Source organism: Bos taurus, chromosome 12, assembly GCF_002263795.3.
Source record: "Bos taurus isolate L1 Dominette 01449 registration number 42190680 breed Hereford chromosome 12, ARS-UCD2.0, whole genome shotgun sequence".
In the NCBI taxonomy this organism is placed as follows: Eukaryota; Metazoa; Chordata; class Mammalia; order Artiodactyla; family Bovidae; genus Bos; species Bos taurus.
In genome coordinates, this window is record NC_037339.1 from 61151115 (window position 1) to 61223203 (window position 72089).

The window sequence follows — 72089 nt, forward strand, 5'->3', positions numbered from 1 at the left end:
TGTACTCTGCATATAAGTTAAATAAGCAGGGTAAAGTATGGATGGCATATAAATAATCACTGAGTACAAGTATTATATCTTAACATTTATAAATATATCCAATACCAGATATTTAATAATGAAATGGGATGATGCCATGCTTTAGTGTATATAAGAGTAGTTAGTCAATACTAATAAAGTCTGAACTGATCTTAGTCTGCCTATAAACATATGACCTAATTTTTGTAATTGTGTCTTATAAGTAAATTAACCCAATAGAGAGACTATATGTTTGTTTAAATGTACAAGAATATGAATATAAATATATATTACATATAGTATGAAATTTAAAATATACATACATATATATGTACATGTATACATGCCTTAGTGTATAGAAGAATAATTGATCCATACTAAAGTCTGGATATATGGATCCACATATATGGATATAAGTGTATATATACATATACATATATGTATACCACACATATAATGTGCACACATATATAGATATAAGCATATACATATATGTATATATATACACATATATATGTATATCACACATATAATATGCAAGTATATATATATTTATGTATGGGAATATATACAATACAGTGTATGTGGGATGTGTGTAAAACAGTGCAAACTATCCACTTATTGTACATTTTGACTCAAAATTATATAAATACATGTGAAGGGATTCACATTATGGGCCAGAAAGAGATACATGGTACAAAGTCAGTCTACCTGTATGCTGCTTCAATGAGGAGAATTCCACAAGTGACCTACAGCTTTTTTAAATCAAGTTATTCTGCTGGTTTAAAATGTTAAAACCAATGAGCATTATGGAAAATAAAATAAATTTACTCAAATTAATTTCCTGAGGTGCCTATTCATTCATTGCTCATAAGTCTTGGGGAAAAATAAATTCATAATATACTTAGTTCTCCAGGCCATCTTGAGAGATCAAATGTACAATCATAGTTATCCTTAAATTCTTCTTCTCTTTCATTTACCATGTTTAATTGATTCCAAGTTGACCATCCTTCTTATTAAATATCTTTTGTAACAATTCTTTCCTTCCATGATTTTCCCAAATGATTCTAAGTTTCTGGGAAGCCTCATAAATAAATCCTCCACAGGCTAAAATATCCAATACACAGATTGTGCTTGAAATTGTGAAAGACATCTCCTTGACCACATGATAGTATTATTTGGTGTGGCATATGAAATATGAAGGACTTCCTAGGTGGTGCCTAGTGGTAAAGAACCTGCCTGCCAATGCAGGAGAAATGAGAGACATGGGTTCAATCCCTGGGTTAGGAAGATTCCCTGGAGGAGGGCATGGCAACCCACTCCAGTATTCTTGCCTGGAGAATCCCATAGACAGAGGACCCTGGCAGGCTACAGCCCACAGAGTCACAAACAGTCAGACACAACTGAAGCAATTTAGCACACATGCATGAAATACGAAAATTTTCATGGTCTGATCCCTGAATATTCAACTTCAGCTCTGCAGTGTTTCATGTACTCTATGTTATCTGAACATTTTAAATAACTGATTCTTTAAGGTTACCTCTACAGGCCTCATTCCACTTTCTAAACCCTTTTTTTCTCATTAGCTGACAAATGAGAAGTCCTACTTAGTCAAGAGATATTGCAAATGAAACATGAAATTTCCCCCAATTTTCTTCACCATTAGATCTATTAGACTATAACCATAATATTTTAGTTACAGTTCAGTGGCATCTTTTAAAATAATGAATTTTAATAATTCTTAAATATGATATTAAGCATCCACTTGTAATAGTCATCTTTTTCTGTGTAAGAACTTGACCAGATTCATCTTTGAATCCTTAAAATAGGACAATAGTTGTTGCAAATTTTCTGTTAAGACTGTACATTTTAGTAAAAGAAGTTAATTCTTGTAAATGTAAACTGATTCTTAGAATATATAATTGTATTATCTATCTAATGAGCATTCCTTTGTGCATACACATGTGTGTGTGTGTGTGTGTGTATATATATATATATATATATATATCCAATATGATTTTAAAATTTTTTTCTAGTTTTTTTAGCTTTATTTTAGTTTTATTTTTTAATAAATACAGTTTCTATGTAAAATATCCTGCAATTTTCTTATGTCTAAGCTTCAGCATTTCTATTTTTCTTTCAACAGTCTTAGATATTAAAATATTAGTACACATTATGTCTTCAGAAAGTGTTTTCTGTTTGTCCATTGCAGTTGCCACTTCTTTTTCTTACCCAGCACTCCACTGAGAAGCTATAACTTGCTTTCCAGTATTAAACTCATTATCATTTGTCTTAAAGAGGTTCTCTGAAATATTTCAAATATATTTTCACATTGCTAGTAGTTTCCATATTATAGATCTCTCAATGAGCTTTTAAAATAATGTTACATTAAGCTAAATTGACTCTTTTCTGACATAAAAACACAGATTGTATTGTTGACTGATATAATTTAGAGAAGAAATATCTGTGATGTCATTTCACATATTATAAAAAGATTATCTTGAATAATAAGAAAAATCTCATCTCCATTATAGAAACGGACGTTGTAGATATATATTTATTTTTGTTAAGAGAATTTGTGATGAAGTTTCAAAAATGATAACAAACCTCATCAACTATGGTAAGTGAAAAGATTTTTGTTTCATTTCTCAAATGTTTATCTCAGTAAAATATATACATGAAATGGGAGAAGACGGAGACAAAGAGAGCAAAAGCCACTAAAAAGAAGCATTTAGAAGGCAAAAAATATAATTCAAAATTTTAAATATTTCCTGAAGTGAGAAAACAATATCTGAACACTATACAATTTAGAAGCTGATTATTTTAATTGATAGTTTGTTTTATATCATAGTTTATGGTTAAGTCAAATTGCTTAAATAAATTGTCTGTATTGTGAAAACGATCACCTAGGTGATTTTGCCATTTAACTGTTTTAGTAACAGAAATATGAATGCTTTGTGCTCTGTTTATGCATTCATGGTATATTAGTGGTTAGGACTCATTGAGGTATAAAGGTATTGAACATAAAAATTACAGTCTACTTTATAAAATATAATTACAAAGCAGCTCTCCAATAACCTGAGAGTATGTGCCGTTACTGCGAAGACCACACTTACACAAAAAGGAATGATATTATTGACTAGAGTGCGTAGGAAGAGTTATTGTTACTCTCAGCTGCCTAGGGTCATCTATGACCAAATAAACAAAGAAATACAATGTATTATCAGAATTACATTCAAAGTGATTACGTTGTTATGGAAATACTGTCACCTATGAATAGTCTTCACTGGATAGCTTAAAATCTCTATTTCATAGTCTAGGTTTATATGAATGTGGGTCATCCTTTAAATATGATATGACAAAAATGAGAAATGGATAAAAAACTAGGAATTATCCTAAATTTAGGTTACCTAGGATAATCTTTTTAACAACAGTATTTAATAAATGACTTAAATGTCACAGTACAACTATTTGACAGCATTTATGGCAATCCACTCCAGTATTCTTGCCTCAAGAATCCCATGGACAGGAGAGCCTGGCAGGTTACAGACACAGGGATGCAAAAGAGTAAGACACAACTTAGAGACTAAACAACATAAGGCCTATTTTATTCATCTGATTTAGGCTTTTAACAGTTACAAAACAAATTATTAATAAATATATGGTCAGTTGGTTCATTTGCAATTATTTTCTCTCATTCTGAGAATTGTCTTTTCATCTTGTTTATAGTGTTCTTTGCTATTCAAAAGCTTTTAAATTTAACTAGTTCTCTTTTGTTTATTTTTGTTTTTATTTCCATTACTCTGAAGGTGGGTCAAGGAGAATCCTGCAGTGATTTATGTCAAAGAGTGTTGTGCTGATGTTTTCCTCTAAGAGGTTTATAGTTTCTGGCCTTACATTTAGGTCTTTAATCCATTCTGCGTTTATTTTTGTGTGTGGTGTGTGTGAATTAGGAAGTATTCTAACTTCATTCTTTTACATGTAGCTGTCCAGTTTTCCCACCACCACTTACTAAACAGGCTGTCTTTTCTCCACTGTATATTCTTGCCTTCCTTGTCAAAAAAAGGTGCCCATAGGTGTGTGGGTTTATCTTTGAGCTTTCTCTCTTGTTCCATTGATCTATACTTCTGTTTTTGTACCAGTACAGTACTGTGTTAATTGCTGTTACTTTGTATTATAGTCTGAAATCAGGAAAGCTGATTTCTCCAGCTACTTTTTTCTTTCTCAAGATTGCTTTGGCTGTTAAGAGTCTTTTGTGTTTCCATACATATTGCACATTAATTTTGTTGTTCTAGTTCTGTGAAAAATGCCATTTGTAATTGGCATTACAAGGATTGCAATAAATTTGTACATTGTTTTGGGTAGTATGATCATTTTCATGACATTGATTGTTCCAATCCAAGAACATGATATATCTCTCTATCTGTTTATATTGTTTTTTATTTATTTCATCAGTGTCATAGTTCTTTACATACAGTGTCTTTTGCCTCCTTAGGTAGATTTATTCATGGGTATTTTATTATTTTTGTTGAGATAGTGAATGGGATTGTTTCCTTCTCATTCTGATTTTTTGTTGTTAGTGTATAGGAATGGAAGGGATTTCTGTGTATTAATTTTGTATCCAGTGATGTTACTATTAATAAATTCATTTATTAGTTTTAATAATTTTCTTGTGGTATCTTTAGGGTTTTCTATGTATAGCATCATGTCATCTGCAAAGAGTGAGAGTTTTATTTCTTATTTTCCAATCTGGATTCCTTTTATTTCTTTTTTTTTTTTTCTCTATGACTGTTGTGGCTAGGCTTTCCAAAACTATGTTGAATAATGATGGTGAGAGTGGGCACCCCTGTCTTGTCCCTGATCTTAGAGGAAATGTTTTCTCTTCAGAATATACAAACAGCTCATGCAGCTTAATGTCAGAAAAACAAACAACCCAATCAAAAATGAGTGGAAGACCTAAACAGACATTTCACCCAAGATGACATAATAACAAACACATGAAAAGATGCTCAATATTGTTCATCATTACAGAAATGCAAATCAAAACTACAATGGGGCATCACCTCACACTAGTCATAATGGCTATCACCAAAATATCTACAAACAATACATGCTGAAGAGGATGTGTAGAAAAGGGAACCCTCTTGCCCTCCTGTGGGAATGCAAATGGATATAGCCACCATGGAGAACATTATGGAGATTCCTTTAAAACCAGGAATAAGACTACCATATGACCCAGCAATCGTACTACTGGGCATAGACCTTGAGAAAACATAATTCAAAAAGACACCTGTGCCACAATGTTCATGGCAGCACTGTTTATAATAACCAGGACATGAAAGCAACCTAGATGTCCATCAACAGATGAATGGATAAAGAAGTGTGTTACATATAAACAATGGAATATTACTCAGCAATAAAAAGGAACAAATTTGAGTCAGTTGAACTGAGGTGGACAAACCTAGAGCCTCTTATAGAGTGAAGTACATCAGAAAGATAAAAATAATATTGTATATTAATGTATATGTATGGTATCTAGACAAATCGTACTGATGAACTTATCTGCAGGGAAGGAATTGAGATGCAGATATAAAGAATGGAACTGTGACACAACAGGGGAAGGAGAGGATGGGACAAATTGAGAGAGCAGCATTGAAATATATACAATACCATGTGTAAAACATAGCTACTGGGAAGCTGCTGTATAACACATGGAGTTTGGACTGGTGCTCTCTGATAATCTGTTGGGAGGTGGGAGGGAGTCTTAAGAGGGAGGGAATGTATGCATACTTATGGTTGATTCACATTGTTGTATGGCAGAAATAAACACAACATTCTAAAACAATGATCCTCCAATTAAAAATTTTAAAGGAAAACTATTTAATAAAGCCAAAATACAATGAGTTTCTTAACTTTAAACTGAAATGGCTTTCTGTGAGCAATATAACCTGAAAGAATTCAATATATTAATATATTAAAATGTTTGTTTTAAATATTCTTTTAAAAATATTTAAAACACATACATGAGTCAGGCATTTTTTAATACTTTGTAATTATAAGGCAGTAACACTTTTGGTTTCAAGATATTGTCTATCAGGAGGCTGAAAGATACAACACAAGTTATAATATAGTGTGATGTTATAAACCATTAGCATATATAATGTGCCATCAAAGTATTGAGGAAAAGAGTTAACTTGGTTTCTTGGGGGATTCAAGAAGGATTTGGTGTTGCTGAACTGGATTTTGAAGGATGAGAAGTACTTAGTCCAGAAAATAAAGGGGAAACCAATCTAGGTATAAAGAAAAATACTATACTTTGTCAAATGTAAGAATAAACTTCTTTAAATACTGACAGTTGATTATTTTCTAAATATGTGTCCCACTTACACAATAAAGAAACATAAGTCTCTCCAATATTTAAATCTATTTGAATACTTAAAATTTTCTAAAGAGTTCATTAAAATTATGCCTAAGATATTTGGTCCACTAAAAGTTCTAAATCTTTAAACAAAAAACCTACATGCAACGTTACAATGAATATGAAATAGTAAACTTGCAATATTATTAACTGAGTGTAATAATTATTGATTCTAACTGAATGAATATACCAATTTTTGCCTTAATTTTTTTTTTTACCTTTTAGTTTTGCTGTTGTAAGAGAAACCCAAGTAAGACACTAAGTGTTGCGAGAGGGCCTCAGAAGGCAGACACACTGAAACCATACTCACAGAAAACTCGTCAATCTAATCACATGGACCACAGCCTGGTCTAACTCAGTGAAACTAAGCCATGCCCTGTGGGGCCACCTAAGATGGGCGGGTCATGGTGGAGAGGTATGACAGAATGTGGTCCACTGGAGAAGGGAATGGCAAACCATTTCAGTATTCTTGCCTTGAGAACCCCATAGATAGTATGAAAAGGCATAGGATACTGAAAGAGGAACTCTCCAGGTTGGTAGGTGCCCAATATGCTACTGGAGATCAGTGGAGAAATAACTCCAGAAAGAATGAAGGGATGGAGCCAAAGAAAAACAATACCCAGTTGTGGATGTGACTGGTGATAGAAGCAAGGTCCGATGCTGTAAAGAGCAATATTGCATAGGAACCTGGAATGTCAGGTCCATGAATCAAGTCAAATTGGAAGTGGTTAAACAGGAGATGGCAAGAGTGAACGTCAACATTCTAGGAATCAATGAAATAAAATGGCCTGGATTGGGTGAATGTAACTCAGATGACCATGATATCTACTACTCCAGGCAGGAATCACTTGGAAGAAATGAAGTAGCCATCATGGTCAACAAAAGTCTGAAATGCAGTACTTGGATGCAATCTCAAAAATGACAGAATGATCTCTGTTCCTTTCCAAGGCAAACCATTCAATATCACAGTAATCGAAGTCTATGCCCCAGCCAGTAACACTGAAGAAGGTGAAGCTGAACGGTTCTATGAAGACCTACAAGACCTTTTAGAACGAACACACAAAAAAGATCTCCTTTTCATTATGGGGGACTGGAATGCAAAAGTAGGAAGTCAAGAAACACCTGGAGTAACAGGCAAATTTGACCTTGGAATATGGAATGAAGCAGGGCAAAGGCTAATAGAGTTTTGCCAAGAGAACTCACTGGTCATAGCAAACACCCTCTTCCAACAACACAAGAGAAGACTCTACACATGGACATCACCAGATGGGCAACACCAAAATCAGATTGATTATGTTCTTTGCAGCCAAAGATGGAGAAGCTCTATACAGTCAGCAAAAACAAGATTGGGAATTGACTGGCTCAGATCATGAATTCCTTATTGCCAAATTCAGACTTAAATTGAAGAAAGTAGGGAAAACCACTAGACCATTCAGGTATGACCTAAATTAAATGCTTATGATTATACAGTGGAAGAGAGAAATAGATTTAAGGGACTAGATCTGATAGATAGACTGCCTGATGAACTATGGATGGAGGTTTGTGACATTGTACAGAAGACAGGGATCAAGACCATTCCCATGGAAAAGAAATGCAAAAAAGCAAAATGGCTGTCTGGGGAGGCCTTACAAATAGCGGTGAAAAGAAAAGAAGCGAAAAGCAAAGGAGAAAAGGAAAGATATAAGCATCTGAATTCAGAGTTCCAAAGAATAGCAAGAAGAGATAAGAAAACCTTCTTCAGCGATCAGTGCAAAGAAATAGAGGAAAAAAAACAGAATGGGAAAGACTAGAGATCTCTTCAAGAAAATTAGAGATACCAAGGGAACATTTCATGCAAAGAAGGGCTCGATAAAGGATAGAAATGTTATGGACCTAACAAAAGCAGAAGATATTAAGAAGAGTTGGCAAGAATATACAGAAGAAGTGTACAAAAAAGATCTTCACGACCAAGATAATCATGATAGTGTGATCACTCACCTAGAGCCAGACATCCTGGAATGTGAGGTCAAGTGGGCCTTATAAAGCATCACTACTAGCAAAGCTAGTGGAGGTGATGGAATTCCAGTGGAGCTATTTCAAATCCTGAAAGATGATGCTGTGAAAGTGCTGCACTCAATATGCCAGCAAATCTGGAAATCTCAGCAGTGGCCATAGGACTGGAAAAGGTCAGTTTTCATTCCAATCCCAAAGAAAGGCAATGCCAAAAAAGGCTCAAACTACTGCACAATTGCACTCATCTCACAAGCTAGTAAAGTAATGCTCAAAATTCTCCAAGCCAGGCTTCAGCAATATGTGAACCATGAACTTCCTGATGTTCAAGCTGATTTTAGAAAAGGTAGAGGAACCAGAGATCAAATTGCCAACATCCTTTGGATCATTGAAAAAGCAAGAGAGTTCCAGAAAAACATCTCTTTCTGCTTTATTGACTATGCCAAAGCCTTTGACTGTGTGGATCACAATAAACTGTGGAAAATTCTGAAAGAGATGACAATACCAGACCACCTGACCTGCCTCTTGAGAAACATATATGCAGGTCAGGAAGCAACAGTTAGAACTGGACATGGAATAACAGACTGGTTCCAAATAGGAAAAGGAGTACATCAAAGCTGTTTATTGTCACCCTGCTTATTTAACTTATATGCAGAGTACATCATGAGAAACACTGGGCTGGAGGAAGCACAGGCTGAAATCAAGATTGCCAGCAGAAATATCAATAACCTTAGATATGCAGATGACACCACCCTTATGGCAGAAAGTGAAGATGATCTACAAAGCCTCTTGATGAAATTGAAAGAGGAGAGTGAAAAAGTCAGCTTAAAGCTCAACATCCAGAAAATGAAGATCAAGGCATCTGGTCCTATCACTTCATGGGAAATAGATGGGGAAACATTGGAAACAGTGTCAGACTTTATTTTGGGGGCTCCAAAATTACTGAAGATTCTGATTTGCAGCCATGAAATTAAAAGATGCTTACTCCTTGGAAGGAAAGTTATGACCAACCTAGATAACATATTCAAAAGCAGAGACATTACTTTGCCAACAAAGGTCCATCTAGTCAAGGCTTTGGTTTTTCCTGTGGTCATGTATGATGTGAGAGTTGGACTGTGAAGAAAGCTGAGTGCCGAAGAATTGATGCTTTTGAACTGTGGTGTTGGAGAAGACTCTTGAGAGTCCCTTGGACTGCAAGGAGATCCAACCAGTCCATTCTAAAAGAGATCAGTCCTGGGTGTTCTTTGGATGGACTGATGCTAAAGCTGAAACTCTAGTATTTTGGCCACCTCATGCGAAGAGTTGACTCATTGGAAAGACTCTGATGCTCAGAGGGATTGGGGACAGGAGGAGAAGCGTATGACAAAGGATGACATGGCTGGATGGCATCCCCAACTCGATGGATGTAAGTTTGAGTGAACTCCGGGAGTTGGTGATGGACACGGAGGCCTGGCGTTCTGAAATTCATGGGGTCACAAAGAGTCGGACATGACTGAGCGACTGAACTGAACTGAACTGAACTGATACCTAGTCCTCAGATCAGATCAGTCGCTCAGATATATCCGACTCTTTGCGACCCCATGAATCGCAGGACGCCAGGCCTCCCTGTCCATCACCAACTCCCGGAGTTCACCAGACTCACGTCCATCGAGTCAGTGATGCCATCCAGACATCTCATCCTCTGTCGTCCCCTTCTCCTCCTGCCCCCAATCCCTCTCAGCATCAGAGTCTTTTCCAATGAGTCAACTCTTCGCATGAGGTGGCAAAATTACTGGAGTTTCTGCTTCAGCATCATTCCTTCCAAAGAAATCCCAGTGCTGATCTCCTTCAGAATGGACTGGTTGGATCTCTTGCAGTCCAAGGGACTCTCAAGAGTCTTCTCCAATACCACCGTTCCTAGATTCCCACAAATCAAAAATAAAGTAAAACAAAACAAAAATAGCAGACAATGCAAAATCCGATGTATTCCTCGTAAAATCTTGCTCTATTGACAGGTACTTGCTTATCAGTTCAAGGACATCCCAAGGGTTGTGTATCTTTTATCACAATATTTTGTAACATAATGGTATACTTTAATCCTATTATTATCCCACTAGCTATAAAACTTTATTTTAAAATGTACATATTCTTTGTTAATAATTTATTGTAATTTGTAGAGCTATTAGAAAATTTCATCACATAAAATAAGGGGTTCAGTGTGCAAAGTTGTCTTCTTTTCAGGATATTTTAAGGTCCAGTCAAAACTGACTGGCTTATTCACACATCTTATGCAATTATTTTTACTTATGTAATAAAAGAAGAACATATTGAAGCATAGACTACCATATATTTTACAAAGGAAATGAAAATACCTATAGCATTTCACTATTTAATAAAATAAAAAGTACAGACATATGATTATAATCAAACTCTGCATTATCACTGCCTTACATCTATATATTGACAATTTTCTGTAGAATATCTTTGTGAAACCATGAGGTTCTTCTAAGTTACTTTACTTGTCCTGATTGACTTCATTTTCATTATTCTTGTTTGATGTTCCTGTTATTACATCTTACTGAAAAGAATCTCTTTAGCATTCTACTTTATCTTACAATTGCCTTGTATTTTCTTCAAAACATCTCTAGTTTTAATGGTAACAGCACATTTCTGACCCATCTTGGTTTTTCTTGCTTCAAGGCATAAAATCAACAACTGTCCAAGGATTTCTCGTTTCCTTAACAGCTAAAAATTTTAAGAATCATAATTGGGAAAACCAATGGTATTCCTGAGTTTGATAATGGGCAAAACAGTTTTGGCAGTTGACATTTGTTCCCCTTAACATTAATAGAATGAGAGAGTACATATTTTAAGGTAATGTATTGACAATTTATTTTGAACAACTTTTATTCCAGTATATAGTTGTATCACCCTTTAAGATTGCTTCTATTTTCATACCACGCATCTCTGAGGCCTATTAAAGCTGAGACTTGCATAGTAATAGGAAGAAAAGGGGGAGTTCTATAAGAATAGCCCCTTTGAGAAGGAAATGGCAACCTACTCCAGTATTCTTCCTAGGGAAATCCCATGGACAGAGGAGCCTAGCAGGCTACAGTTTGCTGCTGCTGCTGCCAAGTCACGTCTACGGGGTCACAAAAGAGTTGGACAGGACATAGCAGCTAAACAAGAACAATAAAGTACATAAAAGTAATATTGTTATTTCAGGGGGAAAAAAACTGCATGAGATTTTTACAAAGGGAAAATGTGTGACTTTTTTGTTCATCTCAAAAAAATTTGGTTTTGTTTCCACACATGCATGCACACATTGGTTTATTAGTATACTGTATTTAAAGTTTTGTTTTTTGTTTTTGTTCTTGTACTTTTTTTCCAGGTTCAATGGAAACTGTTTGATGGGAGGATGGCAAAAACAGATATCATTTTAAAATTTTGCTTTAGTTACTGAGATTAGCAGACATGAGATTAACTAGGCAAGGAATGAAGCATTAGCACAAGTTAATGAAGCACTAGCCCAGGTAAGGAGATGTGTTGTTAGACCAGAGTGATGGCAAGGTTAGCTAAGAAGCAAATTGATACAAGAAGTATTTAGAGGAGGAATCCAAAGTGATTTTTCACTTATTTTGATAAGTAGTCAGAAAGAAAAAAGGAAAAGCATGGTAAAAAGTAGGGTACCCTTCAAGTCTGAATGGTAAATACCACGTCTAAACCTTGTGGAACTGGGTTGATTCTGGTACATTTACGGAAATAGAAAACACTGGAAGAGGTGAAAGCTGTTTGTTTTGTCTTATTAACATTAATAGCCTTGAGATATGTTTAATTAGAATTGCCATTTTTGAATGTTCACATTAAGATACTATAATTTAACTTAGGAGGACTTCTTGAAGAAAATGAATCTTTGAAGGATATCAAGCACATAGTTTATCAGAAATGATAAGTTTTAACATTTTAAATGAAGAAAAAAGATTGTGAATACAGTTTTGGATATATTAAGTTGAGGTAGCAGTGAGATATTCATTTGAAGGCATCTAAAAGGCTCTTTATTATACAGCTCTGAATCAGAGACAAAGTCTCAGCAAAAGTTACATATTTAGAATTATTGGATTAGAGGTGATAATGAACATTTTAGGAGCAAATCAGATCACCTACCCATCATTCAGAGAGCAAAGAGGATGGGCATTTAGCTTAGACACAATCTAATATTTACAAGTCTAGTAAAGGAGCACAGAGAAGCGAGAGACATTGAGAATGAACAGCCCACAAAGTAGGAAGGAACCTGGAGGTGATTGTGCTCTAGAAGCAAATGGAAAGGTTGTTTCTCAAAAGGGAAGGAATGATCAACAGTATTAAATACTATTGCAAACTATGGTAAATGTGGAATTAATTAGATTAATGACAATATGATAGTCATTGGTGATTATGCCAAAAAATGCATTTAGTGAGTTATTGGAGGCAAAGTTGAGTCTAACTTGACTTAACAAATGATTAGAATGTAAAACGTTAGATATACGTAGAAATTACTTTGGCTGGGAAAGATATGAAATAGTAGTTGCTAAAAGAAAACTAGGATTAAAGGAACAATTCATTCTGTCTTTTCATTATCAACATTGGTAACCTTGAAATATGCTCACATTAGAATTCTCATTTTGAATGCTCACATCAAGATATACTGTAATCCAATTAATGAGGACTTCTTGGGGAAATTAAACAGATAGCAATCACAGAATTTGTCAGAAGTGATAGATTTTGACATTTTAAATGAAGGGAAAATTATAGGCAAAGTGTAAAGTGTGGTGTGTTCATAAAAAATAGCAAATATTTGTTTATTAGTAATATATTTTATAAATATAATAGCATCAAAGGGGGCATTCATAAATTACTCAGAAGTATGAAAATAAGTTTAAAATTAATAAATATATTGGTTAGTAACCTGTTTTAGATTATATTATTTCAATATATATCATTTATTTGTAAACACAGTATGTTCAAGTCTGTGAGTAACTAGAGAATAAAGGCTTTTTTCAGGAATATTTTATTCACTTCCATAAATACAATGCTGAACTGGATATGTATATTTTAACAAGTGCAATGCAATATCTTTTACTGATATTGGTTTTATTTCCTTTACCAAGAGAGAGAGTGATGAAAGGATGTGCTGCAGGCAATGGCGATGTCAAGAGAAGACAGACAATCACCACCCAGAAAACAAGTGGACATTTTCTTGTTGACTTTTGTCTCTTCTGTCAGAAAAATTCCACTGAGGTTTCAGACTTTCAAAATATTCAACACAATATTTTCAAAATGGCTAACAGTGACACAGAACACAGTTTAAAGTATGAAATTTTTCAAGTTTCTGATTTCTATATCTCACCATTAACTTCATTCACTCAAAATACAAAGATGATTGCCTGACTTGAATATTCTTCTGAATTGTCATTTTGCTTTAAAAATCAAACATGTCCATCCAATTAAAACATAAATTAAAATCGGAAAAAAATAAAGTTATTTGACCAAGAAACACCAATGTGTGATAAGCATAGCAGATGAAACTGAGGTAGGGAACACTATATTTACATACTCTCCAAATACCTCCACACAAATATTTATTAATTACAAAGAAAAAAATGGGAAATTTATGGTGGAGAATCCTATCAGGTATCATCTTACTCAAAAGATCAATGTTATCATCTGTAATTTGACTAATAAACATCACGTGCTACCCAGCAGGAGACCATCCATGAAGAGCATGTTACTAATGTGATATCTCAAATGCATACATCCCAAATCTGCCCATGAGGAAGAATGGGCAAACCTATTTTTGTGGGCTCCAAAATCACTGCAGACAGTGATTGCAGCCATGAAATTAAAAGACGCTTACTCCTTGGAAGGAAAGTTATGACCAACTTAGATAGCATATTAAAAAGCAGAGACATTATTTTGCCAACAAAGGTCCATCTAGTCAAGGCTATGGTTTTTCCAATAGTCACGTATGGATGTGAGAGTTGGACTGTGAAGAAAGCTGAGCGCCAAAGAATTGATGCTTTTGAACTGTGGTGTTGGAGAACACGCTTGAGATTCCCTTGGACTGCAAAGAGATCCAACCAGTCCATTCTGAAGGAGATCAGCCCTGGGATTTCTTTGGAAGGAATGATGCTAAAGCTGAAACTCCAGTACTTTGGCCACCTCATGCGAAGAGTTGACTCATTGGAAAAGACCCTGATGCTGAGAGGGATTGGGGGCAGGAGGAGAAGGGGATGACAGAGGATGAGATGGCTGGATGGCATAACCAACTCAAATGACATGGGTTTGAGTGAACTCCAGGAGTTGGTGATGGACAGGGAGGCCTGGCGTGCTGCAATTCATGGGGTCGCAAAGAGTTGGACACAACTGAACGACTGAACTGAACTGAAGCTAAGGCGCATTCTACAAAATGACTGCCCTGTTTCCTTGATCTTCTTCAGGAAAGTTAAGGGAATCAAACTCAAGCAACGACTTAGTAGCTGCTCCATGTCAAGGTGGGGAGAAAGCTATGGCAAGTGGGTACAACTTATGATCCCAAATGAGGTCCTTTAGTTACAAAGACCATGTCTGGGGCATTTGGAAAAGTGGTATGGGATATCTTGGGGAAGGGTATGTAGGGATTCTTGCTACTTTTCTGTAAGTTAAATAAAAAAAATTTTTTTTAAGAAAAAATAGTCAAACATATACCATTCATTTAGTCCTCTGACAGCATATGTCAAAGGTCTTGTTTCAAGATAAAATACACTAATTTTCTCTGTTGTATGAAATATTTTAGATTTTTAAATTTATCTGATGATTACTTAGTTGATGTCATAAAGTGAAAAAAATTTTTTAAAAACTGGTTGAAAAAAATGAAAAAAAAAACTGGTTGATTGTCTAATAAAGGTCTTTGCTACATTGGTTTCTGTAAAAATAATCAACTCTATTTAAGATATATTTTGATATTTCTTATTTTTTATATTTTCTTGTTAAATGTTTCTTTCTATGATTATTTTGGAAACAAATATTTGCCAGTTAATCTCTAATGTAGAAAAAGTTTTTTACATGATAAATAGGAGAAAATTTTTTATTAATTTTTAATCAATCAGATGAATGAAAACAAATACAACTTAATATTAGGGCACAGAATTATAATTTGCTTAACTTGTAGCCTATCCTTAGAATACTTAAATGTAACCTTGAAAATAAATGTCAAAGACTTGTGCAAAAGTCAATTAATTTTAACATCAACTTTTCTTTCTTTTTTTTTTTTTTTGGCAGCACTGCATGGCATATGGGATCTTAGTTCTCCAATCAGGGATAGCCTCCATGTCCCCTACATTGGAAGCATGAAGTCTTAACCACTGTACCACCAGGTGAGTCCCTAGCACCTACTTTTTAAAATTTTAAAGCACTTACCACTCTAAAGTAACAACTATATATCACTTATCCTCTGCATTTATTTTCTGATAATTAGTGAGAGCTTTGTCTTTCCTACCAAATCATGAACTCTTGATCTTCAAATGGGTTCTAATGGGAAATTTTTGATTCAAGGAGGTATAGTTAGCAGGAGAAAAGTCATTTCTGGGCTAATTTTTATTTAAAATCATTCAAAATTAATGTATTATATCTAAAGGATCTGAATAACATTGTTAACTAGAATAAAATATTTTAATTTAGTATTTTGAATCACCAAAGGAGTACAGATTGAGAAAATATATGAGTGTTTTACAACTAAGATGTTTTTGGTTTAAAAAATGAGTTTGCTAGATTAAAAGGATAAAGTATAAAAATAGCGGTATCTAATTATGGATCAACATGTAAAGGCAAGTTATGGGTGACTGAATTCCTTGACTTAAATAATTTGGGGGCAGTGGAAATTTAGTATAATTTTACTTTAGCTAAATTTGTTTTGCAATATTAGTTTCAGAAAAATAGGTGGTAATAATTCAAGCATGATATATTTGATTCCAAGTCATGAATATACAAAAGTTTCATAAGGTTTGATAAACTTGAATTGAGCAGGGGAATTTTAAAAAAGGAAAATGTTGCATGAACAGCCAAAATTGTTAAAGGTTTTAGTAAAAAGAAAATCCAAGAATGGTGGTGTCATTATACTATGGAAGAACAAGTAGGATCTTTGCTGACTAGAAAGTATGGAAATGACATATTTCTGGATGAAAGGAAATTAAATAACCACTATCTGCTTAACAAGTGACAAGCATTTAATGAATATCTTCTTAAAATTATAACACTGTGTTGGTTCTATGGAGGACAAACTATATAAAATGTGCTCATTTTAGAGTTAGGATAAGCAGGAAAATTAAAATAGATTTAATTGTTCAGTGAAGACTTATTGAGAGCCTATTTTATGTCACACTATTGGTAAGGATCTGAACATTACTGAATATGTTCATTTCCATAAAGTGCATCAAGTTCAGTAAAGGATATAAATAAAGTAAGAATAAGTAAATAAAAGAAGCACAAGGACTATTATATTAGACAAGGTAAGATGGGCTCTAAAGGACAACATCAGGGCAGAAGTAGGGTACCAAAGTTATTTCACAATTGCTATCAGGAAGAAGCTAATTCAGTCATTCAAAATGTTTGCCTATTATCTATCAGACATTGCATTAGAATAATATTTAACTTTCTAGTTGTCTCAGCCTTTATAGAGAGTTTTCACTCTGCTAGTTGCTCCATATTCTTATCAACATTTGGTGCTGTTAGTGTTTTGGAATTTGGTTACTCCAATAGGTATATAGTGGTATCACCTTATAGTTTTAATTTGCAATCTCTAATGACTCATGTGATGCTGAACATGTTTATGTATGCTTATTTGACATCTGTGTATCTTCAGTGAGTTGTTGAGCCACAACTTTTCACCTCTGCTGTTATGCCAAAAAATTAGCTATAGCTTGGGTTCCAATAAGACTTTACCTACAAACACTGAAATTTGAATTTCATAAAATTTCTATGTTTCACTAAGTATGATCCTTCTTTTAATTTTTTTCACCATAATTTAAAAAGAAAAATGTAAAGACAATTCTCAGCTTTCAAATGGAACAAAAGGAGAACTGATCTCTGAGTCTTAGTGTGCTGAATTCTGGCCTTAATCATTTATCTAGACAACAGCTGGAGGCAGGAAAAAAAAAGATTTAAAAGACAGTAGAAAATATGGTTACTCCAAGTGGTTGAAGTAGGTGGAAAAGTAAGAATATTTAAGAATTATAACCAGCTATAACTCTTATTATTCTAGTTTTAAAATAGTTTTTACTACGCTATATCATGATAGGTCCATTGCATACTTGATCGAGAAGTATTAATAGAATAAGCAGCATCTGTAATAGGTTTGGAAATATACAAGAATAAGCTGGAAAGAGAAAGCAAGGAAAAATACAAACAGTCTTTGGAAAATTTAAAGAATCAGTTCAGTTCAGTTCAGTCGCTCAGTTGTGTCCGCCTCTTTGAGACCCCATGAATCGCAGCACGTCAGGCCTCCCTGTCCATCACCAACTCCCGGAGTTCAGTCAGACTCAGGTCCATCGAGTCAGTGATGCCATCCAGCCATCTCATCCTCTGTCGTCCCCTTCTCCTCCTGCCCCCAATCCCTCCCAGCATCAGAGTCTTTTCCAATGAGTCAACTCTTCACATGAAGTGGCCAAAGTAATCAAGTGTTAATTTAGATGGTATTATTTGTAAGATCCTAGGATATATTATTGAAAAAATAAGTGGAGAGGAAGAATGTACATAAGAAATACAATAGGAAGTCTCAATATTTCATGATTTATGGGATTGTAAAGGATGGTGGAATTTTGTTATGCAGTAATAGAGGAAAACACTGTAGATAAAGACAATTCCATGAATAACCATGAGAGACTATTAATGTGAGTGTATGTATGTTAATGTGAATTAATCTTGTTCTTCTGTTACATTACATTTTACAGTCACAGCCCACATTTATAATTAAGGATATGGGCTCCCTGAATGGTTGAGCATTAATTATGTTTATATTCAGTACCATGACCAGGTGTAATTCAGTAAATTATTGAGACTTAAGTAAATTCAATTATTTTAATATGTTTTTGTGAAGACCCTATTATAAGACTGGTATGTTTCTCATTATTAAGTTACAGATAGAAGTTAAGTACACAGTCTTGATTTCAGAAAGTTTACAAACTATTTTCAGAAGTCAGAAGACCTTAAAGTACAATGTGACTGATACTAAATCAAGAACATGGATAAAATGCAACACGGTCAATGAAGAAGGAAAGAACAGTTCTGCTCTAAACTGGGCAGAGGAAGGAGGTAGAAAAGTGAACCTGTTGGGCTAATGATGATACAATGTCTGGAAGTGATTTAATATTAAAAGTAAATATGGACTTCCCTGGGCGTCTAGTGGTTAAGAATCTGCCTGCCAATGAAGCAGACACAGGTTTGAGCCTTGGTCCAGGAAGATTCCACATGGCCTGGAGCAACTGAGCCCATGTGCCACAGCTACTGAGGCCTGCACACTCTAGAGCCTTCATGCTTCAAATACTGAAGTGCGGGGAGCGAGCTCCGCCCCTGGCAAAGGTCATGAGGAAGGAGGCTTGGCATACGCAAAGGCGGGATCAAGCCTCAGGAGTCTCCCTGGAAATTCTCGAGCAATCTACCCCCCAAACCAGAGTCTGCCTACTTTCTGCTTTGTGCTTTCACCTACACCTCTGACTTTACGGGGGGCTGTCCCCCACTACCTCTCTGAAAAAAGAGTTAGCTTACAGCTCCAGTTAATAATTCCTGGGTTGTGACAGTGTTTCAACCTACAAACTCCCTTGGAAGTCCTCTAGCCTGCCTGAATAGGTTTTTCCGGCCACATGTGATTGCTCAGAGCCTCCAAACTGTGAGAGGCATGAGATGTTCTAAACTGTCTAAATACAGATTCCTTTGAGCAGTCAAAAGATTGATTAGAAATTGTATTGGTGAAGGGATTTTCACTTGTTGGGCCAATATTTGCTGCTAAGTCTCCATATCCCTTACCTGCTGTGTCCCTGGCAGTGTATTGATTAATATAATTGGTGTAAGTAGTAGCTTTAATGTTTGTAACCTGGGACCCTTGAGTTAATTTTCTTGTTATAGCCCACCACACCTTTGCTCTGTAGGATGCAACTTTATCTAATGCTTTTTGGAGGCTGGCGCCTGACTTTAGAATAATCACCTTTAGAGAAAAAGGCCTCCGGGCCAGAAGATGATGCAAATCACCTAAACTTTTGCATATGATAAGTTTGCAGGAAGAAAGCCAGGCTTACTGCATGACTCTACCCCTTCCCCCATTATCCTCTATGCATAACTTAAGGTATAAAAACTACTTTGGAAAATAAAGTGTGGGCCTTGTTCACCGAAACTTGGTCTCACCATGTCGTTCTTTCTCTTACATTCTGGCTGAATTATTCAGCCTCTTTTCTCCACTGAATTTCCTCACTGAGCTATCCTCATTCTATTACTCTTTATATCCTTAATTAACGTTTAATTAAGGAATTGTTTCCTGATCCTCGCTGACGCCATCCCCGCTTCAAATTCCCTGGATCCACCAGGGCTGGACCCCGGCACTGAAGTTCACGCATCCTAGAGCTCTTGGTCTGCAACAAGAGAAGCCACCACAGTGAGAAGACCATGCACACAACTGGAGAAAGCCCCCATGCAACAATGAAGACCCAGTACAGCCAGAAATAGATAAATAAGCAAGCCACTAGATTTCCCAAAGCATTTTGTCTCAGCTCTACTCTGTAATTATGTTCATTACCTAGAGTGGAAAGTCATTTTACGTGTAGGTCAATTAAATGGCATTAAAACTTTAATTTGATACCTCTACTTGCAGGATATGAGATGAATTTCTCCTGATTCTTTAACCCTTAAGTTATCATTTTACTGAAGAAAAATTATTGCCTTTGTGGCAATTCTCTTTCTGTTCACTACATGGGAGAAAAATGTGATGTTCCACATAATTATGCCAACACATACTTCAAAGCTTACACTATATTTCAGTTCTATAGCTTATATAATTGCTTCCAATTTTAAACTGCTTAAGGCCAATTAAATGAATGATTATTACAATTTTATTATTTCAATTAACCTTTAGTAAACTTTCAAATATCTAAATTTTTCTTTATAATGCCTGATGATAGTAGGCCAATGTGAGCTAATTCTAACAAGTTTTGGGGAGAGTTTAAAAAATGTATTTGTGAAATAATGTGTGTGTATGTATATATATATATATATATATACATACACACACACACACACACACACACACACATACACACACACCTACTTCAATGATAACTAGGATTAAAGTGCTATCATATTGTATTTCATAGATGTTTGTTTTGTCTTTTTTACAAAAATATATATCTTTTCTTGCTATGGTAATGTAAGTAGGCAATTCAAACCTAAATGAAAATATGCATTTGCCGTTAAAAATGAAATCCCTCCAAATTCTACTGCAGTGTGAAGTAGGTGGATGAGCTGCAAGCTATTTAAACTTTTAAGGTTCTTTCCAATTACTCCATCTCTCTCTCTCTCTCTCTCTCTCTCTCTCTCTCTCTCTGTGTGTGTGTGTGTAGAGGGTGGATAATATTTCCTTAGTGTGCGGTTAAGACTGAAACTGTATATATCAAAATCATAATCATTTTCTTCTTTAAAAAAATTAAGCCCTGATATTTGGCTTCTGTCCTGTGAATTTGTTGATAGAACTAATGCTATACCTTCCGCAGACTTCATAATACCTTCTTCCTTCTAACTCAATCCAGCTTATATAAACATCTACATTAAGTGTATATATATATATATATATATATATATATATATATATATATACACACACACATATATATATAATACAATGAGTATATTTATACATATATATAATATCTTACAAATCACACGATTTAAATTAAAATGGTTTTTAATGTTCTAAATATTTTCAACAGAGAAGGGGTTAAAATATATATCCCCATATACACACACACACACACACACACACACACACATATATATATGTATACACATACACATACATCAGAGAAGACGATGGCACCCCACTCCAGTACTCTTGCCTGGAAAATCCCATGGATGGAGGAGCTTGGTAGGCTGCAGTCCATGGGGTTGCAAAGAGTCGGATAGGACTGAGCGACTTCACTTTCACTTTTCACTTTCACGCACTGGAGAAGGAAATGGCAACCCACTCCAGTGTTCTTGCCTGGAGAATCCCAGGGACGGGGAAGCCTGGGAGGCTGCCGTCTATGGGGTCGCAAAGAGTTGGACATGACTGAAGCGACTTAGCAGCAGCAGCAGCATACACATACATCCCTAAATTGAATATTTGAATTTTGACATGTTATATTTGCTTTTTCTCATTTATCCCAAAACACCATCCTATAAAAACAAATTATGACCATTTCAATTCTTATTAAAAATGCATTTTTATACTTTTTTCTTGTGAAAAATGTTTCTATTGATTAGATACACTTCCCACTAAACAATGGTCAAAAATATAATCTTATACTTTGGTTTTTCTCATAATTCATGTTTATAGTCTAAGGTTTAGTGCACAGCTTTCAAAGTAATCATAAAGATGTAGTTAGAAATTTGGAAAAATCTCAGACATAAGTGATCTGTTAACTACTAGAATCTGAGTATTGGAAATGTGAAAATTAAAAACACTTTTGAACAGAACTGTTGAATAATAAACTCTGAAAACATATAAACTGTATAAGCAGTAAATAAATTAGAATGTAAAAATATGCAAGATTGAAAACTGTAGCAGTTATATAGTGGCATCACAATAGAAACATCAAAATATATGTGCCTGAAAGTACAAGATAGCAGAGTAAATCCAGAGCTTAAGAGTTACTTCTGAGAAAAATTAGGGTGAACAAACCATCTTAAAAGTTAGCCAAACCAAAAGTTAGCCCCCCCCCCCAAAAAAAAGGATAAAAAGCAGCAGAAAAAATAGACTCATCAAATGCAGATAGTTAGCAAATATTTACTAGAATAATGGAGGCTTTGTGCTTTAGGGACGTAGCTCCAGATTCTGTAGTTTATAGAAACATAGGGCTTCCCTAGTAGCTCAGTTGGTAAAGAATCCGCCAGCAATGCAGGAAACCCCAGTTTGATTTCTGGGTGGGGAAGAGAAGGGAAAGGCTACCCAATATAGTATTCTGGCCTAGAAAATTCCATGGACTGCATAGTCCATGGGGTCGCAAAGAGTCGGACATGACTGAGCTACTTTCACTTTCAAAGGAGGTTCACTGAACAGACTGTATCTTGAAAACTTAGTAACATTATCTCAGAATTATGGAGAATGAGGAATAGCATAACACAGAGGAGAGGAACTGATCTAAAAGAAGACCTACTCTAATTATCTCTTGTCCCAATACAGATTAGAGGATAAATATTCTGTGTTTGCCAGCATGATAAAACAGAAGGATCATAAAAGCTCCACGTTAAATAGATTATTCAAAGACAGCATTTAACTAAAGTGCCAAACATAAATAGATGTAAGATACGTAGATAGGTAGGTAAAGGAATGCTGCAGTACACCCTACAAGGTTCAGGACAGCCCCATCTCAATAAAGATTTATCTGGTCCAGTATATTAACAGTGCTGAGACTGAGAAATCAATCCATAATTCCATTTAATGTTTTTAGTTGTTAGGTTACAATACACATCCTTATTAGTTTGCTGCATAACAACGAATCATAGTTTAGAGTGTTCTTATATATATACACACACACACACACATATATATATATATATATATATATACACACACACACACATATATATAAAACCACTACTTCTGCTTTATTGACTATGCCAAAGCCTTTGACTGTGTGGATCACAATAAACTGTGGAAAATTCTGAAAGAGATGGGAATACCAGACCACCTGACCTGCCTCTTGAGAAACTTATATGCAGGTCAGAAAGCAACAGTTAGAACTGGACATGGAACAACAGACTGGTTACAAATAGGAAAAGGAGTATGTCAAGGCTGTATATTGTCACCCTGCTTATTTAACTTATATGCAGAGTACATCATAAGAAGCGCTAGTCTGGAAGCACAAGCTGGAATCAAGATTGCCGGGAGAAATACCAATAACCTCAGATATGCAGATGACACCAGCCTTATGGCAGAAAGTGAAGAGGAACTAAAAAGCCTCTTGATGAAAGTGGAGAGTGAAAATGTTGGCTTAAAGCTCAATATTTAGAAAGCTTAGATCATAGCATCTGGTCCCATCACTTCATGGGAAATAGATGGGGAAACAGTGGAAACAATGTCAGACTTGGGCTCCAAAATCACTGCAGATGGTGACTGCAGCCATGAAATTAAAAGACACTTACTCCTTGGAAAGAAAGTTATGATCAACCTAGATAGCACATTGAAAAGCAGAGACATTACTTTGCCAACAAAGGTCTGTCTAGTCAAGGCTATGGTTTTTCCAGCAGTCATGTATGGATGTGAGAGTTGGACTGTGAAGAAAGCTGAGCGCCAAAGAATTGACGCTTTTGAACTGTGGTGTTGGAGAAGACTCTTCAGAGTCCCTTGGACTGCAAGGAGATCCAACCAGTCCACTCTAAAGGAGATCAGTCCTGGGTGTTTTTTGGAAGGACTTATGCTAAAGCTGAAACTCCAATACTTTGGCCTCCTCATGCGAAGAGTTGACTCATTGGAAAAGACCCTGATGCTGGGAGGGATTGGGGGCAGGAGGAGAAGGGGACGGCAGAGGATGAGATGGCTGGATGGCATCACCGACTCCATGGACTTGAGTTTGAGTGAACTCCGGGAGTTGGTGATGGACAGGGAGGCCTGGTGTGCTGCAATTCATGGGGTCGCAAAGAGTCAGACACGACTGAGCAACAGAACTGAACTGATACATACATTTATTATCTTGTCATTTCTGCAAATAATGCAGAGACCTCTTGGGGTCTCAATAGGAGGAAATCAAGTTGTCATGTAGATTACATTCCCATCTTGTGTTTCCAAGCTTTTTCACATTACTGGCAAAATTCAGTTCCAAGAGCCTATAGAACTGAGGTATTTTCTTGCCAGCAGTCATTCTGGGTTTCTCTCAACTACCAAAAGCTGCCTTCACTACGTAGCCAGATGGCCCTATCACAAGGAAGCTTATTTCTTATAGGCCAGCAGAAGACTCCCATTTCAGTTTGCTATGAAGATGTCATATAACATCATTTAATCATGGGAACAACTATCTCATCACCTTTGCTACACAAGGTAAAGGAATGAAGTGCGCCACAGTCCCATCATATTCATAGGTCCTGCCCACCCTCAAGAGAAGGATATTAAACAAGGTGCATACATTAGGGGCTAGAAATCTTGGGGACCACCTTAGAATCCTGCATACCACAGCTTAATGTGTGGACCCACAGTTATTCTCTCGCTAAAATACAAAATACTGTCATCTCTTCCCAAAGTTCTCAAAAGTAGAATTCTGTACAGCATTAGTCCAAAGCCCCTATAATCTCCTTATATGCAACCAAATCTCATCATGTCATCAGTACAAAGTCCAAAATCTAAATCAGATCCAGATGTGGGTAAACTCCAGGCTGTAAATTGATATAGTATAGTTGATATATTACAAGTTCTCACTCTGTGGAACTGTGAACCTGAAGAAACAAGTTATCTACCTGAAGCTGTCTGAATAAATGGTGGAAAATTGGCTCTTTCTTAATTAGGTTTTAAAGCCTGGAAATAATATTTCCTTAGCTCTTGATTCTATCCTCTATGTTGTCTTTACTTGCAAAAGTAAAGTTAGAATGTGTTTTCAATGTCTGACAGGCTTTTGCATTGATTTTTTTTTTCCGTTTCTGCATATCAACAACTTTATTTTTGAGTGTCACAAACTTAAATCAGAATACTTAAAAAAATATCATTCTGCATGCACTTAACAAATCTGACAAAGGAGGAGGAGTACATTAACTTGCATTATGCTATGGAGTTTGAACTGAATAGTCAATGAACACATATTTAAAATCATTAGGTACAGGTAACCATGAACACTTCACTGCATTAATCAGATGGCATCCTACTTCTATGCACACGTTCATGTAACACTATGAGTAATTACCCTGCAGCAGAGGCAAAATGGAGATGGAATCTCCCTAGAAAGCAAGTTTACGGGATTAAATAGTGTCGTTTTCATCATCATCATTACTACCGAGAACAAAGCTGCTGCCTGTGGACAAGGGTCCTTCCTCCTTAACATCCCCTAAACCACCCACAGTCCCTCTCTCGTCAGACAATTTGTCACTGGAATCGTCATCAAAAAACTTCTCGCTGGAATCATCTTCAAACACCTTTTCATCTATGTCTTCATCTTCCTTTACATCTCCATCTTCCTCATCTTCTTTTCCATCTGAATCTTCAAAGACCTTTTCATCTTCTTCATCCTTTTCATCAGCATCTTCACATTCCTTTTTGTCTGCATCTTCTTCATCCTCCTCCTCTGATTCATCATCAAATACCTTTCCATATGCATCCTCCTCTTCTTCCTTTTCATCTGACTCTTCGTCAAACTCTTTCTCAGAGCCTTCTTCATCAAACACTTTTTCAGAGCTGTCATCTTCGAATTCTGATTTTTCAGATTCATTTTCTTCTAACTCTTTTTCCAGAATGTTTTCATTAAATTCCTTGTCAGAGGCATCTTCCTCAAAACCTTTCTCAAGGCCATTTTCTTCTAACTCTTTTTCAGAGCCATTTTCAAACTGCTTTTCTGAGCAGTCTTTAGACTCTTGTTCTGAGTCGTCATCTTCAGAAGCCACCTTTTGGGGGCTGGCCTCCCCCTCAGACTCCTTGCCAGGGCCTTCTTCTTCAGACTCCTTCTCATGGCCATTCTTGTCAGGATCCGTTTTGAGTTTCTTCTTTTTGGATTCTTTTTCAGGGACAGTCTCTTTTGACTCTTTGTTAGGATTACCTTCTTCATGCTCTTTCTCAGGGCTGCCTTCTCCAGACTCTCTCTCTGGGAAGTCTTCTTCACGCTCTCTTTTGGGACAGGCTGCCTTAGACTCTCTTTCAAGGCAGCTCTCTTCAGATTCTTCTCGGGAACCTTCAGCTTCTTTTTCAGGGCCACTTTCTTTAGCATCTTTTTCAGAAGCAGCTTCTTCAACTTCTCCCCCATCTTCCATTTTTTCAAACTTCTTTTCATCTATAGGTTCTTCAAATGCCATTTCAGTTGCAGCTGCTTGAACATTTGTTTGAGATGTGCCAGGATGCTCAGAAAAATGCCTAACTCTAGAAGACCCTGCCCTCTCTGGAGCACGGATGGAATCTGAACGCTGCAGGCCTCTGTTGGCCTCAGGAGCATTGAGGAAAGCCTCCCATCCTCTCAGCCTTTCCTCCCTTTCGCTTGTGGTCTCCTCCACCTGACAATCTGTAGTTCCATCCCACGCTTGGGCAGTGATTTGACGCCCACCAAACCACCTTCCATTGAGGGTTTGAATACAATAATCAGCTTCCTCTGGACTCCTAAAGGACACAGAGGCCACACCATCAGGGTGTCTATCAAAGAGAAGGAGCTTCCTAATTTGTCCAAACTTTGAACACTCTACTCGAAGGTCTTCTCTGATTTCATTCAACACCAGTGGATCATCCTCAAAATCCACTGGATGAAACATGTTTTTGATGATGACAACTCGCTCATGGTACATTCGGGATGAGCCAGCTTGTCTCTCAGGTCTCCAATCCAACTGCTTTTGTTGCATAGACAGCTTTTTCTTGTAGTCTTTGCACTTCTTCTTCTTCTTTGAGGCATCATATTCTCCCTTTAACTGAAATTTTGCCACCTCCACATGTAATCTGTAGCCTCTAATTTCACCTTCATCCAAAAGTTTTAATGCCAGATCCACAGATTCTCTCTTCAAATAACAGCAAAGTCCATCTCCTTTAAGATTTCCTTGATCATCTTTATAAAGCTTGACCTTAAAGTCTCCCGTTTGAGGATCTCTCATAATAATGCCGAACTTCGACATGAGCTGTATAAATTCATCCACTGTAATGTCTGGAGGCAAACCAGACACATAAACATTTGTATTTCTGTCGTCTTCAACATGAAACCATCCTGATTCAGTCTTTCTCTTTTCTCCCTTCTTTTTCAGATCACTGGGATCAGGGGGTTGTCTTTGCGGAGGTTCTTCTGCAGTCCTAGCACTGACATCTTGGACACTTGCAGTAGAATTAGATGCACCATCATTAGAAAAGCCATAATTGGCCTGATACGTAGCAATGAAATCTTCAGTGATCTTGGGGAACCAAGCCTTCTTGTCTAGGTCCCACTCGTATGGGGTGTCAGTCGGCTGCTGTCTGAAAGAATCGGTTTCTGCACCGGGATCTTTCTCAGTGCCGTTGTCCTTGGTGTCTCTGTACCATTCTTGCACTCGCAACTGCTCATCAAACTTGTCATTCACATCCAAGTTGTTGCCACTCATGTTGCCCACTTAGCCTAGAGGCAAGGTCCGGTTGAGCGAAGAGGCCGAGCTGATGCTGGAAGGGAACAGAGAAAAGGAGGTTGGCCACACTCAGTCTGCTCCCCACTGCCCCCGGCCCGCCTCCCCGCGGCATCCCAGCAGCCCCCGGGATGTCAGGGCTATTCGCCGGCCGCACCGCTCCCCATCCCCCACGCTCCATCCGCTGCCCAGGCTTTTGCATTTTATATTCTGTCTTTCACTTCAAGCCAACAGTGTTTCTGTCAATACAATTTTCTCAAGAACCTTGTGTGTCTTGCTTGCATTTTATTGAGATTCTTCACATTAGATAAAATATTCTGAAGCTTCCTAGAGCCCTCAGGTTTGGTTGAGAACATCTGTGAATTTCATCCTTAATCTCCTGAAGGGGCACTTTGATTAAATACTCTGAAGTTTCAAACTAATGTTATATAGTAGCAAAAAAAGCATAATAACAAACTTTTTTTTTTTTCCCTCTCTGTCCCTTTTAGCACCATTTCTGCCTTAAAACATCATCTGGGAGGTTGAAACTTTTCACAATTACCCAGTCCAGGTTCTATTTGGTTTAATGGTAATTCCATCAGTTTATTTCTCTGCTCTCACATTTTATTGTAAGCAGCAGTAATAAATCATGCATCTTTAACACTAAACTTGAAAACTCTCTCAACTAATTATCTAAGTCCATTGTATACAAGTTCTGCATTCCACATAATTATAGGACATATTTTCACTAAGGTCACCATCACTACTGCATCACAAGGATCTTATCTTCCTCAAGTCTCTAATAATGGATTGCTCATTTTCTTCTCATCCCTAACCAACAGCATCTTTAAAGTTCATATTTCTACCAACAGTATATACAAGGCAATTTAGTCTATTCTGCTTCTCAAATTTTAGTATGTACCTTCTGCCTGCCTCCAGTTCCACTTAAGACACTGCGAGGTAATCATTATGGCAGCTTCCGAATTCTATATACTACCAACTTCACTGCCTAAAACCACATCAGTGTATTATCTTGGACTTTCTGGAGGCTAGAAATCTGGGTGTGGTATAACTAGGTTCTCTTCTTAGGGTCCAGATGGTGTTATCCAGACTGAATTCTCCTCTGGAACTTAGGTCCTCTTCAAATTTATTTAGGTTTTTCACAGAATTCAGTTACATTTGGCTCTAAAGCTCTACTTTCTTGCTAGCTTGAGGTTTCTGTCAGCATCTGGAGACCACACTTTGGTCCTAGCCACAATCCTTCCTACAACATGGCAGCTTTCTTCTTCAAAGGAGAATCTTATTCCTGTTTACTCAGAGGAGTTATATAGTGTATTGCATTCAGGGGCATGGCTACTCAATAACCAATTCCACATATGTAGCCCATTCAAGAGAAGACTATCCATCATACTGATCAGTCCTGCCTATAATCAGAAAGAAGAGATTTTATAGAGCACATACAATGAAGAATAGGAAACTTGGATGCCATCTTGGAATTTTGTCTACCACAACATCTTAAACTTTTTAGTTTACCTTCAATTAATTGTACTACTTAAACTCTAGAATAAGAATCTTGCACTAGTAATGTGTATTACTGTGTCACTGGTGTATGCATTTCAGTATTGGATATATTACAAATTCCACTGTGCACTGTATTACTTTTGCTTACCTTTCAATTGCATTTTAAAGACATTTAAACAATAAGAACAATAAATAGCTTATATGTTTCCACATATTCCTGACTTTTGCTACACTTATCTGCATCAGATATCTATCTGGTATCATTTCTCTTCCTAACCTTCCTTGTTGTGCAGGTGTTCACTTCAGTAATGCTTTCAAGATTTGTATGCTGAAGAAGGCTTTCCTTTTACCTTTGTATTTGAAAGACACTATCTCTGGGTGTAGGATACAAGTAGCCCGTTTTTTGTTTTCTATCAACATTTTAAATGTGTTTTCTGCCTTGCACTGTTTCTGAGGAGAGTTCTGCTTTGATACTCATCTTTGTTCCCTTTGATGTAGTTTGTCTTTATTTTCTGGCTACCTTTAACATATTCTCTTCATCATTCATTTAAGCAATTTGATTTTGAATTACCTGGGTAATAGTTTTCTTCAACATTTTTGTGTTTGAGTTTTATTAATATTCTTGGTTCTATATATTTATAGTTCCTTCCCACTTGGAAAACTCTTAGTGTTATTTCAATTTTTTTCTTGTTATCTTTCTTTCTCATTGCAATCCTTCAGGGACTCAAATTATATTTGAAATATTTAAGTATATTTAAGTATTTCAGTCTACTTAAAATTTCCCAAAGTACACTAGAACATTTTTTCAATTCTATTTTTTATTCCCAGTTCCAAATTTGATTATTTTATTTTGTCTTCACATTAACTAATTGGTGTCTAATTTGCTGCCAATAAATTTCTGTGCATTTGTCATCTTAGAAGCTATATTTTTCATCCATAGAATTTCAATTTGGTTATTCTGAAAATATCTATTCCACTACTTTATGTAATAAATCTATACTTCTCTGCCAATGTGAACATGTTTAAAATAGTTATATTAATTTTTAATACCCTTACTTATTAATTCTATTTTCTGTGTTAATTCTGGATCTACTTCTACTGATTTTTTAAATCCTCATTATGGGTTATATTTTCAAGCTTATTTGCATGCATGTAACAGCATATTGAAAAGCAGAGACATTACTTTGCCAAAAAAGGTCTGTCTAGTCAAGGCTATGGTTTTTCCTGTGGTCATGTATGGATGTGAGAGTTGGACTGTGAAGAAAGCTGAGCACCGAAGAATTGATACTTTTGAACTGTGGTGTTGGATAACTCTCTTGAGAGTCCCTTGGACTACAAGGAGATCCAACCAGTCCAGTCTGAAGGAGATCAGCCCTGGGATTCCTTTGGAAGGACTGATGCTAAAGCTGAAACTCTAGTACTTTGGCCACCTCATCCGAAGAGATGACTCACTGGAAAAGACTCTGATGCTGGGAGGGATTGGGGGCAGGAGGAAAAGGGGACGACAGAGGATGAGATGGCTGGATGGCATCACTGAGTCGTTGGACACGAGTTTGAGTGAACTCCGGGAGTTGGTGATAGACAGGGAGGCCTGGCGTGCTGCAATTCATGGAGTCGCAAAGAGTCGGACACGACTGAGCAACTGAACTGAACATTTTATTAGATGCAAAAAACTGAATTTTCTCTTGTTGAGTTGTGAATATTTTTATAGTCCTTTAAATTTTCTTTAGTTTGTTCTGGGACTCAATTAAATTACTTGAAAACAGTTTGAAACTTTGAAGTCATATTCTTAATGATGTTAGGCAGAAACAGAACAGACTTTAATTCAGAGCATGCAGGGAACAGGAAAATGAAACTTTGGTGTGTCCATTGATTCACAGGAGCTATTTGATGCAGGATGTTACTTATCTCCTGGACTCTATCACTCAGCTGTGTGTGTGTTTGTGTGTGAGTGAGGGGATGTATGCCATCCCTTTTCCTAGTTCCAAATTCAAGCTGGTCTTCAGATCCAAAGGGATAGTATATGTCGCATTATAGAAGCTGATATCATGCTCTTCTTATCCACTTTTGACTGTTTTTGTGTACAGGAAAATGAATTGCAAAATTATGCTTCTTCAAGTATATATACATTATTTTATTTTTTTCTACATATTATTTTATGTTTTTAATTTTTTATTTATTTTTTTAACTTTTATTTTATTTTTAAACTTTACAATATTGTATTGGTTTTGCCAAATATCGAAATGAATTCGCCACAGGTATATATGTGTTCCCCATCCTGAACCCTCCTCCCTCCCCATACCATCCCTCTGGGTCGTCCCAGTGCACCAGCCCCAAGCATCCAGTATCGTGCATCGAACCTGGACTGGTGACTCGTTTCATACATGATATTATATATGTTTCAATGCCATTCTCCCAAATCTTCCCACCCTCTCCCTCTCCCACAGAGTCCATAAGACTGTTCTATACATCAGTGTCTCTTTTGCTGTCTCGTATACAGGGTTATTGTTACCATCTTTCTAAATTCCATATATATGTGTTAGTATACTGTATTGGTGTTTTTCTTTCTGGCTTACTTCACTCTGTATAATAGGCTCCAGTTTCATCCACCTCATTAGAACTGATTCATATGTATTCTTTTTAATGGCTGAGTAATAAATTTCCTAAGTCTATAGATAGAGATAAACATGTAATAAATAAAATGTAAATTTTTTATATTAATCACATTCTAAATTGTCAGATAATAGACCATATTCAGTTCAGTTCAGTCACTCAGTCGTGTCCGACTCTTTGTGACCCTATGGATTGCAGCACGCCAGGCTTCCCTGTCCATCACCAACTCCTGGAGCCTATCAAACTTATGTCCATAGAGTAGGTGATGCCATCCAACCATATGATAGACCATAATATCATCACAAAATTGTTTCAGTATAATGCATTAACACAAGAAAGACAGGGGTAAACTGTGTATTCATCAGATTAGTAAAATATTCATATCTAGATTGTTAATAAGTTAGTTTAGTATGATATTTCAAGATTATCATTATTTCTTAGTGGAAATATGAGGACTAAAATAAAATTTTGAAAAGCTACTTAATATATTCAAAAGGTTAAAACCATTAGTGTAGATGTTAAACATTGCATAGTTTACCTATCAGTCTTCTTATTAATTTTTACATTTCAAGTAAATTCTCCATTGTTCCTTAGTACCTGTATCAATTGTCTTTAACTATAAAGTTTCTACACATTACTTTGATTCCAGTTAGTAACTGGGACCGGAGAAGGCAATGGCACCCCACTCCAGTACTCTTGCCTGGAAAATCCCATGGGCACAGGAGCCTGGTAGGCTGCAGTCCATGGGGTCGCTAAGAGTCAGAAACGACTGAGCGACTTCACTTTCACTTTTCCCCTTCATGCACTGGAGAAGGAAATGGCAACCCATTCCACTGCTCTTGCCTGGAGAATCCCAGGGACGGGGGAGCCTGGTGGGCTGCCGTCTATGGGGTCGCACAGAGTCGGACACGACTGACGCGACTTAGCAGCAGCAGTAACTGGAATATGTGAAGAAACTTATTATTAAAGAGTCCTACTGTTATTAGTGGCTTTCCAGGTGGTGCTAGTTGTAAAGAACTTGCCTGACAATGCATGAGACACAAACGATGAGGGTTTGATCCCTGAGTCTGGAAGATCCCCTGGAGAAGGAAATGGCAACCCAATCCAGTACCCTTGCCTGGAGAACCCCATGGACAGAGGAACCTGGCAGGCTACAGATCCTGGGGTTGCAAAGAGCTGGACAGGACTAAAGTGACTTAGCATGCATGTACTGTCATTAAAAAATTTTCAGTCTCTGATAATAGAGTTAAATGAAACAATGTTCTTGATTTTAGGCATAGCATGTTTTTATCTACAATTTAGACTCAAAATAAAGTGTTTGATTATTTATCTTATTAATGTATATTTACTAATAAAAGTATTAATGAACATTTTTTAAGATGCTAAACTTTAGACTGCTTGAAAAGATATTCATATTTGAAAGCATCTGATTCTCACTTTATGTAATAATTAATGTTTCAAACTCCAGAGAAGAAAATAGTGTCCAGTGAATAATAAAATATTCCAACTTTCAAACAAAGTAGTCTGACAGTGTACTTTCATACAAACAACTGAATATGTTCAAAATTTATTACTCTCATGAAAATGAAATGTTTCAATAGCACCAACTATTTTAAGACATTATATAATGTGGATTTTTTTTCAGTAAGTTTGACTGCAGGAGATTCTGCCTAGTTTATTACCCTTTTTATACAGTCAATATCTGTGGTGCTCAGTTCATACACACAAATTTTATATTTTATTCACATTTCTATTCCAAGATCAACTATATATACTTTTTAATATGTCAATATATGTTTATGTTTGTCCATATTTAATAAGATACGATGCAAATAGCTGAAAATGCATACATTTTAATTGATCACACTTTGTTGTAATAAAGAAAATATATTATTGGGAGACTTTCTTAATAACATTTAAAAATTTGTTCTTACAGTAAAAAAATAAAATAAATATAATTTATTATTCATATTTACTTATTAAATGTTTCAAATAAGTAGAATTTAGAATTCATTGTTTTATGTGATATCAAATTATTTCAAATTCTATTTAAAAGTGAGATTTTTAATCTTTTGTTCTTTTTTTGAGTTTGATTACCTTCCATTTCTTAAGACTCTTAAAAATTCTGATATTGAAAATGAGAGAAAGTGAAAATGTTAGTTGCTCAGTCAGGTACAACTATTTGCAACCCCATGGAGCCCACCAGGCTCTCTGTCCGTGGAATCCTCCAGGCTGAAATACTGAAGTGGGTTGCCATTCCCTTCTCAAGGGGATCTTCTCCACCCAGGGATCTAACCCAGGTTTTCCTCACTGGAGGCAGATTCTTTAACATCTGAAAGAAATGGTGTTATATGTTGTATGATACCAATCACTTCACTTTTCAAACAATGTGTATATTATACACTGAATAAAAATATTTGCTTCTACAGTAGCTAAATATAAAATGTTTTGAATGAATCAATTTACTCTCTGCTTCCCTTGTGGCTCAGCTGGTAAAGAATTCACCTGCAATGCAGGAGACCTGGGTTCGATCCCTAGGTGGGAAGATCCCCTGAAGAAGGGAAAGGCTACCCACTCCAGTATTCTGGCCTGGAGAATTCCATGGACTACATAGTCCATGGGGTCGCAAAGAGTCGGACAAGACTGAGCAACTTTCACTTAAGCTCACTTAAGCTTATCATTTCATAAGGACTGAAGATATTTCTACATAGATCAAAGGAATAATTGTACCTGTTTCATGAAAGTGAAAAGTGAATGTGAAGTCGTTCAGTCGTGTCCGACTCTTAGCAACTCCATGGACTGCAGCCTACCAGGCTCCTCCGTCCATGGGATTTTCCAAGCAAGAGTACTGGAGTGGGTTGCCATTGCCTTCTCCATTCATGCAGTTTAGGTACATGCTAAATTGTAAACTATATTATGATAGGCCATTGTGGAATTTCTAACAATGTAGCTCACTTAAAAAATACCTTATTATGATATAAAGGCATATTTTATTTTATTTTTGTCATTAACATAGCCTACTTTAATGCCATATCCAGGTATTTATAGCCTGTATAATATTAGAAATGTAATTCTCACTCTAACAATTAAATTACTCAACTGGTCATTTCAAATATAAAGTTCTACTGTAATTGAAATAAAATTGGTGGTAAATATCAAGCCCTCCTATCATGAAATATTCATGCAACATATTTATGATCATAGTAATATCTTAAAGTTATATATTAATGCTTAAAAGTATGAATTAGGAGACTGTATAATTACTTATTACATAAAAAATATTTCTGACTCTTGTACCACTCAGGAAATCTTGATATCATGGAAATAAATGTTTACTTGTTTCTTGTGATTATTGTTTACTTGCTAAGTCATGTCTGATCCTTTTGTGACCCACCTCCCGCCCCCCACCCGCCCCACCCTACTCCACTGTAGCTATCCAGCCACCCTTGTCCATGGATTTCCCAGGCAAGAATACTGGAGTGGGTTGCCATTTCCTCCTCCAGGGGATCTTCCTGACCCAGGGATTGAACCTGCATCTCCTATATCTCCTGTATTGGCAGGCAGTTTTTTTTTTTTTTTAAACAGCTGAGCCACCTAGGAAACCCTTAAACCCAGTGCAAAACACTATATAGGCATGCAAATACGTATTAATATTACATATTTATTTTAACATTATGTAGTAACAATTCCGGAGAAGGTAATGGCACCCCAGTCCAGTACTCTTGCCTGGAAAATCCCATGGACGGAGAAGCCTGGTAGGCTGCAGTCCATGGGGTAGCAAAGAGTCAGACACGACTGAGCGACTTCACTTTCACTTTTCACTTCCATGCATTAGAGAAGGAAATGGCAACCCACTCCAGTGTTCTTGCCTGGAGAATCCCAGGGACAGGGGAGCCTGGTGGGCTGCCGTCTAAGGGGTCGCACAGAGTCGGACACTACTGAAGCGACTTAGCAGCAGCAGCAGTGGGCTTCTTAAGGGAACAAAATTGTAAGAGTCTTTCTCCTATTTTTTCAAAATTTTAAACCTCTAGGAAATGTAAATGTTTCCCAGGATACTGTGAAAACCCACCCGTTCTGGTACCCACAAAGTCCCCTGGGTCCAAGGGAAAAACGAGAGAACATGGGTGATAAGGTCTTACCTCTTCCTCTGGGTTAGTCTAGTTTCATTTTTCTGTCACGGACAGTGAGCAGAGGCCTCACACCTAACACATGGGATTAGTGTTCCCAGCAAAGAATCACTTCGAGCAACAGGGCACTTTGGCCAGCTGCCTGGTGGAGATACGCGGCCCAGGACACTTCAGCTCAAGATGGCGATGCCGACTCCACCCCAACGCTGTGCGCAAGGGCTCTGCGCTCCTCACGTCAGCCTGAAGCTCCGTGCGCAGCACGGCTGTGCCCTGACCCCTTGACTCGCGAGAACTCTGCGCTGTCTTCCCGGACAGGAACACCAAAGAGCAGCCAGACCACTGGCACGTAAGGGAGAGCTGTGCTCTAGAGTGGGAGTTGGTACCTCTCGATTCCTTGATGAAAGAGTAAAGCTTCCTTTTGCTTCTGAACCGAACTCCAATCACCCGCTAAGGGCTCAAAAGACCTAGCACACGAGGAGGCTTATTTGGGGCTGACTCAAGAGGTAACAGTGAGAGGTATGGTATTTTATAAATGTTTAAAAGAAAACCATCTTGTAGAAACAGAAAATAATTTTTATAATGCTCTCTTGTAAATTCAGCATTTTATCCACAAATGTTTCTGAATGAAATAGGTTTTTTATGACAGCCCTGGTTGCTCTTCTGCTTTATGAAATTCAAAGGATACCAAATGAAAAAGACTTTGTATAATGATTGAAGCTGTGCTGGTCACTCTGTTCGTCATTCCGCAGAGTAAGCCTTCCGGTAAGCGTTTCACTTTAGCTCTTAGGAAAAAGCTATACTGGAAACAAAGAAACTCATGACTTTACAACAGGCTTCCCTGATAGCTCAGTTGGTAATGAATCCGCCTGCAATGCAGGAGACCCCGATTGGATTCCTGGGTCGGGAAGATCCGTTGGAGTAAGGGGGAGGCTACCCACTCCAGTATTCTTGGGGTTCCCTTGTAGATCAGCTGGTAAAGAAACCACCCACAATGAGGGAGACCTGGCTTCAATTCCTGGGTTGGGAAGATGCCCCAGGGAAGGGAAAGGCTGCCCACTCCAGTATTCTGGCCTGGAGAATTCCATGGACTATACGGTCCATGAGGTCCCAGCAAGTTGGATAGACTGAGCAACTTTCACTTTCACTCCTAGGTTATGGGGTAAAACAATTGAATCCTTAAGACCAGAATGCCAGATTGCACTGTTTTCTTTCACTTAACATCAACAACCAGTGATTTTATGTTACCTTGATATTTGTACACCTAATGCAGAATCATGGTGGTCAAGGCTGTTACAACAAATTCCATAGGCCTGTCAGTGGTTAGTTCAAGATAGTAAAGAAATGAGGAAAATGACTGAGTTTCAAAATTTTTCTGCAGTTTGAACTCTTAAGGTCACATTGCCATCTGTGTGTATGTGTGTTCAGTCAACTCAGTCCTGTCCGACTCTTTGCAACCTCATGGACTGTGAGACTCCTCTGTCTATTTGCGATTCTCCATGCAAGAATACTGGAGAGGGTTGCTATTTCCTCCTCCAGGGGTTCTTTCCAACCCAGGAACTACTTCAGCTACTTTTCTATTCCAAACTATCCTAAGGTCTTTCATTCTTTTCCCTCCTTACACATTTTTTTTTTTTTTTAAGGAACCTTTGTCTTTATTGTTGCTATCACATTGGTTGTTTGGGTTGTTGTTCCTGGAATCCATGTTTATCTCTACTTTTATGATTTATCTTTGCTTGTTTAGAACTCAGTTCAGTTCAGTCACTCAGTTGTGTCCGACTCTTTGTGACTCCTTGAATCGCAGCACGCCAGGCCTCCGTGTACATCACCAACTCCCAGAGTTCACCCAAACTCATGTGCATCGAGTTGGTGATGCCATCCAGCCATCTCATCTGTTGTCCCCTTCTTCTCCTGCCCTCAATCTTTCCCAGCATCAGGGTCTTTTCCAATGAGTCAACTCTTCTCATGAAGTGGCCAATGTATTGGAGTTTCAGCTTTAGCATCAGTCCTTCCAAAGAACACCCAGGACTGGTCTCCTTTAGGATGGACTGGTTGGATCTCCTTGCAGTCCAAGGGACTCTCAAGAGTCTTCTCCAACACCACAGTTCAAAAGGATCAATTCTTCGGCACTCAGCTTTCTTCACAGTCCAACTCTAATATCCATACATGACCTGGAAAAACTATAGCCTTGATTAGACAAACCTTTGTTGGCAAAGTAATATCTCTGCTTTTGAATATGCTATCTAGGTTGGTCATAACTTTCCTTCCAAGGAGTAAGCATCTTTTAATTTCATGGCTGCAATCACCATCTGCAGTGATTTTGGAGCCCCAGAAAAATAAAGTCTGACACTGATTCCCTATCTATTTCCCATGAAGTGATGGGACCAGATGCCATGGTCTTCATTTTCTGAATGTTGAGCTTTAAGCCAACTTTTTCACTCTCCTCTTTCACTTTCATCAAGAGGCTTTTGAGTTCCTCTTCACTTTCTGCCATAAGAGTGGTGTCATCTGCATATCTGAGGTTATTGATATTTCTCCCAGCAATCTTGATTCCAGCTTGTGCTTCTTCCAGCCCAGCGTTTCTCATGATGTACTCTGCATATAAATTAAATAAGCAGGGTGACAGTATTCAGCCTTGATGTACTCCTTTTCCTATTTGGAACCAGTCTGTTGTTCCATGTCCAGTTCTAACTGTTACTTCCTGACTTGCATATAGGTTTCTCAGTGGAGCCAGAAGTCTATCCTAATTCTTAATTTTGGCAGATACTGTCTGGAAATACTACATCGAGTTCTTTAGCATATCTAGTGTAAGATTCTGCTTGAATACCTGACCCAGCAAATCCTTGTTCAGTGTAAATCTCAGTTGTGCATTGACTTTGCCAACTGCTAGCTTAGATGGCAGCATTTCCTGGGTTTCTAATGCAGTGACTGACCATCTAAGCATTTGCTCTTTGACCTCCAAAATTCTCTCTTCCATTTATTCCCTTTTTGTCTTTTTTTGCTTGCTTCCGGTTCACACCTTTAAAAAATCATTTAGTGGAGTTTTGGGAGAGTGTGATAAAAATGAGTATAGTATGTTTAATCTTATCCTTTAAAATCAGAAGTCAGCAGTGCATTTTATGCATTTATACTGAGGGAGACAACTATTTTTCAGGTAGTATTATAATGGGGAATTTATTTCACCTTAGAAATGAATGCAAATGCATATCTGAAAGGCAGAATAGAAATCCAGCATGGAATAAATAAGATTTTCAAATTAAAGGCAACAAGAGGGTTTAAAAATACTGCAGTACTTACTGAGGTAAGCATGCTTTTTATTGCTCCCTTTAATGTTCATACTTATTAATAGTTTTATCATGGAATTCTTTGGTTCTCATTTAGTTTGCATTATAATTGATTTCTCATTCAAGCGGTACACAATATTCATTCACACCTTGTTATGAATCTGTCAAATTAACACCTCTTAAGTGGAGCACAGATTGCTGGATGGTGACCCATGGTTCAATAACAGACTACAAGAAAAATTGAAATGGAGATGCTTATTACAAGTCCTAGAGGAAGTGGTCTTACAGGGCCACACAGAGTAGTCACAGCAAGGTACAAACAGACAAGAGTCAGCACCTAGGGCACATGCTTTCATTAGGGTTCTCCTGTGAAGTGGTTTGGAATTCCCAGGTTAGGGCCAGAATGGAAGATTCAAGCCATAGGAGTGGAGTTTGGGTAAGCATCATGGAGGTCTTATTTAATGACACATAAAGGGAAGGTGTTAGGAGACTGGGGAGCTTGTTGATCACAAGGCCTGTTGGGGAAGTCCCCTCAGGGATTTATAGTTGCTTGTGACTCTGCCACTGGGCTGCTATCTAAGCATGTGCTTGCATGAGAGAGCTAATGTCAGTTTATGGTCCCCCAAGCAGTTTGGCCAAACAGGACAGATGCCAAGGCAGCAATGCTGGTGAAACAGCTTAGCTAAATTCTTCATACATCAGCTGGAAGAAAAGGTGACTGCTATTTTTGTCTAAGGTAGATCCAGGGATTGTCAACCTCTGTGTAAATCCATAGGATCAGTACTGTTTCTGACTTACTCATTTCTCAATGAGAAATATTCAACTTACATATTTCTTAAAGAAGGTTAATCCCAGTTTTGACTGATAGCTTAATGAAATTGCACCATAAGGATTTTTATTTTATCATTATAATTGCATTATTATTGCATTAGAAGGATTCACATATCTACAAACACATATATTTGGTTATGTAATTTAAAAAATAATACTATAAGTAAAATCATTTTTAGATAAAATTGTTTTAAAGGAGCAAATTTATTAAAGATTATATAACTCAATTAAGCCATGTTTGAAGAGTATTTCTAATATTTGAATTTCCTATATTTTCTTTGATTTTTCAAAACATAAGATTTATTCATAGTTGTTTGTGCTTGCAGAATTCTTTCCCTGTGACTTCTTTTCCTCTTAAATTAGGTCAGTGGATGGAAGGAAAAAAGAAGACTTCCATCCCCATCACAAAAATGCAATTATAATGGGGTCAGATGGAAAGTTAGTCAGAGATGTCCCAGTTTCTTGACTAAAAAAATTGGTTCTTTATACAATAGCACAATTTTCCTTAGAGAATTCATCAACAAAGAAGGATAGCTCTCCTTTTTGAGATTTTCTATTTAACATTTGTAAGGTCATATTTTCCATCAATCAACAAGAGATCCAATAGTAATTGTTTTGTCACTCAAAAAAATGAAATTTCTAAAACTATTTGGCAACACATAGCCACAGGGTTATCATAGCAAATTAAAGCCATTTCTGTTCAAGTACAAGTACACCTAATCATTCAATGACAAGTCTGCTTTATATCCAAATGGGACTACTCTTTTTAAAAAGTTTACTTCATATAATCTTGTTTTCATTATAGTGACTGAATCATTTTACTCTACCATCAATTTTACTTATCAAAAATAGTTCATGAAAACTTATATTTACAGAAATTAATATTAAAGTATTATTCTTAATAACAATGCAATTACTTATTTAACTGATATTAAATATAAATACAATTCACTTAAATAATTCCAATTATAAAATATGCATTCCTAGTAAAATAATGTGGAGAAGGCAATGGCACCCCACTCCAGTACTCTTGCCTGGAAAATCCCATGGATGGAGGAGCCTGGTAGGCTGCAGTCCATGGGGTCGCTAAGAGTCGGACACGACTGAGCGACTTCACTTTGACTTTTCACTTTCATGCATTGGAGGAGGAAATGGCAACCCACTCCAGTGTTCTTGCCTGGAGAATCCCGTGGACAGAGGAGCCTGGTGGGCTGCCATCTATGGGGTCACACAGAGTCGGACACGACTGAGGCAACTTAGCAGCAGCAGCAGTAAAATAATGAATGCATTATCCATATAGGTGAAGTTATTAAATTAAATCTAATTTAATACCAACATTGAGACTCAAGCTTTCTTAATTGCTTGATAATATACTGTTATTTTTCCTGACATAACTTTACTTAGCCGAGTATATAAGGAGCCCATCAAAGAAAAGGATCATTCTCTCTAGAGACTATCTTTGATAAAATTTGGCCTGATATTTTATCATAGCAAATTTGCAGACAAATGAGAGAAGATAAATGATTATAACTTAAAATAGCTGAATTTTAAGATGGTGTGCTTTACAAAATTTTTGTGACAATAGCCAACAGACTAGGCACCAGCACATATTTCAACCGTAGAATCTCTGCTTTCAGATCAGATCAGTCGCTGAGTTGTGTCCGACTCTTTGCGACCCCATGAATCACAGCACACCAGGCCTCCCTATCCATCACCAACTCCCGGAGTTCACTGAGACTTACGTGCATCGAGTCAGTGATGCCATCCAGCCATCTCATCCTCTGTCTTCCCCTTCTCCTCTTGCCCCCAATCCCTCCCAGCATCAGAGTCTTTGCCAATGAGTCAACTCTTCGCATGAGGTGGCCAAAGTACTGGAGCTTCAGCTTTAGCATCATTCCTTCCAAAGAAATCCCAGGGCTGATCTTCAGAGTGGACTGGTTGGATCTCCTTGCAGTCCAAGGGACTCTCAAGAGTCTTCTCCAACACCACAGTTCAAAAGCATCTATTCTTCGGCACTCAGCTCCACTTTAATACCTGTGTTTATTAGAATTCCAAAAAATTTCCTCAAAATAGGGTACTGCTCCTTAAGGAAATATAAAACCACTGCTTTATGTTATGCTATCCTTAAATTCACTGCTACATCATGAAAATGTTTATCATGTTTACATATTTTATTTTGATCTATATTTCTCTAAATGCTATAGAAGCTATAAAAAACCAATTCATAAATGGTTAATCAAAATGTTGCATAGATATTTTAGTGGTTTGTACACTTAAATATGCCATATCACTAAACTGCAAGAAAAAGCAGAGATTTTTATGAGTACAGAAGTAAATTTTGCCTAATTGTGTTTTAAAGCAGTTTATAGGAAACTAAAGTATGCAAAAAATCATTTTTCATTGATTAAAATGTGTATTGTCATTAACACAAATAAGCACCAAAGACCAAAACACAGTCATTTCTAAACTACTTTCCATAAAACTATGTGAATAAAGATACTCTCCTCTTAATTTAGTAACAGGAAGAGACACTTGAAGAAAAAAATTATTTACAAACTTTTCTATTCCTTCTTCTTATGGCTGAAATATTTATTTTTGTGTGTAACCATAGCATCATAATACTTTAACATTAAATAAACACTTAGGTTGAACATGATGTAAATGACACTAATATTCCCCAAATAACCAATTATTGATATAATATATTCAACTATCTACTGAAGAAAACTCCAAAAGTAACCTATCATTGTCTTCTAGCAATTAGTTGACAGAAACATGCATTATTTGCTGTAGGATATGTTTGTACCTGTAAAATCTGTCAAAAGTTTTTCATCCTTTTATTTAAATGTATAAATTATCTTTAGAATAAAAAGAACAAGTTTCTGCTTTCCCATGACTTGCCTGATATAGTCAAGGTTATGTTTGATTTTAATAACGAATCTCTGAACACTGCTAGCATCCACAGTTTGGTTAAATACACATTAAGAGATCTAGCACTCTTTGAATTACTGTATATGCAAAATTAATTTGCATTTTTTATGAAACACTTATGAGGCCCTTCTTATGACCCAGGTATTTTAACTACTTGCAAATATTGACTTATTTAATTCATTTGCTCTTCCCAACAACCCTATGAGTATTCCTTAGGAGTAGAAATAATTCAATGAATTTCTAAAAGTAAATGATAATAAAAAAATACCAGGAACAATGATAATTTCTGACTCTTACTTGGATCAATGTCAACAAACTCTTTCAGTAAATTCCATAGAAATAAATATTTCCCTGGTGGCTCAGGCAGTGAAGAATCTGCCTGCAATGCGGGAGACCTGGGTTCAATCCCTGGGTTGGGAAGATCCCCTGGAGGAGGGCATGGCATTCCTCTCCAGTATTCTTGCCTGTAGAATCCCATGGACAGAAGAGTCTGGTGGGCTACGGGCCATGGAGTCACAGAGTTGGACACAACTGAGCAGCTAAAGACACAGCAAGCCGTAAAGTCTTTGTGGCAACTAAACTAAAGTCTACTTTAGTTACCACACTGCAGACTAAAGCAGCTGTAACAATACAGAAATAGATGGGCATGGCTCTAATAAAACTAATTTTTGAAAATGAAGTAATGGACTGGATTGATCCAGTGGGTAAATAGTTCGGCACTCGTAACTTAGATAAGTATTGGATATGATTCAGGTCATATGATTAAAAGGGAAACTGATAATGCTTGGTACTAAACACTCCAAACCTTGTTCCCTTGAGGCATTCTCCTTTGTTGTTGTTGTTCACTCCCTAAGTCTAGTCCAGCTCTCAGCAACCCCAGGGACTGCAGCACGCCAGGTTGCCCTGTCTTTCACTATCTCCTGAAGTTTGTTCAAACTCACATCCATTGAGTTGGTGATGCTATCAAACCACCTTATTCTCTGTCACCCTCTTCTCCTGCCTTCAGTCTTTCTCAGCATCAAGGTCATTTCCAATGAGTTGGCTCTGCATCAGGTGCCAGAGTACTGGAGCTACAATTTCAGCATCAATCCTTCCAATGAAAATTCAGGGTTGATTTCTTTTGGGATTGACTGGTTTGATCCCTTTGTAGCCCAAGGGACTGTCAAGAATCTTCCCAGCACAATTTGAAAGCATCAATTTTTCAGTGCTCAGCCTTCTTTATGGTCCAACTCTGCTCCTCTTTGGGAAACTATAAAAGCAATCTGTACTCAGTAAAGAAAGGAAAAAAAAAGGAAATGTGTAAAAGAGAAAACACAATCATATATGGTGCCACAGCTGAATATAATATTTAAGTCATTTTATTTTTGTAATATGTGAATCTAAAACAAACACTATTTGTAGTATATGAAAAAAAAGAAATGAAAGCTCATTTTGAGAAGAAGTGGTAGTTATGTTAACAATAAAGCATTTCCACAGATCATACCTCGAATTATACACAATTATTTTGTCAGGATGTTTGCTGGGCTAAGACTAAGTCATTGATAAAAGTAAAAATATCACCACAAATCTTTTTCTAATCTTGAATCTTAAAAAACATGAGAACTCAAAATGGTAACAGCAGGGCTGTAACACTGCTTTTACGTATAAAAGAGATCACATTGTCTCCTTATTGATGAGTAATTTATGACTTCTGATATATTTGGCTAGCAGAAAGGAGCTGAACAGCATGGCCCTGGTAGAAAGAATTAAATGCATCAGTATACTTATTATGCCAAGCAAATGGAGCCATTTACAGATTGGGAGCAGTGCAAAGTGTTGTCATTCTGGGCAAGAGTAGCATCTATCATTTCATACAGAAATAGAACACTCTGTTCAGCTTGTTCCAGCCTTGGCTTTCAATTCCCAAGATAAATCTTAACCCAGAACAAGTCAGTGATAGGATACAGCAGAGTGCATAATAGAGAGCTGACAATGCAGTGATTAGTTAATTAACCTGGGTACTCAGAGAATATTTCATATGAGAGAATGTACAAAGAAAAAAAAACCTGAATATATAGATGCTTCCTATATTTGTAATGATTCAAATTCTGAATATAAAAGATAACTCTGGTGAATTACATCAAGAAAAGTAATAAAATTATACCATCCCTGAATATGGCATTTTAATTGTAAATACTTTGGGTCAGATTTTTTAAAAGTTACATGATCCAATTTACTTGTGAAAAAATGAAAAAAAAAATAGATTGTTCATTTGACTCAATAACTTCTATGTGACCAAGTAATAAATTCCCTAAATTGATGCTTTTGAACTGTGGTGTTGGAGAAGACTCTTGAGAGTCCCTTGGACTGCAACCCAATGGACTGGAGATCCAACCAGTCCATTCTGAAGGAGATCAGCCCTGGGTGTTCTTTGGAAGGACTGATGCTAAAGCTGAAACTCCAGTACTTTGGTCACCTCATGCGAAGAGTTGACTCATTGGAAAAGACTCTGATGCTGGGAGGGATTGGGGGCAGGAGGAGAAGGGGACGACAGAGGATGAGATGGCTGGATGGCATCACTGACTCGATGGACGTGAGTCTGAGTGAAATCCGGGAGTTGATGATAGGCAGACAGGGAGGCCTGGCGTGCTGCAATTCATGGGGTCGCAAGGAGTTGGACACGACTGAGTGACTGAACTGAACTGAGGCTTTAATAAAACTTTGTTAACTCAGTTAACAAAGATAACCTCAGATTGGTTTATAATTAATCATTTACATGCCTTTGTCCCTTTTATTTATACATAAATTATATAAACTCACAATGTGTGCTAGAAAAGCCATTAGCAAAAATCAAAATGAATTTTTTTAATATCAGAAGAACTTGAGCTACATACAAATTATATGTTTGTATTTGTATACTTCATGCCGCAGTTGGCATGCACCCAGTATTCAGTAAGTAATTCTTAGATTACCTCAACTGAATATAACTTTTTCTTGTTGTTTTGGGGATGGTACAGCAGAATATACACAAATTTTTCTTTTCCTTCCCTTTCTAATTCCAACTTATTTTTAAAAGTTTTCCAGTCTTGATCCTAAGTCCTGACATTCAGATATGTAAATTATGAAATTTCAGGACCAAGAAAAATTCCTACTATCTGCATGATGAATATATAAAATAAAAATATTTGATTTAGGCTTTTCCTCAAGGTAAATAGTGTTTTATTTTAAAACATTAATTCACCTGAAAAAAAAAATGTATTCTAAAAGTCAGAGAGCAAGTATTGTAAGTTTGAGGAAATGATTCACTGAAATAGATGCATGAACCACAAGATGCATAGATAGACCATTTGTTACAATAGTATAACATTTTAGAGATTATCTGTGCTGTTTAATGTACATTCTAATAAATAAAGGAGCTCATATATTTCTTGTTACTAGCATAAACAGCGGAGAAGGTGATGGCTCCCTACTCCAGTACTCTTGCCTGGAAAATCCCATGGACAGAGGAGCCTGGTAGGCTACAGTTCATGGGGTCGAGAAGAGTCAGACACGACTGAGCGACTTCACTTTCACTTTTCACTTCATGCGTTGGAGAAGGAAATGGCAACCCACTCCAATGTTCTTGCCTGGAAAATCCCAGGGACAGCGGAGCCTGGTGGGCTGCCGTCTCTGGGGTTGCACAAAGTCGGACACAACTGAAGCGACTTAGCAGCATAAACAGCACAACTGTCTTTTGTTAATTTTAAACATATAGAGGATAATGGAGAAAGTGACTTTTTAATTGACTGATGAGACCTCAGATAATCATACTTGATGGTGGCATCATTCAAAAAGTACCCCCAGCAGAGAACATGAACAGACATTTTTTCTAAGGAAAATATACAAGTAGCCAACAGGTACATGAAAAAATGCTCACCGCCACTAATCATTGGGGAAATACAAATCCAAACCAAATGGCCTGTCATTTTGCATCACACCCATTAGAATGCCTATAATCAAAATGAAAAGTTACAGCAAGTGTGGGCAAGGATATAGAGGAAAGAAAAAAATGTGTGCATTGTTGGTGGGAATGTAAATTGGTGCAACCACCATGAAAAATATTATAAAAGTTCTTCAAAATATTATTCAGACATAAAACGAAAGAAATGCTGTCATTTGCAGCAACATAGATAAATCTTGAGGGCATTAGACAGTGTTGTCAGTCAGAAAGAGGAAGTGTATGTGATCTCTCTTTTGCAAGAAACCTAAAAATAGCCAGACTCATAGAAAGAGAGTCAATGATGACTGGTTATCAGGGACTGGAAGGTGGAGGAAATGGGGAAATATTGGTCAAAGAATAGAGATTTCCAGTTATAAGAAAAATGAGATTTATGGCTTAATCAATAGCATGGTGATTATAGTTAATAATACTGTATTATATACTTGAAAGTTGCTGAGAGTAAATCTTAAATATTCCTACCACACACACATAAAATTATGTAATTAAGTGAGGTGATGATCTTTAATTAATACTGTTGTGGTAATCATTTAACAATATAAATTTGTATCAAATCACCTTAAACTTATACAATGTTATATGCAATTACTCTCAGCAAAACTGTGGCAGGGGGAGTCACCAGAAACATGGGACACAGAGAAAATGCATAATGCCATGAAATGGTTTCAGTAATTCTTTTTTAGTTTTGTTTGATGGTTATCTAATACTCTTGGTTGGCTCACAATTAAGACAGACAAAGGTATATAAATAAATAAAGTATATAAACTCACAATGTGTGCTAGAAAAGCCATTAGCAAAAATCAAAATGAATTTTTTTAATATCAGCGATCAAAACAATTTTTAATATAAATTTATTTATTTTAATTGGAGGCTAATTACTTATTATTACAATATTGTATTGTTTTGTGCCCATTTCATGATCTTTTCTGAAAATATTTTCATAGGCAATATGAAGACATGAAATAAGCATAGACCATAAGTAATGAATCTGAGTGCAACTCTGCTTTCCACTACTTGCTATATATATAAACTTAGGCATATTATATTATTTAATATCTCTGAGCCTGTGATCCCTAATATGTGAAAATTCAAAATAAAACATTTCCTTTCTTTGTTATGTTGCAATATTTAGGAAATGTATCACAAAGCATGTACAAGCTTACTAAAATGGTAGCCACTATTAGTTTTAAAATATTTTATTGATACCTTCATAATCAAAGATAGCAAGCCGATATCATCAAAATCAAACGACTTGGTGTTACAATCCAAGTTATGACTCAAATTTCCTGAAAATACTCTGGTAATAAAGTAAATGTAGGCTATTGGGCCATAAAAGCATAAAAATATGTGAGATAAGGTGCTAAAATATAGTGAATATCAGATATGGATGCCTAATTGATAAAGGAAAAAGAGAGTATAGAGAGAACCTGAAGTAGAGGACCAGCTGATGGAAATCTAACTCGCAGTTACAACAATTAAGGAAAAATGATGACATAATTGCATAATTATATTTGAGAAATTATGTAAGGGTAGTAGAATTTGTTGGGAACAAGATATAAGGAATAGGATAACCCCAATATAATGAGCTCCCTGAAAAGGGGATTTTCTTAAGGAAAAGGGGTAAGATATATGGAAAACATAAAGCAAATAAATGAGTTATTAAGTGGGCTTCTTCAGGGTTGGGTCAGATCCAACATACTTTATCTGTTTATCTATGTTTCTATCTATCTAAAACAATGGATACATTCAGATGCCAAGTTTAGAACTATTCAATAGAATAAAACAATTAAAAAATTAAGCATATTGAATACCATCTCAAGTTTTCATTTTCTATGCATTAGTTTTCACTATGTTCAAATGATTGTAATCTACCTTGAGACTTTTATTTGTATCAAATAAAATATATGAAGCACATTTTTGTCTGCATCAACTCCGATAGGCTAAAAGCACAAATGTAATAGTTTTGCATCCTCAAAAAATGAAGGGTAGATTTTTGTTTTCTGTTACTCCATGTGAAAGAGAAAAGAACTGCTAGTGGCTTTTATACCATAGTTTCAGATGACCATTGAACATCCTCTATCACTTAATTTATCCTCATTGCTTCTGGCCTAGTTCTGTCATTGACTTGAAAGACTTTTCTTATAAATGACACTAATGCTTTTTCACACTGAATGCTGGCAGATCACATAGGAATTTCATCTGGAAAGTTTTTATCAACTTTTGAATTGTTTGTAGATTTGCAAGTGAGTTCACTATGTGCTATCCTTAAAGTCTGAGAGGAATAAGTCAGATTAGTTTCAGTTGGAAGAAAAATCAATATACTAATACTTAATATAAATTGTTTAAATGATATTAATATCAATAGTATATTAATAGTATTAATAAATAATATACATTATTAAAATAAATAATAAAATTAAGATAAAAATTTTATTGCCTGGAAAATTCCATGAGCAGAGGAGTTTGGTGGGCTACAGTCCATGGGGCTGCAGAGTCACTGTGACTGAGCACACACACACCCAGAGAAAAATTTTCAACATTGTACCTGGAGGACTAGTTGTACATTACAACAATCTCTGAACTCCATCATGTGATTCAATTAGATAAACCTTGCCTTTTATAGAAGTTCCAACCATTCACAATAATCTCCATTCAAAATTCACCCACAAATGGGTTATTTCCATGTAACATCAACCATGTAATTGGATCAGCTGTTCTTTTGCTAACTGCCATCTTAACTAATGACTATTTCTTCTGTTCACTCCATCAGTTCTTTCATAGTTCCACTATGAATCTTGTCATCAAATAAATCAAATGCTCTTTAACAATATGCTTTGAAATATCTCACTGTTTATACTATTCCTTTTGGGTTACTTTGTCAGCTGTGTTGTCAGGCCACTTTTTTTCAAGTCACTTTATCAAATTGTACCACTAAGTTTCACAAAAATCATAACATATTTTTATTGATTCCAACACCTTTTTTTCCACAAATTAATATTATACTGTTTTTTCCCTCTATGTTCAGACTAAAATTGGTAACATAACAATAGTTATTTGGCTGCAATTATATGAATTCACTTACCTCCCTTTTCCTCAGTCACCACTGAAACTCAGCCTATAGATAAACTCTATAATTTACTTTATCTACGTGGTCATTAAAATAAAACATCACAGAAAGCAATAAAATATGTTAAAGTTTAAAGTTGTAACTTCAGACTTAAATTTGGACTTCATGCTTTTTTTTTTATTTTTGGCAACAATGTATTGCATGTGGAACTTCCCCCACCAGGGATCAAACCTGTGTCCCCCTGCATGGAAGTTGCATGGGAATAGTTAATTCCCCACACTGGAGCTTACTATTAAGCACTGTTAGGTAATACCTGAAAATAATTTAGGCTAAATCTAAATATTCTACTCAATAAGCCTTGAATTATATACCACTCTACTTTGGCTGAGAGGAATAAGTGCTGTTCATAGTTTGCAAATGCATATGATGGTTCTTTAATCATTTTAGATGTTCTTCTCTTGGTCTTGGGTGATTTCTTCATATGATTGTATAAGTAATTTGCTGAATTCTGAAGGGCGACCATATATGGATCTCCAGATTTCTCTCTTTGTACAAATATCTTCTTTTTATTACTCTGCTTTCTTTATAAACCTTAGTCACCCCAGACCTTTATTTAATCTGATTTGGTACTTGGCTGGGCTCATCTAATGTCCTGCCTCCTGTGCTATGGTCAGCAAATTCTCTCAGAGCGTCGGTGCCTGTGCAATCATAGGGCTCACCTTGTTTGTTTCATTGCTCTTTGCTAACCAGAGAACAATGCCACAAAATCATATATTTTGTCCAGATTTTTGTTCATATCAGTCAGGAAGATATTAATAAACTTAATCCCTTTTATCACATGTTGGCCTGAAGTGGTACTCTAAGTCCTTTAAATCTATCACTTCAGGGTTGCAACACATATGTTTCACTGTTCTATGTGTTATTTAAATGACCTATGTGTGTTGTGCTGTGCTGTGCTTAGTCCCTGTTGTGTCCGACTCTTTGCGACCCCATGGACTGTAGCCCACCAGTCTCCTCTGTCCTTGGGGATTCCCAGGCAAGAATACCGGAGTGGGTTGCTATGCCCTCCTTTTAAATGATGTATATTCCTTACTAAGTTTTAAACTTAATTACATAACTTCCCTAGATATCCATTGATTCTAATCAATCAGATCAGATCAGATCAGTCGCTCAGTCGTGTCTGACTCCTTGCGACTCCATGAATTGCAGCATGCCAGGCCTCCCTGTCCATCACCAACTCCCGGAGTTCACTGAGACTCACATCCATCGAGTCAAATGATGCCATCCAGCCACCTCATCCTCTGTCGTCCCCTTCTCCTCCTGCCCCCAATCCCTCCCAGCATCAGAGTCTTTTCCAATGAGTCAACTCTTCGCATGAGGTGGCCAAAGTACTGGAGTTTCAGCTTTAGCACCATTCCTTCCAAAGAAATCCCAGGGCTGATCTCCTTCAGAATGGACTGGTTGGATCTCCTTGCAGTCCAACGGACTCTCAAGAGTCTTCTCCAACACCACAGTTCAAAAGCATCAATTCTTTGGCGCTCAGCCTTCTTCACAGTCCAACTCTCACATCCATACATGACCACAGGAAAAACCATAGCCTTGACTAGACGAACCTTTGTTGACAAAGTAATGTCTCTGCTTTTCAATATGCTATCTAGGTTGGTCATAACTTTCCTTCCAAGGAGTAAGCGTCTTTTAATTTCATGGCTGCAGTCACCATCTGCAGTGATTTTGGAGCCCCCAAAAATAAAGTCTGACACTGTTTCCACTGTTTCCCCATCTATTTCCCATGAAGTAGTGGGACCGGATGCCATGATCTTTGTTTTCTGAATGTAGAGCTTTAAGCCAACTTTTTCACTCTCCACTTTCAGTTTCATCAAGAGGCTTTTTAGTTCCTCTTCACTTTCTGCCATAAAGGTGGTGTCATCTGCATATCTGAGGTTATTGATATTTCTCCCAGAAGTCTTGATTCCAGCTTGTGTTTCTTCCAGTCCAGCGTTTCTCATGATGTTCTCTGCATATAAGTTAAATAAACAGGGTGACAATATACAGCCTTGACATACTCTGTTTATGCATATTTGGTGCCTGGAAACAATCTCAACCTGAATATCTCTTTTGCTTCCAGAAGTGAAACAAACTTATGCATGAGAGAAAAATGAGTAAGTATTATTCAAGTTAAAGAATTAAAGAACACAAAATAAAATGGTTTCATAAGGACAATTTAAAGTGTAGTTGAAATTATCATTGATGTAACTTTTGGAATTAAGTAGAACTATACAAGAGTTGATAAATAATGAGTTCATTTCCATTTCAAAAGAAACAACTCTTAATACAGCCAAATTGTGAAAAGACAGTCTCATGCTGACAAAGATGTTTTACACAGTGCATCTTTCTTGTCATCAGAATCAAGTAAGCTCAGTTGGTGTGTGGTACAGTTATTCTTTAATATCTGAGTTTCCCAATAGGGAATAATATGAGGGAAGTGCTGAAAGCAAGTGCTCATGGAGTATTCTCTTATCAGTTCAGTTTAGTTGCTCAGTCATGTCTGATGCTTTGCGAGCCCATGGACTGTAGCACACCAGGCTTCCCTGTCCATCACCAATTCCCAGAGCTTGCTCAAACTCATATCCATCAAGTCGGTGATGCCATCCAACCATCTCATCCTTTGTTATCCCCTTCTACTCCTGCCTTCAATCTTTCCCAGTATCAGGCTCTTTCTAATGAGTCAATTATTCACATCAGGTGGCCAAAGTATTGGAGCTTCAGCTTCAGCATCAGTCCTTCCAATGAATATTCAGGACTGATTTCCTAAACTGACCATCTTTTTTTTAAATCTTGGGGCTTCCCTTGTAGCTCAGTCAGTAAAGAATCTGCCTGCAGTGTAGGAGACCCGGGTTCAATCCCTGGGTTGGAAGATCCCTGGAGAAGGAAGCGGCAACCCACTCCAGTATCCTTGCCTGGAAAATCTCATGGAAGAGAAGCCTGGTGGGCTGCAGTCCATGTAACTGCAGAAAGTCAGGCATGACTGAGCGACTAACACTTACTTTTAAATCTTCAAGTCTATCGCCTGAAATGTACTAAATCAATTTCTTAGTTGACTAATCTGCATAAGCTATTTCTCTGAACAGCACTATCTACTGGGTACTTAATGAAGTAGGTACTGAAGATACAGAAGCAGATGATAGCTCCAGCCTTGGGGAGCACATCATACATTTGCTGATACCGATGCATAAATAACTGAGACACACTATAGTAACGGCCATAATAGACATGTGTGCAGTGGGTAATGGGAAAAAGATTAGTGAACAATAAATTCATCCTAGAGTAACAGTGCCTGTTTATCAATACCTAAAACTGCCTTAGACAGTTTCATTTCCTAATATACAAGTTGGTTGAGGTTCAGTGAGTTTGCCGTGGCTAGTATTCAGTTCCATAGTGAGAAATATTAATTTTAGCATCTTTCTGAAGTTTACCTCTCTATTAGAGGTGAAGGCTAAATTTATGTAGAGATTTGATATTTGTATGGATATAAAATTATACAAAGTTGTCCATCGGTTGCTCTTCTTAGTAGGCTTTTAAAAAGTTGTGACAATTAACTTGTTTAAAAAATGGGATTGTTTGGTGTAAATATATTTGTAGCATTTATTTTATTATTGTAATACATTGGAACAGTTTATTCCATTAAAAAGCAATTCTAATTGAAAACATGTTTACATTATGCCTTCTAAATGGAACTTGCAGCTATTTTACATATGCTAAATCACTTCAGTTGTTTCTGACACTGTGCAGCCCTTTAGACTGTAGACTGTCAGGCTCCTCTTTCCATGGGATTCTCCAGGGATCAAACATCTCCTGCATCGGCAAGGAGGTTCTTCACCAGTGTGCCAAATATTGGGTACTAGGAGAAGGAAGGAGAAGGCAATGTGGCACCCCATTCCAGTACTCTCGCCTGGAAAATCCCGTGGACGGAGGAGCCTGGTAGGCTGCAGTCCATGGGGTCGCGAAGAGTTGGACACGACTGAAAGACTTCACTTTCACTTTTTACTTTCATGCCTTGGAGAAGGAAATGGCAACCCACTCCAGTGTTCTTGCCTGGAGAATCCCAGGATGGGGGAGCCTGGTGGGCTGCCGTCTATGGGGTCACACAAAGTGGGACACAATTGAAGCGATTTAGCAGCAGCAGCAGCAGCTAAACCAAGGTACTAAGCTTCTGTCTCTCCCTCCCTCTCTCTCTACCTCTCTCTCTCTCACACACACACATTATATCCATGCTGATGATGTGAATTTAAGTGACTTAAGCCACTTAAGAGGAGTTAATATGTAAGTCAAAGAACCCATACTTGCTTATGAGCAGCTTGTACTTGAACAACTTGATACTTCTGGTTAATGTCTGAAAATCTAAGAAGTTAATTAGCTAAAAAACAGTAAGTGAGGGAGAGAAGGTGGGTATAGTGTACACAGCATATACTTTATAATCACTCTATATATCACTAGGAAATAAAGATGCAAACTGGTCAAGCTGCTGACCTGACAGCTCTGTTCTACTTCTGCCACTTACCTTGGTTTCTTTCCAAGCTAACCCACATTCTGAAACATTCCTCCTCTATATTTTTGCTTTTTTTTTTTTTTACTATATTATGTATGCAAACCCAGGAGCCATAGGCTGCCAGTGAAAGTGATTCCCTTATTATTGTCCTTTCATTCTTTTTATGAGAGTAATCAAGCTTTTCACCTGGAGCAATAACATGTATCAGCTGGAGGTCTCTCTATGCCATGCATTGAATTCAAATAATTTATTCCTTAGATACCCTGCAGGATCGATATATATTTTTTCTGATTTAAAAGAAATCAAGACAGCAGGGAAAGAGAGAAAAAGGAGTGGAAAGAAACAAAATGAAGTAAAAACAAAGAGCAAAAATAAACATACAAGACAAAATCAGCTCCAAGTATCTTCTCAATTTGCTTGCTGCTGCTGCTGCTGCTAAGTCTTTTCAGTCGTGTCTGACTCTGTGCGACCCCATAGACGGCAGCCCACCAGGCTCCCCCGTCCCTGGGATTCTCCAGGCAAGAACAATGGAGTGGGTTGCCGTTTCCTTCTCCAATGCATGAAAGTGAAAAGTGAAAGTGAAGTGTGTCCGACTCTTCTCGACCCCATGGACTGCAGCCTACTAGGCTCCTCCGTCCATGGGATTTTCCAGGCAAGAGTACTGGAGTGGGGTCTTATTTTGCTTAAACATAAGCTAAACCTTAATACTGATTTTTTTTTCAGATTTTGATATTATTATCTATGCAGTTACTTTCATGACATATGGGCTACTTCCCTCTCTGCTTATTGTAAAATAAATCTTTGTTTTTTAGAATACAATGACAATAACTAATAATTAACTGAAAATTTACCTTTATATTGGGAAAAACACTTTATAAACATTGCTTGATTGAAACTTTGGGGGAAAATATTAAGGAAGAGGTAAATATTACATTATTGATGAAAAATTGCAGATAATTATGGGTAAATCAACCCAGTGCTACAGAATCCCAAGTTATTTGAACAACTATGTTGCGTGGTAATGAATCCATCTGCCAGTGCTGGAGATGGAACAGACGTGAATTCAATCCCTGGGTCAGGAAGAGTCCCTGAAATAGGAAGTGGCAATCCACTCCAATATTCTTGCCTGAAAAATTCCATGAACACAGGAACCTATATTTAAACACTACATTCATTTCATCTATATGGTTTTCAATTAATTATCTGTCATGTATTAAGAATTTATAATGGTCACACATATTGTTGAGAATAGTTATTTGTCCTTACTGTATATTAAGTGCTTTTGTAACTTTGTAACCTCAAAGAAAGACAAAGCAAATGGCAGGTTGATCTCAATGAGCCTATGGTTTAGCAAGGAAAAAAAAATCACAAATGCTTTAATTTGTCAAAAGTCAAGTAGTGTAAAGTATAATGACTGTTGATGGGTTTGGTATAATCAATAAAGGGATGCCTGAATTAGTAAAACTTCAAGTGAAATTAAATAGGGAGTATAAATAAATTGGTGAAAAGAAAATTAAAAGCATTTCAAAGTGGGGAAATATGCAGTTATCAGGGCTGGACAGAGCTTAACATATAAGGAATCAGAGGTCCAACTGAGAAATTGTCCTGCCAGATGATACTAAGTACACATTTTATTAAAAGGAACTGGTTTACAGTTTAGTACAGGATACATTGAAAAGTCTTTAAGAAGGAATAAACAATTTTTAAAGGTATTATTTTGAATGCAAAATATTTTACATTTAGGTAATAATGTACTTTTTAACTGGATCTCATGGGAAGAGATTCAGAGCAAAACAACAAAGATTTCACCTAGGTGAAATTTAAAAAAATAACTAAGATGTATATGATTTTTTTTCAATAAATTTGCATCATCAGAAGGGAAAACACTGAGTAAATAGAAATGACTATGCATATGTGCAAAGTCAGTATAGATAAACATCATTTTGTCATGAACAAAGCCACTGTGTTCTGAAGTGTTCTGTGAGGTAGGGAGTGATTCAACCGTTTTTGCCTGGGTAGAAAGGGTTGAATTTTAATTTCACACTTGTAGTTTCCTTCTCTGAATGATTCTGGCACATCATTATAAATACATTTTGTCTCTGAATATCAAAATTCATTTACAGAATATCACAGATTTTTGTCTCCATGAAATTGTGAAACACTAGCCAAAAGTATATTAAAGGAAAAGGGAGACTTCTTCTTAACCATGAGGCTGTGTTTAAACTGGAGATACATGAACTTATAAAACATTGTAGCAAAGTTGGTTTTAAGCAATAAACTTGATATTTCTAAGCATTAGTTACTTCATCTGTAAAACCAGGTGCTAACAATACCCACTCCATATGTATTCTACAAGAATTAATGATGCTATATGCAAAAGCACATAGGCATGCCTAAATCATATTGCCAGACAGGCAAATCCAAATCTGACCTAAAACTTTTTCTTAGAAAATGTTAAAAAAAAAATCAGGAAAATATATTTGAGAAATGAGTAAACAATCTTCAGAATTATTTTTAAACTACTTTAGTATGTCAAAAATAAAGTCAATAATTGATTTAAGAAAGTTGTTTACTCACTAAGTCGTGTACCGTTTTGCAACCCCATAGACTGTAGCCCGCCAGGCTCCTCTGTCCATGGGATTTCCCAGGCAAGAATACTGGAGTGGGTTGCCACTTCCTTCTCTAGGGGATCTTCCTCACCCAGGGATCGAACCCATGTTCAATAAATAGCCATTGACTGTGTATATAGTATATATATATATATATTTTTTTTTTCCTTTTTCTTTCATGAAGTAAAATAATGAGCTCTGATACCAGGGAACTACAGTCAAAGAGAGACAGGGATATAGACTCTCTTGGATGAGGTAGAAGTGATTTTAGTTATTTCCCTTTTCCAAGGAACTGGCAGTAGAATTCATGAGACTGCTCCTGGAGTTATGTCAGCATTTCTGATCCAGTACTGATGCAGGGCTCCTCTGTTCCATCTTATTTTTCAAACCCTTACCCACATGCAAGTCATCTCATCTGCTGTGCCTCTGCACTCATTCTCCAATAAGTCATGTTCTTTATAAAACACATGGAATAAGTGAAGAGGTATTGCCTGTTTTCTGGAGAAGAGTGATTGTTTTCCCAACTGTAATAACATGTGGTTAGTTGCTAAATTGTGTCCAGTTCTTGTGACCCCATGAATTGTAGCCCGCCAGTCCTCTGTGGTGTTGGAGAAGACTCTTGAGAGTCCCTTGGACTGCAAGAAGATCCAACCAGTCCATTCTGAAGGAAATCAGCCCTGGGATTTCTTTGGAAGGAATGATGCTAAAGCTGAAACTCCAGTACTTTGGCCACCTCATGTGAAGAGTTGACTCATTGGAAAAGACTCTGATGCTGGGAGGGATTGGGGGCAGGAGGAGAAAGGGATGGCAGAAGATGAAATGGCTGGATGGCATCACTGACTCGATGGACGTGAGTCTGAGTGAACTCTGGGAGTCGGTGATGGACAGGGAGGCCTGTCGTGCTGCGATTCATGGGGTTGCACAGTCGGACACGACTGAGTGACTGAACTGAACTGAACTGAGGCTTCTTTGTCCATGGGATTCTTCAGGCAAGGATGCTGAAGTGGGTTGTCATGTCCTTCTCCAGGTGATCTCGACCTAGGTATTGAAACTGCATTTCCTGCGTCTCCTGCATTGGCAGGCAGATTCTTTATCTCTTAGCCACCAGGGAAGCTCTGCAATACCACCAATCCCCTGGAAAAGAGAAAAATCAAGTTAAGTTTGTATTACATAATTTGCTTTTCACAAAGACTCTTGTTAAAAAAGAAATAGATGTATATAAAGTTTTTTAAACAGATTTTATTTACATAAACTTCTAATTCTGTGACTCAACTTTTCTAATAATATTTTAGAAAATCCTCAGAATTTTTTTTCTAAAAGCCAAACTAAGTGAAGGTTATTACAATATATGGACCTGCCTTAGGTTAGAAAATAAATGAATGGCCAGTCCAGGTTCGATGCAGGATACAGGATGCTTGGGGCTGGTGCATTGGGATGACCCAGAGGGATAGTATGGGGAGGGAGGTGGGAGGGAGGTTCAGGATTGGGAACACGTGTACTCCCATGGCGGATGCATGTTGATGTATGGCAAAACCAATACAATATTGTAAAGTTAAAAAAAAAAAAAAAAGAACAAGTAAATACACAAAAAATTAAAATCATCCTCTATATGTTTTATTATAATGGATTCTGAAGGCATTAATATAAAAACTACTTTAGCTGTACTGAACAATATTTATTGGATTGTGAATAGCTTGTTTCTTTTCCTCCTGAATGTCATTTAACTCTTTCTCATTCAATCCTAAATCTAGACAGAGACAGGTTTTGCATACACCTTCTAATTAAGGAGATTGAAGTTAATAAACTGCTTAACCAAATGGAAGCTACATCATCAGCCATGGCATTAAAGTTAAATTGACTGAACTTTCAAGGCAGTAATATACCACACATTGCCTATTTTCAAGGTTTAGTTCAAAATATATATTCCCAATTACAGATTCAGAAACCAAAGGCACTATAATTACAGCAATTAAGTTATAAATCACATTTGCAGAGATTCATTCACTTGCTTATGTATTAATTCATTCTTTCATTCTTCAAACATTTGTGCATAATGCAAACAAATAAGAGTACAATTTATTGTAATAAATAACATGTGTGGTGTAAGAGGGGCAATAGACCATTTATAAAAAAAGACAGGGATTTGGGTTTATTTTCATTTAAATTATCTATTATATTTTTACTTCTAAGATAAGAAAGAGAACATATACACACACTTACACATATATGAAAATCGCATTCTAAACTCAGTCTATAAACAGATTAATTATTTTATAATTATTGTATCTATCAACATAAGAAGTAAATATAGATGTTAATAGTTGCAGGGAGAGGAGATGATTGTTATTCAGGGCCTAATATATTGGAATATTTTAGAATTAAAAAGTTGTATAGTCATTATACAGCCTATGGTATTATCCCTTCATCACTTTACGGACATTAACCTGAGTCTAATAAAAATCACATAATATTTTAATACATTTTTAATACATACATATATTTTTAATACATCTTATTTTTGGTTTGTTTAAAGCAAATTTCCCCCATGGACCCCAGTTCAATTGGGAAGAATTTCAGTGTATTGACACTGTGTGAATTTTTAAAAAAGTGCCAAACATGCTGTGGAAAATATGTGTAGACTTGCTTTAGCCATCGCCAAAGGCTTTCTGTGCCTGCCTCCCTCATAACCTCACTGAAACACTCTCCTTCTTCTGCTCCTTTACTTTCACTTTTCACTTTCCTGCATTGGAGAAGGAAATGGCAACCCACTCCAGTGTTCTTTCCTGGAGAATCCCAGGGGTGGGGGAGCCTGGTGGGCTGCCGTCTATGGGGTCGCACAGAGTCCGACACGACTGAAGCGACTTAGCAGCAGCAGCAGCAGCAGCAGCAGCACACTTGCTGTAGCTTTTAGGGCTTGCAGTTACTAAGGAACACTTCAGCCAGTTCTTTTAACTGTTGACTCACTTCCTCACCTGAAAATAATTGCAGTTGTTTTCATTTTCCTTCAGAAGCAGCTTTATAAACTCAAATTTCTGTTTTTCTGATTCTCAACATGTCATTCATGCTTTTCAAGCTTCTTCATTTTTTTCTCCATCTTCTGCTCTCTGGTTTTCCTTGTGCTGCACACAGAAACTATAATCTACTCATTACTTTTTTTTAATTAAAAAATGTATTATAGCACTGGAAATTAGAATTTATGGTTATTAAAATTTAATTTTTCATTGTAATTATTTTTTATTGTTTCATCCAACTTTCCTCATTTGACACCTGAAAGTCTTTTTCAGTCAACCTTTTCCTAAAAGCCACCTCGGTTTGAAGCACTTGTAATACAAATTCTAAATAGTTCAGCACATAGATTGGAGGTTCTCCTTGCTTCCCAATGCAACTCCCAAGTCTTTACCCTCCCCACTTCTGATAAACATCCCTTCTGTCCAGAAGTTCAGTTCCTATACTGGTGAATTCCCACATCCACTGGGGAGTATTTGGATCACTCTTTTCTTTATTGTACCAACTGATGACATTACCAAAAAGCACTAGTTATTATATCGTACAAAACACCCTAGGATATGGATTTCTTTATCTCTTTTCCAGTAATCAGATCAGATCAGATCAGATCAGTCGCTCAGTCGTGTCCAACTCTTTGCGACCCCATGAAACGCAGCAAGCCAGGCCTCCCTGTCCATCACCAACTCCCGGAGTTCACTCAGACTCAACGTCCATCGAGTCAGTGATGCCATCCAGCCATCTCATCCTCTGTCGTACCCTTCTTCTCCTGCCTCCAATCCCTCCCCGCATCAGGGTCTTTTCCAATGAGTCAACTCTTCGCATGAGGTGGCCAAAGTACTGGAGTTTCAGCTTTAGCATCATTCCTTCCAAAGAAATCCCAGGGCTGATCGCCTTCAGAATGGACTGGTTGGATCTCCTTGCAGTCCAAAGGACTCTCAAGAGTCTTCTCCAACACCACAGTTCAAAAGCATCAATTCTTCAGTGCTCAGCCTTCTTCACAGTCCAACTCTCACATCCATACATGACTACTGGAAAAACCATAGCCTTGACTAGATGAACCTTTGTTGGCAAAGTAATGTCTCTGCTTTTGAATATGCTATCTAGGTTAGTCATAACTTTCCTTCCAAGGAGTAAGCATCTTTTAATTTCATGGCTGCAGTCACCATCTGCAGTGATTTTGGAGCCCAGAAAAATAAAGTCTGACACTGTTTCCACTGTTTCCTCATCTATTTGCAATGAAGTAATGGGACCAGATGCCATGATCTTTGTTTTCTGAATCTTGAGCTTTAAGCCAACTTTTTCACTCTCCACTTTCACTTTCATCAAGAGGCTTTTGAGTTCCTCTTCACTTTCTGCCATAAGGGTGGTGTCATTTAAATATCTGAGGTTATTGATATTTCTCCCAGCAATCTTGATTCCAGCTTGTGTTTCTTCCAGTCCAGCGTTTCTCATGATGTACTCTGCATATAAGTTAAATAAACAGGGTGACTTATACAGTCTTGACGAACTCCTTTTCCTATTTGGAACCAGTCTGTTGTTCCATGTCCAGTTCTAACTGTTGCTTCCTGACCTGCATACAAATTTCTCAAGAGGCAGATCAAGTGGTCTGGGATTCCCATCTCTTTCAGAATTTTCCACAGTTTATTGTGATCCACACAGTGAAAGGCTTTGGCATAGTCAATAAAGCAGAAATAGATGTTTTTCTGGAACTGTCTTGCTTTTTCCATAATCCAGTGGATGTTGGCAATTTGATCTCTGGTTCCTCTGCCTTTTCTAAAACCAGCTTGAACATCAGGAAGTTCACGGTTCACATGTTGCTGAAGCCTGGCTTGGAGAATTTTGAGCATTACTTTACTAGCGTGTGAGATGAGTGCAATTGTGCTGTAGTTTGAGCATTCTTTGGCATTGCCTTTCTTTTGGATTGGAATGAAAACTGACCTTTTCCAGTCCTATGGCCACTGCTGAGTTTTCCAAATTTGCTGGCATATTGAGTTCAGCACTTTCATAGCATCATCTTTCAGGATTTGGAATAGCTCAAATGGAATTCCATCACCTCCACTAGCTTTGTTCGTAGTGATGCTTAATACCTTTATTAATTAACCCACCTCAACTTAGAAACATGATGGATCTCACCATTACTTACATTAAACATAAACTCTCAAGGGATCATAGTGTTATTACTTCCTTTTATATATTCATATATTATCTGCTTATACGTATTTTCTCAAAATTTGGTATTGCCTACATCTATATAAATATATTTTTAACAGCATTTTTCAAACTTTAGCATGTTCAGAACTACGTTGAAAACAGACTGATGGGCTTAATCCTCAAGTTTTTAATTGAATGAAAGTATGTTGCATGCATGTGTGCTACGTCACTTCAGTCATGTCTGACTCTTTGCAATCCCATGGACTGTAGCCCTCCAGGCACTTCTCTTCATGGGATTCTCCAGGCAAGAATACTGGAGAGGATTGCCATTTCCTTCTCCAGGATATCTTCCCGACCCAGGGGTTGAACGTGGGTGTATCACGTTGCATGCAGATTCTTTACTCTGAGTCACCAGAATCCCCTTTAATTGAGTAAGTACAGTCAATTGTCTCTAGGAAAGCTTTCCTCTCTCCTCTTCCTCAGTTCTCATGACCTTCTCAATGCACTGTGTGTTAGCATCCATGCCCACCACTGTTGTGAAGGGACTCTTGCTAACATTAATATTGAGGACATATTGTTGAGTCTAATCATACTTCTCTTCTTTGTTCTCAGTTACTTGAAATCTCTTTACCTTTCAAAAGAATTGAGAGCATCCACATCATCAGGTCATCTTTTTCATTGACCTCAATGACAATATCCTTTTCAATCACTTTCATTTTAAAATATCATTTGCAGGTATAGTTGACCCTTGAATAACACAGGTTTGTGCAGGTCTACTTACACAAAGGTTTTATTCAATAAATATATAATATAGAGTACTACATGATCCACTGTAGGTTGAATCTGTGAATACTGAATCATGGATACAGAAGGCAAACTATAAAGTTGTAGTCAATTTTTCACTGCCTGGAGTGATGGCACCCCTACCTCCTGTATTGTTCAAGAATCAACTGTACTTGTATGTCAGATGAAGTTTAATTTTGAAATTGCTGTAGCCTATCACTTGAATGTTTCTCTTATATGATTACTGTTTGGGGAAATACCTTCTGTAGGCTATGTTCTTAAATAAGATGAAAATTTAGAAAATATAGAGAAAGAAACTGGGAATGGTCATGAAAGATGAAAGTAAATTATGTGCTTTGAGATTATAAAATTTTAAATGGACCTACCACACTGAAATTGTGCATCATTTAGTAGGTGTACATTTTAACATTATTCATATATTTAAATTAAAAAACAATGGTAATTAAAGCATGTTGTCAAGGCACCCTAGTACTTCTCCAACTATTTTCCTAATATCATTATTCTATAAGTGCAATAATAAATATATATATATTTGTATTTTTAAATATGCAGTCCTAAAAATATATGATATATATATATTTTCTATGGTTCAAATATGCTATTTATATCAAATTCCATAGACCATGAAGCAAATTCCTTCCTCCACTGAAAATATTGTTGTTGTTCAGTCACAAAATTGTGTCTGACTCTTTGCAACACCAGGGACTGCAGAATACCAGGCTTCCCTGTCCTTCACCATCTCCTGGAGTTTGCTCAAACTCATGTCCATTGAGTTGGTGATGCCATCCAACCATCTCATCCTCTGTCATCCCCTTCTCCTCCTGCCCTCATCCTTTTCCAGCATCAGAGTCTTTTTGAAAAAGTCAACTTTTTGCATCAGGTGGCCAAAGTATTAGAGCTTCAGCTTCAGTATCAGTCTTCCCAATGAATATTCAGGGTTGATTTCCTTTAGGATTGATTGGTTTGAACTTCTTGCAGTCCAAGGGATTCCCAAGAGTCTTCTCCAACACCACAGTTCAAAAGAATCAGTTCTTCAGTGCTCAGATTTCTTTATAGTTCAGCCCTCACATCCATAGTAACTACTGGAAAAACTATAGCTTTGACCAGACATACCTTTATTGGCAAAGTAATGTCTGTTTTTTGGTATGCTGTCTAGGTTTGTCATAGCTTTTCTTTCAAAGAACAAGCATCTTTTAATTTCATGGCTGCATTCACCATCTGCAGTGATTTTGAAGCCCCCCAAAATACAGTCTTTCACTGTTTCTATTGCTTCCCCGTCTATTTGCCATGAAGTGATGGGACTGGATGCCATGATCTTAGATTTCTGAATGCTGAGTTTTAAGCCAGTTTTTTCCACTCTCCTCTTTCAATTTCATCAGGAGGCTCTTTAGTTCTTCTTTATTTTCTGCCATAAGGGTGGTATCATCTGCATATCTGAGATTATTGATATTTCTTCTGGCAGTCTTGATTCCAGCTGGTGCTTCATCCAGCCCCGCATTTCACATGAAGTACTCTGCATAAGTTAAATAAGCAGGGTGACAATATGCAGCCTTATTGTACTCATTTCCCAATTTGGAACCAGTCTGTTGTTCCACACCTGGTTCTAACTGTTGCTTCCTGATCTGCCTACAGATTTCTTAAGAGGCAGGTAGGTGGTCTGGTATTCTCATCTCTTTAATAATTTTCCACAGTTTATTGTGATCCACACAATCAAAGGCTTTGGCATAGTCAATAAAGCAGAAGTAGATGGTTTTCTGTAACTCTCTTGCTTGTTTGATGATCCAGTAGATGTTGGCAATTTGATCTCTGGTTCCTCTGCCTTTTCTAAATCCAACTTGAAAGTCTGGAAGTTCACAGTTCATGTACTGTTGAAACCTGGCTTGGAGAATTTTGAGGATTACTTTGCTAGTGTGTGAAATGATTGCTATTGCGTGGTAGTTTGAACATTCTTTGGCGTTGCCTTTCTTTCAGATTGAAATGAAAACTGACCTTTTCCAGTCCTGTGGCCACTGCTGAGTTTTCCAAGTGTGCTGGCATATTGAGTACAGCACTTTCACAGAATCATCTTTTAGGATTTGAAATAGCTCAACTGGAGTTCCATTACCTCCACCAGCTTTGTTTGTAGTGATGCTTCCTAAGGCTCACTTGACTTCACATTCCAGGATGTCTGGCTCAAGGTGAGTGATCACACCATCGTGGTTATCTGGGTTGTGAAGATCTTTTTTGGATAGTTCTTCTGTGTATGCTTGCCACCTCTTCTTAATATCTTCTGCTTCTGTTAGGTCCATACCATTCCTTTTCCTTGCCATCAAATAAATTTGATTCACACTTAGCCTTATGTTTACATTCACTTCACTTATTGCTTAATACTGAATTGTATTCATAATCCACAGCTTATCTACCCTCCAATGAGGAATTCTTAGGTTGTTTCTGCCCTGGGAGGATAGATGTGCTGTAACCTATACTTCTTCATATATATCCTAGTTCATGGGTTCCTTCAAGGTAAACCCACCTAGATTTGGGATTGTTGGAACAGAGTATTTGTTCTCTCACTGTTTCCAGGTATTAGCAAATTTCATTTTAAAATATAATCTGTACTACTTCAAAAAAAGAGTGAATCCATATGGCATTAATTTTACCTCCAGAAAGTTTTAATTTCTGGATAAATAGTGAGATTGAACACTTGTTAATATATTTATTTTACAGACAAGTATCCATATCTGTGAATCACACTTTATTTTGAAAGTATACAGTTAACTGTGCAATTTTATACAATTAATTATGTAAGGCTCCACCTCTCCACCCAGTGGCAAACCTCTTGACAAAAGCAAACTTTCCTGTTTAGAACTTCACAGTCTAGCAACCAAGAGTCAATGTCTGTCTTACTCTCACTGTCTCTCTCCTTATAAATGATTATGTACACATATTATTTTTATACAAGTGCAAAATGAATAAATATGAACAAGTCAGATTAAAAATAAAGAGGAAAAATAGGGTTTTGTATGATTTTAAAGATATATAAAAAACAGAGATCAAATGTGTTTAATTAAATTGCCAAAAGTGAGCACTGGAATTGAGTCATTAAGTTCACCCTTAAATTTAATCATTAAGTTCAGTTGATCAATTGCTCAATTATATAAATGGTGTCACCAAGAAGTAGTTTTCTAAATCATATTATAAATAAGATGTGAAAGATTTTATTGTGAAATTCTAAACCAAAACCAAGAAATTTGACACTGTACTACAGATATGTTAATGTTATGGGATAGAAATTTAATTTGAATCAATAAATGTTGAATTAAACACATGCTTGGCTAGTAGGATATAAAATTCAATTAATAAAAAATACAATACAGCAAAAATTAAATTTCTACTGTCACTTTATTTATGTAGGGACATATTTTTAATACAATTGAAAAAAGTACTCCATATAACATTTGCATAAACATAATATAAATGACATTGTGCAAACAAATATAATTTGTAAACAAAATACATAAAAACAAAGTGAATATTATCAGTAGTGATGAATCTATCATTGTAAGTTTGTAATTGTTAAAATGTAGTTGCTTTGATTACATAATTTAAACTCTCTAAGAAAAAATCTTCTCTTACTTCAAAGGACTTACAAGGAGCAACTAACAGGATTTGTGACTTAAATTTAGAAACAGATATAGTAGAGAGAGAAACATTCCTGGGGATAACAATAAAAAAGCCATGTAAGTGACTCTATACTCAGCATTTATTTGTTTAATGGAATTCAAACCATTAAGAAGAAATATTTATAAATAACATGAGTAATCACTTATTACACAGCATCCATTTGATCCAGTTTAGTTTTTATCTGGTTTACAGTTAATAAAATTCTGATGATTCAATAAAATAACTACGGTTATTTAAAATTCCATTTTTCTTCCCTGGTGGCTCAGACCATAAGGAGTCTGCTCGCAATGTGAGAGACCTGGGTTTGATCCCTGGGTCCAGAAGATCCCCTGGAGAAGGAAATGGCAACCCATTCCACCATTCTTGCCTGGAAAATCCCATGGAGAGAGGAGCCTGGTGGACTACAATCCATAGGGTCGCAAAGAGTCAGACACAACTGAGCAACTAACACTAAAATCCATTTTTACTGTGGCTCTATTGTAAAGAAAGAAAGAAGTAATGTGAGTACTTTTTACTACATTCACTTTATCTGACCATATTAGCTGGACTGCTGCTGCTAAGTCACTTCAGTCGTGTCCGACTCTGTGCAACCACATAGACGGCAGCCCACCAGGCTCCGCCATCCCTGGGGTTCTCCAGGCAAGAACACTGGAGTGGGTTGCCATTTCCTTCTCCAATGCATGAAAGGGAAAAGTGAAAGTGAAGTCGCTTAGTCGTGCCCAGTTCTTCGCGACCATGTGGACTGCAATCCACCAGGCTCCTCCGTCCATGGGATTTTCCAGGCAAGAGTACTGGAGTGGGGTGCCATTGCCTTCTCCGATTAGCTGGACATATTTAAGCAAATGTTGACTACTAGTGACAGGAGATAAAAGCAGTTCAGTTCACTTGCTCAGTCATGTGTGACTCTTTGTGACTCCATGGACTGCAGCACACAAGGCTTCCCTGTACATCACCAATTCCCCAAATTTGCTCAAACTCATGTCCATCAAATCAGTGAGGCCATCTCATCCTCTGTCATCCCCTTCTCTGCCTGCCTTGTCTTTTCCAGCATCAGGGCCTTTTCCAGTGAGTCAGTTCTTTGGATCAGGTAGCCAAAGTACTGGAGTTTCAGCTTCAGCATCAGCCCTTCCAATGAATACTCACAACTGATATTCTTTAGGATTGACTGGTTTGATATCCTGGCTGTCCAAGGGACTCTCAAGAGTCTTTTCCAACACCACAGTTTAAAAACATCAATTCTTCAGTGCTCAGCTTTCTTTATAGTCAAACTCTCATATCTATACAGGACTACTGGAAAAACCATAATTTTGACTAGACAGACCTTTTTAGGCAAAGCAATGTCTCTTTTCTTTAATATGCTGTCTAGGTTTGTCATCAGAGAAGGCAATGGCACCCCTCTCCAGTACTCTTGCCTGGAAAAATCCCAGGGACGGAGGAGCCTGGTGGGTGCCATCCATGGGATCGCACAGAGTTGCACACGACTGAAGCAACTTAGCAGCAGCAGCAGCAGGTTTGTCATACCTTTTCTTCCAAGGAGCAAGCATATTTTAATTTCTTGGCTTCAATTGCCATCTGCAGTGATTTTGGAGCCCAAGAAAAAAAGTCTGTCATTGTTTCCATTGCTTCCCCATCTATTTGCCATGAAGTGTTGGGACTGGATGTCATAATCTTAGTATTTTGAATGTTGAGTTTTAAGCCAGCTTTTTCATTCTCAAACTATCACTTTCATCAGAGGCTCTTTAGTTCTTTGCTCTTCTGTCATAAGGGTGGTGTCATCTGCGTATCTGAGGTAATTGATATTTCTCCTGGCAGTCTTGATTCCAGCTTGTGCTTCATCCAGGCTGGCATTCCACATGATGTACTCTGCAAATAAGTTAAATGAACAGGGTGACAATATACAGCCTTCATGTAGTCTTTTCCAATTGGGAACCGGTCCATTGTTTCATGTCTGGTTCTAACTGTTGGTACTTGACATGCATACAGATTTCTCAGGAGGCATATAAGGTGGTCTGATATTCCCATCTCTCTCAGAATTTTCCACAGTTTTTTATTATACACGCATCAAAGGCTTTAGCATAGTCAGTAAAGCAGAAGTAGATGCTTTTCTGGAACTCTCTTGCTTTTTTGATAATCCAGTGGATGTCGGCAATTTGATCTCTGGTTCCTTTGCCTTTTCTAACTCCAGCTTGAAGATCAGGAAGTTCTTGGTTCACATACTGTTGAAGCCTAGCTTGGAGAATTTTGAACATTACTTGGCTACTGTGTGAGATGAGTGCAATTATGTGGTAGTTTGAGCATTCTTTGGCATTGCCTTTCTTTGGGGTTGGAATGAAAACTGACCTTTTCCAGTCCTGTGGCCACTGCTGAGTTTTCCAAATTTGCTGGCATATTGAGTGCAGCACTTTCACCACATCGTCTTTTAGGATTTGAAATAGCTCAGCTGGAATTCCATCATTTCCACTAGCTTTGTTCGTAGTGATGCTTTCTAAGGCCCACTTGATTTTGCATTCCAGGATGTGTCTCTAGGTGAGTGATCATGCCATCATGTTTATCTCATCATGAAGATCTTTTTAAATATAGTTCTTCTGTGTATTCTTGCCACCTCTCCTTAATATCTTCTGCCTCTGTTAGATCCATACCATTTCTCTCCTTTATTGTGCTCATCTTTGCTTGAAATGTTCCCTTGGTATCTCTAATTTTCTTGAAGAGATCTCTATTCTTTCCCATTCTATTGTTTTTCTCTATTTCTTTGTATTCATCACCGAGGAAGGCTTTCTTATTTTCCTTGCTATTCTTTGGAACTCTGCATTCAAATGGGTTTATCTTTCCCTTTCTCCTTTGCCTTTAGCTTCTCTTCTTTTCTCAGATATTTGTAAATCCTCCTCAGACAACCATTTTGCCTTTTGAATTTCTTTTTCTTGGGGGTGGTCTTGATCACCGCCTCCTGTTCAATGTCACAAACCTTCGTCCATAGTTATCAAGAGATAAAATAAGTCCTGTCAAATGCACTCTTGCTTCATGTACCCACATCCTAAACTTCAGAAGCAACTTATATTTATGGTTATTTTTTATCAGTGAGACAGATATATTCACATTGCTCTCTATCACTCAGATTAGTATTTTTGTTTGTTGCTTAGCTGTGTAGGACTCTTTACAACCCCATTGACTCTAGCCTGGCAGGCTCCTCCAATAATGAGATTTCCCAGGCACTGGAGTGGGTTGCCATTTCCTTCTCCAGGGGATCTTCCTGACCCAGGGATCGAATCCTGGTCTTCCACATTGCAGGCAGACTCTTTAGCATCTGAGCCACCAGGGAAGCCTTCTGTCACTCAGGGGTGTGAGACAAAACTAGGCTGAAGTGTAAAGTCATGTATTCATGTTTTCTTCAAATGAGAAACAAAATAGGTTTAATGAAAACTTAACCTCTCCTTATTCATAATGTCTTTGCTTTCTATATATCAATTAACACCATTTTATAGTAACTTTTAATTTTTATCATTATGCATTGATCTGTATCCACCAAGAGACCATGAGCTTCGTGAAAGAGTATGTATGATTTCTCTGAGATCACTCAGAAAATTACGCTTTATTTCTATAGTAGAATAAATTAAGGGTTTATTTTGAGTTTGCATAAAACTTAAGGCTTAGCAATTAAAAAAAATAAATTAAGAGTGCAGTATGACCAGATGACTATTTCCTCAGAAAATGTTTAAATGTAGATATGATGACTGCAGCCACGAAATTAAAAGACGCTTACTCCTTGGAAGGAAAGTTATGACCAACCTAAATAGCATATTCAAAAGCAGAGACATTACTTTGCCAACAAAGGTCCGTCTAGTCAAGGCTATGGTTTTTCCTGTGGTCATGTATGGATGTGAGAGTTGGACTGTGAATAAGGCTGAGCGCCGAAGAATTGATGCTTTTGAACTGTGGTGTTGGAGAAGACTCTTGAGAGTCCGTTGGACTGCAAGGAGATCCAACCAGTCCATTCTGAAGGAGATCAGCCCTGGGATTTCTTTGGAAGGAATGATGCTAAAGCTGAAACTCCAGTACTTTGCCCACCTCATGCGAAGAGTTGACTCATTGGAAAAGACTCTGATGCTGGGAGGGATTGGGGGCAGGAGGAGAAGGGGACGAGAGAGGATGAGATGGCTGGATGGCATCACTGACTCGATGGACGTGGGTCTGGGTGAACTCCGGGAGTTGGTGATGGACAGGGAGGCCTGGTGTGCTTCGATTCATGGGGTTGCAAAGAGTCAGACATGATTGAGTGACTGATCTGATCTGATCTGATTGAGATGTCATGTTTTATAGTATTGTGTGTGCTGAGTCTCTCAGTCGTGTCCGACTCTTTGTGACCCCATGGACTGTTGCCCAGCAGGTTTCTCTGTCCATGGGGATTCTCCAGGCAAGAATACTGGAGTGTGTTTCCGTGCCCTTTTCCAGGGGATCTTCTCAAACCAGGGATGAAGCCCAGGTCTTTTGCATTGCATGCGAATTCTTTACTGTTTAAGCCACCTTTATTCAATTATATTTTAGCTTTATGAAAGCAAGCACTATTTAATATATCTTTCTTAAATTTAGTTTTTATTTTATATTGAGGCATAGTTGATTTACAATGCTATGTTAATTTAATATATGTTAATCTAATGTTATGTGTACGGCAAAGTGATTAAGTTATGCATATACCTAATATGTCTTACATTTTGTTTTTGTGTCAAGCAAGTAAATCTAGTGCACTTGTTTAAAATTATTTATTTCTGATATTGCTATTTGCCTAGCATATAACAGCAAACGTTCAGCTCTCATCTATATACAACTAAAATATGAAATATTCAAAAAGTATGAAATTATTTAAACCTAATTATGCTATTATCTGCTTTACTTGTAATATTATTATTATACTATATTTATTGATTTAAGGAAGAGATAATTTTCAAATTTTCTTACATTTTATGTTATTTTGACAATTATCTCATTCTTAAAGAGTAATTTTCTCAAATACAAATATGACATTAATTGCTTGATTTTATTAATAAGAGAAGAAGAAATTTTGTTTCTTTAA

At 37.0% G+C, this 72089-nt stretch overlaps 1 protein-coding gene across 1 annotated transcript; it reads right to left on the reverse strand.

The window, feature by feature from the left end:
* Nucleotides 1-24323: 24323 nt before the first annotated feature.
* LOC112449068 (HIV Tat-specific factor 1-like) lies at nucleotides 24324-36374 on the reverse strand. The gene is made up of 2 exons (XM_059892298.1): nucleotides 36172-36374; nucleotides 24324-27956 (listed from the first exon to the last, which is right to left on the reverse strand). The coding sequence occupies exon 2, from the start codon at nucleotides 27899-27901 to the stop codon at nucleotides 25601-25603; it is 2301 nt and encodes a 766-aa protein (XP_059748281.1). The 5' UTR covers nucleotides 27902-27956; nucleotides 36172-36374; the 3' UTR covers nucleotides 24324-25600.
* Between the last annotated feature and the right edge of the window lie 35715 nt (nucleotides 36375-72089).

Bases quoted from the DNA above. Each gene is read 5' to 3' on its own strand.
- LOC112449068 (XM_059892298.1), bottom strand. From the start codon at position 27,901: ATGAGTGGCAACAACTTGGATGTGAATGACAAGTTTGATGAGCAGTTG.